Genomic DNA, 72,089 nt, shown 5'->3' on the forward strand with positions numbered 1-72,089 from the left:
AATTAAATACCTCAAGCAAGAGGATTGTCAAAGAGAACTTTTTCTGGAATAAAAAAGGAAGGTTTTTCTTCTAGTTATTATTTAATATTTTCATGAAATGGAACAGAGGGTTGATCTGAGTCTCCAGGACTTTCCCGGCTGCCAGGCAAGGGCCTGGGTCATTCCTCTTTCAGTGGGCTGCCAAAGCCCTGTGGAACTCTCCAGGGGAATGAGCATTTCCCAGCTCCCATGGTGCTGCCAGGTCTACTTTGGCAAATGATCCCTCTGTCATGAGCAACCCTTTCACTGGCAAATTTATCCTCAGCCTCAGCTGGGATGATTATACAGCTTCTAAGGGTATTAACAAATTGTGTTGATTCTGGCTTTGTCTTAAGAAGGTTTCTATCACAATTAATCTTTGCATACTCTCCATCCTTTCTTGTTTCCTGGAGCACAGAGACATTGCTATAAATATCTGTGAGTTTAAATATGGATTTTTACATGTGCATGTAGACCCAAGTGCACAAATGGACATTTTATCATATCCTACCATGCTGCATCATATAATTTAATACAATATTGTGTGGCTGCAGTGAGAAGACACATTTTTCTGTCCTGGTTAGTCAAAGTGAAGCATCAAAGGTTAATTTCCTTCTGTCTGAAATTTGCACGAAGCAAGTTAGACACGACTTTACTGTGCCACGATAAACTTTGCATAGTATACCTTGTATAAAGGTAAAATGCATTTTCCATGACTTAAACCTTTGTGGATCGGTGCTATGCTAAGGGCAATTAGATTTAACATCCCTGGAAGCTCCAAAGGCATTTTAAAGGACTCGCTCTTTTGTTCCAACTCTAGCACTCAAAAAGACTGAGACATTTTTGGAATAGGTTTTGATGGACTTATATGAAAATTTATATGACTAAGAATTGGATTTGTTCCTCTGGAATATTATGGATTATTTTTATGTGGGAATTACATAAGTGTGCAGAGCTGCATGCAGTTGGCTTAATGTAGCTAAAAATATATATTCTGATTTCCATTTGGAAAGGTAGCTGGATTTTTCCAGCTTCCCCTCTCAGTGATGACTTTATGGTGTGTACGGGTTATAGATTACAGGAAAAATTGAAATGCATAGTAAAATCGAGGAGTTTAAAATGGATTAATATTTGATTATATCTTTGAGAAGATGAATAATGATGTGTGTCCTTCTCCACTCCTGATTTTGAACTGTGGTGAAATCCCTTACAAATAAAACTTATATCAGAGAGACCACCTGGATGTAAACAAGGACAGGAGTGGGCAGCACATGAGGAACCAGAGATCTTTGAGACCTGGGGAAAAGGCTCATCCTGCTTCCATCCCATGGTTCATTTGCCTCTGGTACAGCAGAAATCAAAAGGATTAGTTACCTCAACAAGAGAAAACTTCACAGAGCAATTGGAGATCACAAGTGAGGACCAACTGCTCTCAATTACATTACTCAAAGATACCCTGTGCCTTTCTATGTCTCCATCCTTTGCCTCTCTCTCTCTCTCTCTCTTTCTCTCCATACACATATACAGGAGAATTTATTTGACAGTAGTATCCAAAAAATGCTTCTTGGAGAAAATTTTTTTCCATCTGTATTTTTGATGAAAAGCCTCATGAAGTGGAGGCTGATCTCTCCTGTTCCAAAAGAAAACACATTAGAAAACCTGATCCTTTAATTTTAAACTATTGGCTGTCCTATTTAACACCAAAATGTGGTACATTTTTCTTCTCCCTCCACGTGGAGCAACACCAGGTTACAATACCCCAAAAGTTTTTAGGAAGTGGGATTGTGGCTGGGTGGGCAGCTTTGCTGTTCCATTAGAAGGGTTTGTGTGATGACTGTATCAAGTGATCCAACACAGTGACTCTCTGAAGGGAAGAATGATGAAAATATACTGCAAGAGAGATGAGCAAAGGGTGTTTTTCTAAATTATCTGCACATTTGTGACTCACCTAGAACAAATACCATATAAAGTTGAGGAGCTGACAGGATGCTTCCATCAGGTTTTTAAATGCTGTGTAAGATTGAAAATGTTTTACAGCATAAAACCAAAGTTCTGCTTTTGTTTTGCTTCTTCTCTATGTTTTCTATAATGGACATGTCACTTTGACTGTATAATCTTATCATATTTAGATTTGATTTAAATCCTGTCCTTTCTCAGCTGTGCCTGCTAATGGAATCATTCATGCTTTTTATACAGTTGATCTAATAATATTTTCCTCACTGCTCTCTGGCATTATTTTTTACTTTGTAGGAAGCATGGCAAAGCTGGCAATGACACTGATGGTGATTTTTCCATGCATTTGGGTAAGGGAGGGTTTTTTCCTCTCTTTTCACCACGGTCATTCCAATATACTGTGGTGTGAATGTGTGAATAAATGATTGATTTACAGGATTCTCTAATAAGGAAGAAGACTTTTCCAATATTATTCTGCTGCTTAAACTGCTCTGTTCATGCAGGCCATCAATAGACTGTCCATGAGATATCTTCATTCTTCTTTCTATTTTTTAAAAGCAGTGTACTCCAATGAGCTGTGAATGTCTTTCCTGGTCCCTCTTCAATACAAGAGAAATGGTGTCTCCCACTGGAAAGCACTAGGAGGTGGTGAGTCAATGACTTTCAGCATTTTCTGATAGGAAGGTTTCAAACAAGGTGAACATACTCTTCTCATTTAGTGACAATATTTTTTTTTTCTGGAAACACTTAGAAAGAGAACAAATTATGGACTGTAGCAATGACTGCCTCCACTCCATTTTATACTTGCACAACCCCCACAATGAGTTTAGTGATGGTGGGGGCAGAGGCACAACTGTGGCCCTTCAGTGTGAGTTTTCTTCATATTTTACAGAGGGTCCAAGATGCCAAGTGCTACCTCAGGGGAGCACAGCCCTGTACAGAGGCAGCAGATGCAGTTCAGCATTGCTCATTCTCTCATGCTTCAACTCTGACCATGGAAGCACGAGCTCTTGGGACAGAAAGTGCTCTGTTTACACTCAGACCTTGGCATTTTTCCTAAGGGTACCAATTATAATGGTGTTTTTTGTGATATGGGCACACATCCATTATGAATTGGCTTGCACCCACCAACTCATTTTGTACAGGCCATGGAACATCCATCAGATGGCAACGATTCCCATTCGTGTGCAATGTTAAGGAAATCTAGATCATTACCAGCAGAATAATGAATTCCCTAGAATTGTTCCATTGTGCAATTATATGAAGTATGCTAAGAGAAAGGGCAGTTTCTCAATAAAGTCCTCCTTTTTATTTTCCTAAACCACAGGAATGATAGATTATTAATCATGATTAATGCTCAGTTACAGTGAATTATAGTAGAGCAGTGCCTGGAAATCCCAGTCTGCTTGGTAAACTCATTTTCTTGCATAATAGAAAACTTACCTTGCATTTAAGAGAACCCAAACAGATGAAGATGAAAGCAATGGAACCACCCATTTAATATAATTAAAAGAAAAATTTAATAGATATATACATTCTTAGTCTGACACTATTGAACTTTTTTTGATACTGTACAAGCATAGTAGAAGAAATACAATTGCAAGCATCTTAATTATTCCCGTATTTTGCTTTCTTCCTGAGAACCAAAGCCTTCTAGAGCTCAGCTGTAGCACTCAGCCTGAATCCCTAAGCAGCACTGCAAGTTAAGGCAGACTTGTGTGTTGGTTGTCTGGACTTTTGGAAGATGTTGGTTGTTCTAGTTGATGATTTCTCAAGAGAATATGAATGATCAAAGTGCTTTAGGAAGCAGAGGAAAGTCGAATGAGGTAATATAATATATTCCATCCCTGTATTTGGGGATGTACATGGGATAATTTTTGCCAGCCCCAAATCTCAGGGACTTGTTGTACATGGAGAGTAAGGCACCAGAGCGACATTATGGAAAGGCCCATGGTCAGTCAGAGAACTTAGTATCCTTTGAGATAACTGACCTTTGAACTTTTGGAAGCCCCCAGAGGCTTTTCCAATATTTAGCAAACATCAATTCCCCTAAAGTTTACATCCTAATCCGTATTATGTTCTGAGAACAGAGTGAAGGAGGCAAAAAGACATTTTTGTCTCAAGGATGAGACTGCTGGGTCATTTCCAAGAGGAGATCCTTAGAGAGCATCCCATGGTCCTTTCCTGTGGAAGGTAGCAATGCAGCTCTCCGTTATTCTCTCTGTCTCTCTCTTCCCCCAAGCAATCTGTCAGTGCATTTCTGGTGCCGGGGAGAGGCGGCGTGTCGGAGCGCTGTTCCCGTTTGCAAAACGGGAACTTCTATTTGTTGTTCTCAGGAGCTGGTTTCACGCGCTGACATCTCCCCGGGAGCACAGCTGAGTCCAACATGTTCCCAACAGCCATCCACCCAAACGCCTCCTACTCGAGCACCCAGACCTTCCTTCCCAGTAAATAAAAAATACAGAGACTGCCTCAAATTGTTCCAAACGCTTCGGTTTCACTGGAATGTCTACCCATGTTCAGATCTGATAAATGGGTGTTTTTCTGCACTAGGAAGTCAGTTTAGTGTGGGAATAGGATGACTTTTCAAAGAGTTTCTGGAATAGTTAATGGAAAAGTCTGACTGACTTTCTCTGGTGTTAATATGTTTAAGTGCTCCTATGTGTCATGAAAATACAATGTTGCAATTAACAACTTTATAACAGAAAACAAAGTTGTCATAAGCTGCTGATTGTATGAAATAACATGTTTTTCAAGGTTTCATTGCTCTAAAAGGTCTCAAAAAATCTACTTCCTAAAGCAGGAAACTGAGCAATGTGCCCTTGTACACTTTAGGCAAGGGGATATTGCTGCATTATTTAAAACACCACCATGCAGTACAGCAGCAGCTCTCAATATATCCCAGTGTGATTCCATTCATGTTGCTGGGACATCCTGGCTAATCATGGCTAAAGTAATTCTGGTTTTGACCTTGCCTGTGCCCTGTAGTAGACATGACCTCAGTATGCCAACCTATCAATTACAACACACAAAAAAAAAAAAAAAGAAAAAAAAGAAAAATCTTTTGAATATTGATTTCTATCAAAAGAAAATAAAAAGAGTTGGAAAAAATTCCAACATTTGTGCCAAAAAGCCCCCAGTCCAGTTCCACATCGGAATGAGACTTCACTTTCTGTGAGTTATACTGGTGTGGTCAATGGGTTTTTCTTGCAGACTCAGAACTGGAACAAGACATCCTGGCTTGAAAGGCAAGTTCCCCATCTCTGATTCCCTCACTGACAACATTTTGGGGTATGCCACCCTCTGGTTTTCCCTCCTGGGCTCCATCCAGCCATTGCACGTGAAATCTCCCTTTTGGAGACTGGCATCAAGAGCAAGAAGTGCCAATATACATCTTGATTAGTGCTTCCCTAGGAAATGGTAAGTGGAACAAGTTTTCCCCCTTTTCTGACTCCTAAATGCCTCAGCTCAGAGTTTTTATTCATAAATACCCATATGCCACTTTGTCAAGGACAACCTGTGGCAGACAGGATAGAATGATCCAAGCCTCTGTGGCCTGGTATGTAGCAGTGAGAGTTCAGCTTAGCTTTGGAAGACTTAAGATCAAAATTCTGTGTGAGAATGCAAATTGAAGCATTAAAACTCAGCATTGCCCATCCTGGGGTGGGTGACCCAAACCAGTGCCTCCTGGATGGCAGTGGGTTGTGCCCTGGGGCTTCTTGGGTCCAGAGCCAGCCAGCAGGCTGGGACTGGTGTGGTGAGGAAGGACTAATGATTTAGTTCCTGTGGGTGACTACAGCTCACAATGGGACAATGCAAGATAAGCAAATCTCTTCTATTCCCCACCCATGTCCTGGAAGGACCAGAGAAATGAGGTGTTCTGGGCTGCTCCCTGCATTGCTGAGGTTTGTTGTCTTCTGGTCCCTAGGCTTTGTTTGACACCCGGACAATGGTTGTTAGTGGTTCTACTTCTTTACTCCAGAAGGGGAGTAAGGAAAGGATATACACCTAATTTTCTTCCCCCTATTAAATATTTTTGTACCTGGACTACTCTGGTTAATAAAAAAGTGGCTTCAATGATTTTAGAAATGCTTAATGTCCCAGTATCTTTCCCAGGATCCTTGTTTGGGATTCCACAAGCATTTCTGCACTGAGTTTAGTGGGGTTTTTTGGAGAAATTTTAGTTCTTATACAAAGCAAACACTGACTTTGGTTTTAGTCTATAAATACCTAATTTGAGCAAACAACTCTGTATTTTCCTCTGTGCTTAATACCTGTGTTCTGCATCCTCAGGCAGCTGAGTTTACATGCTTTTGTTGTCATGTGTGTAATGTACAACATGTATTTCCTTTTTATTAATCAGACCTCCCATCAGAATGGGGATAGAGGGAGTTTGAAAGCACAACCAGGATAGATACTGTCATTTTGTAATCTTTTGTGCACAGGTGGAGATGTCTGTTTGCGCTGGAGTAGGTGGCAATATTCTGTTTCTTGCAGAAGTCTTACAAATGAAAATCAAGCAAAGGAGTTACTAGTATCCACTGGGTAATTCTCCTCTAGAAGTGTGCAGTCAGTTCCCATTTAGGCTAATTACACTTAAGGAGCCTTTTCCTGTAATAGTGAACAATAGGCAGAACCTGTTATTGCGTAACCATGGGCCAGCACATTAATACGCCGTCGAATTGCACTACCCTGTGAAAATTCTTCCTCCACAAAATTCACTGGAGATTTTTTGTGACATTTGCTGTAATTACCAGTAGCATGGTTTCTTATTCATTTAATTTTTTTTTCCTACCTATACTGGGCATATAGGAGTGTTTTAAGAGATTGAATAAATAAATTTTTAATTATAAAATAATGCTCTATCATAAATTATTTATAATAACCAACAATGTGTAATACATGTTTAGGTATGAATCCATTAGGAAGATGAACTAGTATATATATCAGTCCTAAAATAATGTCCTAATTTGTTCTGTGTTTATGAATGGGGAAATCTGTGTTTAAAGCAATTAGAGGTTTATAAAAGCTTGGATTGACAGTGGGTAAAGCAGTGAGCACACTTGGCACTTAGGAATTCTGTTGTCATCTATGGCAGAGAAGACCCTTTTTTGTCCTTTATTGATTTCAGCAGCTTGTGATATCATGCCACCAGAATGGTACAGATATAGAGACCTCCAGGGAGGGAGCAACAAGATGCACATAGTCCTCATTGCCAAAACCTCTGGTTATGATTAATATTTAAAAAAAAAAAGTCTCCTTTGTAATCTGTCAGGTAGTTTTGAGGAATTATTAGCGATAGCAGACTTCTGAAATCTCCATGGCGAGTTCCAGGCACTCCCCAGTCTCGTGGCAGGACTCAAAGAGGCTGCAATCAATGTCACAGTCACAGTTGCAGTCGTTGTTGCCGTGGTCTTCGTCGGAGGTCTGGTAATATCTATTGGATGGACAACAGGTATCTGTCAGCCAATGTTCACAGGTATCAGGCAGCATTATAAGAAAGTCCCAAAACTGGCAGAACAAGCAGGCCAGGATAAGTGTTGCGCATTCATCTAAGAGAAAGGAAAAGCAGGGAGATGTAAGAACAAGCGTGAGCTGGGATAACCCAGGTTTTGGCCAGTGTGGCTACACAGAAGCGAGAGGGGTGAGCTAAAAATACATTGATGAGAACTACTTCCATAGAGACAAGTGAAAAGTTTATTTTCTGTTTTATTTGCTCTGGAAAAAAAAACCAAACAGCTGTATGAAATGAATTTGAATGGAAATATTATGTGGCAGTGAAATTCAGAAGAACAAGCCCTTTAAACCAAATTTTATCTTCTCATGCCCAGACAGCAAGGAGGCTGGAGAGGCACAAGAAGATGGGAGGGGACACAACCAGAACAGCTGACCCCAACTGGCTAGAAGGATATTCCAGACCATATGGCATCAATATAAATTAGGAAGAAAAAGAGCAGGGTTTTCTGCTCAGATAACTGACTGGGCATCAGTTGGTGAGTGGTGAGTAATTGCAATGTGTATCCCTTGTTTTATATATTCTAATTTTTTTAAAAACTATTATTACTATTATTATTATTATTATTATTATTATTATTCCTTTTCTGTCCTATTAAAATGTATTTATCTCATCCCATGAGTTTTCTTCCTTCTATCCCTCTGGTACCCCCATTCTGCAGTGGGGCAGTGAGTGAGGGGTTGTGTGGGGTGGAGTTGCTCCCTTGGATTAAACCACAACACCAGTACAGGTGACACTGGAGTTTATTTTCATTTTCACAAGTGTTTGCACTAAAAATGTTTAAGGACTACCAAGGACAGGGAGGGAGAGGAGGTCTGGAGAAGAGCATTCAGAGAGGGCAGTGTGCTGGCCGAGTCTCAGCTCAGGGTCCTGCCAGCTCCCCACCAAACAGAGTTCTCACCTTTTCCTTCACAAATGTCAATTTTTCAAAGGAAACGAAAGTTTGGAAAATAGATTGTGTAGGATGTGTGTCTGGAGCCAGTGAATATTCCTGAAAACTTGGTCACCATGACTAAAAACTCTGTGCTATGTTTGTGCCCTCCCAAAATCAACTAAGTAACTCCCACCCCTCAGCCTCCAGCATCTGGGGAGGCTGCTTGGGTGCAGCAGGTGTGAGATTCCAACTGTGTGAATCCAGTTGGAGCACAGACCCAGACCTTTCCTTTTTCTTTTTTTTTTTTTTTTTTTTTCCCCTTCTTGTTTTTGGAATGGAAAAATGCCTTCAACAATATGAATGTCTTTTCATTGGTTCTTTCAGGAAAGCATATGGTTATAACCACATTTCTTGCCCTAGGATGACTAACTGTGAACTCATTCAACTGCATTGGTTCTGTTGTGGCATTTTCTAGCTCACGTAACATTAAGTTCACTGCCAGGAAGTTTCCAGAATTATGCTTTTTTTTTTTTTAGAATGCTCTTCTTGATGAAAAACAAAATTTTAAAAAAAAAATCATTCCAGCTTCTTTATTAAAAAAGCAGTTAAAGCAGGTAGCAAGAACAAATATCATACGTCTGAACTTCCTTCTAAGTGGCATCTTAGCACCAGTGTTATCAATTTTAATACTTATTTAAATATGTCAAGATCTCTTTAGGTTCAGACAAGCACAACTAACTTCCAAGTCAGTTCTGTCAAATAAGAATGACTAGATTTTGGTGATACTTGGTAAATTCATGCTTATATTTTTTTCTAGCTAAATGAACTGAAATAATTATAAAATTGAAACATTTAATAAGGTGACACCACTGCATTTAATTGTATGAGATTTACACTGTAGAAAATGTAATCATTTTATGCAGTAGTCCTTGGTGTAATTAAGACTATTCTTTTTAGACCTCTTATGTTTATGAAATTTTTTTCCTATACATTGATATGAGAGACAGAATTCAAAATTATGTCTTAATTAAGGATTTTGGCAATTTTTTTTTCTCCCTCTCCAAAGATTCATTTTTTAATAACAGGTTTTTTTCCATGAATGTGTTAACCATAATGGTGTTTATGTAATCTGGAGAGAAGAGATATGATTCTTAGGGCTTCATCCAGGAAAGAGAGCACACAAAAAGCACAAGATTTTAATAATAAAGTAATGTTTCAGCACAGACTCTGTGATGTGCAGTAAAGATGCTTTTAAATTCCCATCAGAGCACACACCATGAACTGTGATAATGGATGTAACACATTTCAAAAAATCTGCATGTGTGAGGCTTTTTGGTCCTGTTTTAAGTGGGGTAATGTATATAAATAATAGATATTAGCAATTAGACATCCATTCCTATGCATTCATTTATATATTTGAAAATAAATTAGCCACAAACTGCATAAAAGAAGATGCAATCTCTTGTTTTCCCCTTTGCTTTCCCTGCTGTTTGCCAAACGGCATTACTGCGTTTATCTCAGTGAGAACAATGACCTCAGCTCTCATTCCCTACATTAGTAGATTAATTAGCACAAAAGAAGAATTTATAATAATTTTTCTAGCATGCCTCATCTCTAAGTTTTCCTGCTCTTGTTTGGTGGCATCTGCTCACACAGATGATGCTCTGAACAACTCCGGTCCAGAGCTTGCTGGAGCCTTTCTGGTCGTCCTTGGTGAGACCTATGAGTGTTGTGTTTGCTCTTGTCTGAGCACAGGGAACAAAATAATCACCAATTTCCTCATATATTGCTCTGCCTTCAGAGGTTCTCCAAGCACCAGCAAACAGGATTTGGCCTTGTGTATGTGGAATAAGCAGTAAGTTGTCAGAGTGGAGTGAGCTGAGTATGCAGTGACAACCACAAATCTGTCTTCCTTTGGTTTTCTTGGCTTCAATCCAGCCCTTAACATTATTAATTAAGCACAGATTGGGGTTTTTTTGTTGTTAATTTCCTTCACATTTAGCTTTTTTAAGGAGAATGAAATCTGTTATTTTCATCACACGGGACACACCTGTGTGCCAGTAATGGTTGAGATAGTTCTCAAAGTCAAAAATAGGGAGTGTCTGGATAAGAGGAAAAGTCCCCTAAATAAAATAAATACTTCAGACCCTTCCTTGAAATTAAGTGTATTTCAACAGATGTATCAGAGACGTCCCTTTTGTAAGGATCTGTGACACAATAGAGATGTTAATGATTCCTGGAGAACAGGGCACTTTATTGTGTTGATCTGTACTTAGAAATGCTTAATTTAGGAATTGCTAAATGATATGCATGACAGGTCCCAGCTCCACTGGATATAACACACTAATCCATTATTGCAAAAGGCACTCAAAAGAAACTTCTAAAATACTTCACAGAGCCTTTTTTTAACATCCACTGGAATAACCAGGAATAGATTTATCTGATACTGACACTGGTGCTTCTGTGCAAACACTCATTACTAAAGTACAAATGCTCTGTGGCACAATAGGCTCTAAGCTCCTCTTCTACGACTTTAGTATCACTGACAATTTAAGATCATCTAGAAATTCTCATCTATCACACAAATGTCTGCAGGGCAACTTAACATTGCTTTTGGCGATGTTCTTGAACCTCCTGTTCTACATTTAATTTTGAGTTGGTTATACATAGTTCTTTTGCAGTGGGCATTATTTAGAAATCAGCTCAAATGTGATCTGCTTTATAAAACATACCGTCACTGTCTCTCTGATGTACTGATGCATCATCTTCAATGTAAGTGAATTCTCTGCATTTCTCCAGGGAAGCAATGGATGATCTGCTTGCATCTGACAATTTCTTCTCATTTTTGGTACCCTTTGATGAAGCGTCTGTGATGCTGAATTCTGCGACAGAACTCATAACAATACCTTTCATAGGCTTTTCATCTGTGTGTTTTTCATTTGTAAGCTGGTTATCTGGTGGGATTAGGAAAAAAAAGACTGTGATACTAAGGCAGAGATCTGAAAGAATAGCATATGCAGAATTTTCAAACCTACAGTTGTTTACTTCCAAGGCCTAACCCTTCTTACCTAATGATTTCAGTCTCTTTACAGAGGTTTATTCACAGTAAAATTATTTGTGAACTTGCTTTCTAAGGTTTTCTCTTAAACCCAGAGGTCTTAGAGGCTAAGTAATAATTAACTTCCAGTGGGTGGGATCAGGTTTGGAAAGAAAACAGAACTATTGCCTCAGTTGACATCTATTTCGAGTTTGATATCCTAACTTCAATTTGTGACATAAAAGAAGGCAAAACAATTATCTTGTTATTTTTCAGCTGCAACTTTGCATCCCTAAATTAACAGCCAACAATGTGCACGTAGGCGGTACCTGGATGCAGATGTGCCAGCTCACCGTGGCTCATAATCTTGTAGCAAAGACAGCCAGATGGTCTCTGTTTAACATCCAGATTCCTTATTTCATAACTTCATCCCCACTTGAGTTGTTGGCCTGGAAGTCAGCTAGGAGATGGGATACTTCACATGCTGTCAGCGTGCCAGACAGGCAGCTCAAAAACCAGAGGGAGAGCTTAATTTTAAGCCCCAACTAGGGGAAAGGTTAAGAAGAGTTCTGAGTTCAATTTATTCTTGAAGAACTTCTCAGGCACAGATAAACATAGGTTGATATACAGTTTCACTCACTCTCTGAAGTGATCAAGTGGCCAAGAAACTCAGTCATTCTCTCCATGGCGGGGATGATAAAACCTCATCAGTTCTTATCTACAGCTGATTAACTCCTGCACCTCACATCAAGCACAGCCTCACTTTTTATCTCACTTAAATCTTGTGATATGTTTGCTCTTGAGCTATATACAGAAAATCAATCTTTACAAACACCTCAGTTTTGCAAATGCTACTTTCTGAGAGGAACTGTAAGTGCTCTAGAGTGGTTCATCTGCACTTGGCTGCAAGGAGGCTGAAGAGAGGCCCTGTGTGTCTCTTGGGTTTAAGGTACCTTTGACTTCTGACACATGTTAATGGAAAGCCAAGGAAAGGCTGACAGAGAGTGAAACCTTGATGAGACTGCAGCTGTTCCCCCAGTATCCTTGCAGCTGAGAGGAAGAAAAGTGGATGGGATGGATGGATTGCGGGTTAAGTGAAAAAACAGCGGAACCATGAGGCTTGAAGAGGGGAGAAGCAGGGATTTGAGAGATGAGTGGTATCTAGTTCAAGTCCAGTGAAGGCCCTGAAGTGATGAGGGGTCTGGAAGAGCTTCTGTGTGAGCAGAGGCTGGGGGAGCTGGCTTTGCTCGGCCTGGAGGAGAAGGCAAAGAACAGTGCTGGATGCTTTGTTCCCGTCCAAAGCCAGGGTAAGGGAGAAGCCAGACCCCAACTCCTCCCAGCAGCGCACAGGTGGAAAACAAGGAGAGGCCACTGTCACAAGCTGCAGCAAAGGCAACTGGAGCTGCCCAGGGAATTAATTCCTCATCATGGGATGTGTAAAGCACCAGAACAGGCCGCAGCAGGGCTGTGGTTGTGTGAAAAGCTCAGCTGGCCATGGACCCCAGCAACCTGCCCTGACTGTGGGTTTCTGACAGAGGCCAAACAAGGTGATTCTAGAGTCCCTTCCAAGCCAATTTTTCTATGATTTCTATGTCTCCATTTACTTGCAGAATGAGTGAGCAATTAATTTAAATTTCTGCTCGTAGTTGGGTTTCATGCCATTTTTAGATCATTTTTACCTAGTGAAATACATAGAAGCAGAAAAGCTGGGTATAGGTTAGAATAAGATCTTGGGATAAGATAAGCATACAAACTAGGCTATCATTTTCATTTTAAATCACTGCTTTAAAATTGTGTGTTGGCAGAGATATTGTCCTAATTTGAAGTCGTAATGACAACAAAGTGAACTGTGATGGAAATGTGAATTTCCCGGTCCTGGAGAGTTTACAGGTTGGCCTTGGGCAGGGAGTGAACGATGGGGTGGAGGCAGTAAGAGAGCAGTGGCACGGAGAGGAGTCTCAGAAACCTGTAACTGTCAGGTTTCATGAGCATTATGATGAAGGAAAGCCACAGGCAAGATGGGAAGGGCAGGATAGGCAGTGGCTCTGTTGGGTGTGACCCAGCAGTGCAAAGCACAGCAGCTCTCCCCTGAGGTTGTACCCTTGGTCATAGAAAATCTGCATCCAGGGCTATGCATGTTGGGGTTTGCCCATCTGTGATGATTTGTTGATGGTTTTGCCCTCAGAGGAAGAAAATACAGCTTCTTTTTTACCCTCTCTCTGACTTCTTGGCCAGCCTCTTCAGTCCAGAATGTGAAAACTCATGTGTTTTGGATGTCCTTACATGTACAGTCATGACTGTTTTCCAGTGTTCCTAAATCAATGACATTCCACAAGTTTCCTGCACTTTCCTTCAATAACAAGCCATCTCCAGGAAAGATCGTGCTGATTAAAGCAGCTGAGCTTAGGAGGAAGCAATGTCCTGCTTATGCATTGGATTTATTGGATAACAATTGTTTTGTGAGTCCAGAGGACACAAGCCCTACCTGTTATTCAGGTGCCAATATTACAAATGGGTGCTGTTTGTTCACACTGAGAGCTGCACCCAGGCTGAGCCTTTGGATACACGCGGATCAGATCAAAAGGCTTAGGCAAGAATAACTATTATTTTCCACTTTCAAAATCTGACCAAAAATCTAAACTAGATATGTTTTAATTCATGATATATCTGTCGAGTTCCCCAGTTCTGCAACAATACAATGGCCCATGGAATGCATTTAAGCATTCAAGTAGCGAGACTGAAAAAAAAGTCTGACAGAAGTAATCAGTAAATGCCAGACTAACATTTACTGTATCCACCGACTTCTACTATTCATACTTTGAGTCAATTTTTATTCTTGAAGTGCTGTTGAAGAGAAATCAAAACCAGAAATAGAAAGGCATAGACATAACCTGAATTTTTCAATACAGCACCATCAAACAAAAGGGTAACAAAAGCTGTCACTCAGGGACTCTTCTGTTTGTTAAAGCATACTACATCTTGGAAAATACAGTACATTTTAGTGTCAGACTCTTAGTTTGAAAAGCTCCCTTTCAGTAATGTTATACTTGTCTTGTACAGCTAGATCAAGTCTTCATGCAATCACTGTAACAAGCAACTTGCTATGACAAGTGAGATCCTTGCTTCCAGAAAACACTGCGGGAGAGGCTAAAGCAGTGTACAATTATAGGTCTCCATTTCATTTTTATGCAATTACCTTCAGTTCAGCTGTGGGTCCATCTACATTATGTCTTTTATCAATTTAATGTTTGCACAAAGTGTCTGAAGAAATAAAGATTATGCTAGACCAGCAGGAAAAAAAAAGGTGGTTAGCACTTTTTTTTTTTTTCCTATTATAATTTGTTGCTGGATGGAACAGTAGTAGGTTGAGAGTTTGGAACAAATAGATATAGCCAAATAGGCTTTAAAAATATATTACATAGTACTGATACTATTTATGATTACAGTTAAATGAGAATATAAAAAACCCCTAAATTACAATTAGAGATGGGAAGAGGGTCAAATTTTGTGACTCTCTTTTAAGAGCCTGTGTTCAGCTTCAAATGTCCACATATGTCTGTGTTTTTAACATATAGAAATCAATGACTGAAGTGAACTTAAAGAGAAAAATAAGTGTATCATGATGAAGAAATCTCAGATTATTCAGTGTTAGACTGTTAGGCAGAGGCTGCTAAAGGTACACCCCCACAATGTGCCATTTTTAAATAGTATGAAGTAGCAACTTTCTTCCTCACATGGGGAAGCTGGGACTCGCCCTGGCTGTTGCAGTAGAAGCCTGAGATCGTTCACCCATGTTTGTATTAAAGACAGTCTCAATACTCACATGGAATTTCTTTTTTCTTTTTCTTTTTGGAGTTGGGCGATTCAGATGGCTGACTATGGAGTCTAAATTCACGAAAGCACAAAGTAAATCACTTACTTTCCACTGATGCCAGCCCCAGATCCCACTGGTTAATAGGGAGGAGCAGTGATACCAAGACTGGCATTTGCAGTATGTCCCCTGACCTCTATTTCTCTTCACTGGCTTTAGGCACAAACCAGCATCTTGCAGTCCTGGAGAAGAGGAGTCTGCAGTTTCCCTGCGTCCTTCTGAAATTAGATTTAGTACAGAGGCATAGGAGGGCTCCAAGTCTATTTGTGATAAGGGACAGAGGGTTTAAGAGGTAGTCTGTTCTGCTGAACAGCGACTGCAGCAATGCAGGTGATCCAAAGCAGCTCTTGGAGCAACTGTTTAGGAGGAGACTCCATGGAAGGAGAAGGAGAATTGATCTCTGACCTTCCTAGGGCTCATTCACATCTTACAACCAAAGGACAAGGGAGCCTGTGGCTCTACTCAATGCTGGCATTTGCTCCAAATCCATCCTGGCAGTGGCCCTTTGCCTCACGCCCCTGTAGCAAGGAGTCCCAAAGGTTGATGCTAAACTGTGTGGAAAACTGTAGCAGTTTAGGACCTGTAATTTTTAATTTTCCCCTGAGGCATGTTGGTGTATCAGCGCAGCAAAAGCACCAAGGGAACGCTGTTTTTTATCCCGTGCCCTGCTGTGCTACCTGTCTGTTTAATGTATCACATGCTCATCCCTGAACAAGCCGTGTGCCATGTCCGTTCAGTCCTGAGATGACACAGGCAGAGCTACACCAGACCTGATGGATGAAAACTTGTATGTATGAAGGCTTGATCTGAACTCACTTGGTCTGAAAGGACTCACAGAACGATGAAACCCAAACCTCAGGGTTTGACAGCAGTGCTTCAAAAAAGCAAAAGCCAAAGGAAAACAAAACACTTTTTCTTGATTGTTTAAGGGATGTAATAGTCTGCCAAGGAGTATCTCTGCATGCATGTGCCAGCAGCTTACCTGGATGGTCCTCACTGCTCGGCGTCACCCCAGGGAGGGCCAGTAGAGGCAGGGAGCTGGTGCGACGGTCTTGGTGGAGAGAAGAAGACAAAATTGAAGAGGGATAAATGTCAAATAAATGTTGTCTGGCACAGCTATCACCCTCAGCCACTTAGTGACAGTCATTGACCTCAGGCATTGTTGCTCTGAGGTCAAACAGAAGCAAGTGCACTTCCTTGCAGAGGGAGGTTACCTGGCATGGTGTGCTGTTTGTGTAACCCTCTCTCTTGTTTCAAGAAAGGAAGCAAAAAATAAACCAACTGCCAGGAGAGAAAGTTCCACCCAAGAAGAGGTGAAGAGGATCACCTGCAAACACAGCAATTCAGGTAGGTACAGAAAATTTGGGAGCTGGAAGGTCTGAGATGAAATGTGGGACATCATCCATGCCCAAACACCCCAGAAACCTTAGATGAGGATCCCAAATCATCAGCAAAAGAGGAGAGAGGAAATTTAAGCCCAAACTCCAACCTTCATGGCTTGGCAGTCTTGGTGGACGAGATGCCCAAGGTCCCCACAGGTGGTGGCAAGCCCAGGTCCCCACACGGAGCAATGCTGAGCTCCTCCACCTCGGCTGTGCCTGCCAGGCTGTTCACTCCATGCCTAAGGCTTGGAGGCTTAAATCATCTTTCCTTCTCTCTCCAAGTGTCAGGGAGGCAAAGTAGGAGGGGGTGTGGGACTATCCCAGCAGTGAGTGCAGCAGATGGAAAAAAACCCCATGGGAGCTGCTGCCGCCCACATGGGAGAGGCCGGAGGGAGCGCGGGCGCCGTGGCCCATCAGAAGGGAGCTGCTCTAGACCAATATATCACGGGAGTTTTCAGAGATTCGTGCCCATTACATTCTGCTGAGCTCAGACAGAAGGATGCAGGGGATTTGGAGACTGTTTATTTTTGTCATAAGGAAACAGGAAATAGTACACAAGGCTATAAATATATCCCAGGCTTCAGATGACATCATGAACTCGTGCAAGTGCTTCACTGCTGATTTACGATGATGGACTGGGAATTCACAGGAGCTTTGGGTTTGCTTTATTTTGCTGTTGCAGTAACAAAGCTAATGGTGCAATCCCGGGAGGGGGTATTTTATCAATAGTGAATTTTTGACCTCATTGCATACGTTTTAACTTCATGAATTACTGACCCAGCTAACTGTAAAGCCTTCTATAGGCTTATTGTAAATCTATCACAGGACTGGCAAAAACTTTTGGCCCAGATCCTAAGCTCTGACAGGCATGTGTTGATGGACTGCATAGCAAGCACTTCCACTAATATTTCTCACTAATTATACCATATATTAAGAAAAAATGAATGAAGCCAATGTTTATATGCCGCTTTAACTGCTTTTCATATAAGAAAGCAACACAATCCCTAATAAATTTTCACCTTCAACATTTCTATTCATTATAATTTTTACCATGATGAATGAAGTTAGAACTGGAGAGGGAGGGGGTTCATCTTGAAATCTGTTCAGTGAATGACTGAATTTACTTCCCTTCCCCAACTTGTGTTGAGGAAGGAGGGAACAGATGGACACAGGAAGAAGAGGGAGGCGAGTGCGGAACGAAGGAGAAGGGTGAGGAACAGATGGAGTCAGGAGAAAGTGAAGAGGAGAGTCAGCAAGGATGGTAGAAAAGTTTTCCACTTGACCTTGAGTTGAAATGGAGATCTGCATGCAGCATGGGACAGCTAGATTTTCTGGGATGCATTCTTTTTTAAGGTCTTGTAGGCCATCCCAGCAGCTCAGTGCATCCCAGGGGACCTGCAGAGCCAGGCCCTGGATTTTCCCCAGGGGTCACCTGCTGCAGAAGGGCACCTGCACTGTATTCAAATAATGGTAACAGCAGGGGAGAACTGTGTGCCAGCACAGGAACAAAATTTGGTTGGGATGTTGTAATTCTCCCAAGTCAGAAATAGGAGTTTATAATTTTGAAGATGTGTACTACACCTAGTTTGTTAGGATCCAATGGCCAAAATACTTAGAGTAATTTATGATTTTACCTGCTTAAAGCAAGACATTTGAGATGGCCTGATTTTCAGAATATGCTGAGCATCTGCATTTTGATGTGTATTGAATTATATATCCCAAATCACTAGTAAGTCCTGGAAAATCTTGATTGTTTTCTTAATTCTGTTAAATTGCCTGCATATACTCCACTGGTTCTGGCTTTACTAGCTAAAGAATGGAAGAGGTGAAAGCTAAATATTGGCCATGTGTGTCATTCCCTTTGAAGAAAATGGGAGCCATGTGCACTCACCTAACAGCAATGTTTGGCCCCAACTATGATTTCACAGCTGGGCCCTAACTTTCAGGAATGCCAAAGCACTAAATGACTCAATTGGAGTAATCTGATCAATGCTGTATTTTCGCTGTAGATTTAAATTGCACACACAGCAAGAGCAGAGTTGGTTTTTCTTCTCTCTCAAAATCACTTTTCTCTGCAGATTTGATAGCATAAATATGAAGTATTGCTCTCATCACACAAATAAGTGAAATGGCAGAAAACGTATGTCAAATAAAATGCACAACATTACGTCCTTTTTACTTTTTGGAGACTGTTTAAGAAAACGGCTTCATTAATTTTGACTGAATAAAAGGTTCCTTTAAGGGATTTCAATAGGTGACATGAAAAATGTTAATATGAATGATCAAGACAATGGAGGTTAAAACTGTTTTGAAAATATGTTTCTTTTATAGATCTCGGCTGTTGGAAGAGTTACAGAATAAATATACGGTAGTGCTGACATTCAGTGCTGTTTCATCTTAGCAAAGAGTTTTTAATAAAGAAAATTCTTTTCAAGGAATGCTTTCTGCAGCCATTCTTCAAAAAAGAGGTTTTCCCCCCTCCCAGTTTAATAAAATTAAAGTAATTTATGTCATATTGATATGTCGATATGTTTTTCAATAAACTTTTTCACAGAGATTTTTTTTTTTAAATTCTCTTCACTTTAAAAATTATAATTATATGTCTTCCTCCCACTTTGAAAATGGCACAAGGTGCTCATTTGCAGAGCTCTACTGTTCAAATCTTCACTGAGAATAGAAATGTCATGACTCAGTTAACAATGCTTTATTATTCACATTGATCTTTTTTTATAGTGTTCTTTATCTCAAAAACATTGTAAATCAGATATCTTCCTCCCACTCTTTTGTTCATTTGCAAATTTTTATTATTCTAGTTTAAAAAAGCAATGGAGTGTCAAGAGTCAGTGTATATTGTTTATGTTCTTTTTTGCTTTAAAATTACTTTTAACTATAAAAAGTAAAATGTATAGCAGGGAAAAGAAGAGCTGGATTTAAGGATGCTTAAAAAAGAATTGAAGGGATCAGTGTGAATTTTATGCTGTTCTCTTACACCTTGGAGTTGTAACAACTTTGCAAGAAGGGGGACTGAGCAATTTATGGAAAGGTTTTTATGTCCACAGTCCCTGTTGCATCAGACATCATCATCTGTGTTAAAGGCTGGGCATAATTCATGCCCTAAATGACCACAATAGAAAAAATTCAGAGTGTGTTCACTGGCTGGTTTGCAGGGCCTGCCCAGAGCCCTTCTTGTCCATTGCTCCCTGTCTGGGACGTCCTCAGGAGCCCTTGGCTGATAAGCACCAGGATGAATCACTGAATTTTCACAGGAACCTCACAGCTTTGGTATCAAGTGTTAACTTCAGCAGAAACGCAACATCAGCTGGTCAACAGGCAAGGCAATCCCTGAAACCCGTGGGGCCGGATGTGGGATACAGCTGTGCACTCTTCAGGAGAGCCTTAGTGGAGCCCTCAGGACTTGTTTGTAGATTGGCTCTCCCAAATTCCCCTTCAGCCACTGTTTTCTTTCCCTATCACATTTTTCTTTAGGTCCGTATTTCTATCCTGGCGGTCATGACTTTTTGAAATGGCATCCATGAGATAAATCTATTACAGGAATTGGAGTTACCCAGGGAGCAGCAGGATCTTGTGGCATTTCACATGCTTCTTGCTGTTAGGTAATTTTTTAAAATCTTTTCCCTGTTTTGAATTTCATGATCAGAGCATCCTGGCACCCTGTTGTTATTCCAGCAGGTCTTGAAAGAGATCATCCTCTCTGGGATTCACTGAGATGGAGTGGCTATACCTGAAGTTGTATTTAAGCCCAGAGTGGATTTTTTCGTTTTACTGAATTTTAGAGTGGTTTGGGTTGGAAGGGACTGAAAGGTCATCTAGTTCCAACCACCCACCGTGGGCAGGGGCACTTTCCACTAGACCAGGTTGCTCCAAGCCCTGTGGAACCTGGCCTTCAGCACTCCAGGGATGGGGAGGACCTTGTGTGGTGGCCCTGTTATATGAAACAGCCCTAAGTAGTATTGTAAATGAAGCTAAAGTCTGCTTTCCAGATTATTTTGTTTCTTTTTTTTTTTGTTTAAATCCACACTCTGCAGACTTTTGCTAAAAGGGATAATTAAGAAACTCAGAACAAGTCACAAACTGAACCTGAACTGAAAACACAAACTGAAAGCCCTGTCCTTCCCCCTCCAAGTGGAGGGCTTAGCAATGTTTGCTTTTATTGACATCAGTAGGTGACTCCAGTCACCACATGGCTCTGCCAGTCCCTGTTCTCTTCCCCAGGCTGGGATTTGGGATGCACAGCACCACACAGAGCCCCTGAGGCCACCCTCTGATGGGGCTGCCTGCACACCCCTCAGTGGTTGCTGGGGCAGATCCATCCCAGTGCTCATGGACAGCTTCTTGTTTTGCAGGGCTAACTCAAACCTCTCAAATTCTCTTTATTCCTCACTGAAGAGAATAAAACCGGAAGGTTTGATGTATTGTCTCATCTGAATTGACCTTGTTGTTTCCAAAGCAGAGAAGAAACAAACTTCACAATTTTTGTTGTTGCCTCGATGTCACTGCTGCATTAATTCACTCTTCCTTCCTCTCATGGTTAATGACTCACCCCACAATGAGGTTAAGGTTGTCTGCCAATATGATCAAGTTTCAGAAACAAAATCCTAACCTGAGCTGAGCAGCCAGAAGTGTATGGAGCTTTATTTAATATGCTGGCACAGTAATTAAAGGTAGGTTTCACCCATGGATATCCTCATGTAATTGCTCACTCTTTAGCTGGGGAAATTTATAAGGCAATATAAAACAGAAAATGCTGAGTTTATTACAAAAGAAATTTTTTCCGTGTAAAACTCTGTGTCATTAAATTTGGAAAGCACTTAAAATTCTCAGTTTTATTTTTGGTAAGCACTGTGTATTGAAAAGTGAAAATATCAGAGGGATCTCTAGGCAGAATTTGTGAACTTTCCAATGAAAAGACAGCATGCCTTCCTTTCATGTCCCAAGGTCCTTGACAACTGTGCCACTTTCTGAATGACACTGAAGTTATGTGCCAAGAGTTTATTCCCAAAGCAGGCATTACACACAGTTATGGTCACAAAGATATCCTTGCACAGCACTAATGCCACAGCAGCTCTGAGACTGTCAGCATTTTCATGTGGTGGGGGGAAGCACCAACAAACCCACATATATGAATACCATCAAACCCATATATATTAAAATAAATCCAAACATTTTAAATGCTGTGAAATAGAGGTGCAAATCACAGAAGATGCAGCATTTCTCACAGATAGTCCTCAGAGCTCTACTGGTGATAAATTAACACATGATAATATATGACTACAACTCTCCATATCTTCTAATAAGTTATAAAAGCTTTTCTTTGATTTGAACCCAGTGGTGAGTGGCAATCTGTGAGAGTCTTATGTCTTCTATGAGACTTTCCTAGCAAACACTTCCATTTGTTTCTCTCTTGCTTGCATGCCATGCTGGAACACAACTGGGAGCTGGACTTGCACACTGTAATAAACATTATTAATGTTATTGCCATCTGAGCACCTCCCCAGGTGTTGCAGAACAGGCTGTGCTGGACCATGCTGGAAAACTACTTATTTATCTTCACAAGGGCTTGATCCTGTATCACCAGATGTCAGAGAAAACAAATCCAGGGAGGTCAGATCAGGCTCCAAACCAGCCGCCAATATGGTGGCCTTCTCTGAGTTTCTTTGCTCTTCTCCTCAGAAAAAGCCACAGATAAAACAATTAGCAATATCTGAAGCAGAAGTTGTATCATGCTGTGCATCTTTTCACAAATCCCTTTTTCCCCCTGCACCGAAGATGCAGAACATCTATTCTGGGGGCAGACAGATGACATCCACTGTTACTTATGTATGTAATAAGTACTCCTAAAACGGTGTAGTCTTGCCGGCTCTGGCAAAGGCAAACATGGTAAGTGTTCTGCTCACAGCATTAAACACACTTCTCTCACTGTGCAGTGGAAGAATGTGTTTAAACTCGCAGTCTATCACTATTCCTGGATAGTGTAGGAGAGTCAGGAACACTCAAGATGTCTTTTCCTGTGTATATTAACTTGTTCTGAAGAAAATAGTGTTCTTAGAAAACACAAATCTTATGGCAGAAGAAAGTTTCCTTCGTGATTGTGATACAAAAGTTCCCGAACAGCTGCTTGTTCTTTTGGGTGCATGAAATATGAGGTTCAGCCTGCTCAGAAGTGCAAACACATAATTTTTTCTCACTGTGGCTCCTTCACTGCGGTCATTTCCACCTGGCTTTGTGATGCTGGCAAGTGCAGTAGTAACACAATGTCTCCATTGTGTGAGCTCTTGGAGGAGAGCTGCAGAGCTGCACAGCCCCAGGAAAATGCCAATCTCCCCAAAGCTGTCTGTTTGTCCTGCTTCACCAGGAGCTGCATTCACAGGGAGTTTTGTTAGCCTGATACAGGCACTGAACACCAGAGTTTCAGGTGCTGCTGGAGGGTAGCACAGCTCCCACCTGCTTGTGCACCATGCACAAGGATTGAAGGATTTGGGCAGCCTTCAGCAGGCTGGGCTTGCCAAGGCCACAGGAGTGGCACCCCTTGTCCACCTCCTGCCCAGGCACAGGGGCAGGTGAGAGTCCAGTGCTCTCCTCAACACTTCCTGACATCAAAATCATCACTGAAGTCTTGCACAGGGCTCAGGTGTGCAACCCCTTCCAAGCAAGGAGGTCACAGCTCAGGCCCTGAGAGGAAGAAGTGGGTGTCAAAGAAATGGCAGAGGTGTCACTATTTTAACACACATTAGGCAAAATCTAACCCACATTAATCCTTCAGAGCAGGGCCACTGGTTTATTCTTTTTTCAGTCTGTTCTGTATTCAAAGCAAGTACAGTTTTTTTCTGTCGCTGTACCGCTATTGTTAACAACTATAAATGTATTAAAAACACAGGGGCATTTTAGTATGTGTATTGTGCATAAGAAATATTGTTACATGACAAGCTCCAATTGGCAAGTGAAAAGAGGTTTTATTGAAGGAAATAGCAGTAGCAAACAGTGAACTATGCAGAATAATGGTAATTGTTCCTTTAACATTGGCAGCGCGCGTTCACTTAATATGACTGCTCCTCCGTCTCTGCCTCATCCAGACCCAGAGGACCTGTTAGACAAGCAGGCAGCCACCTCTCTCTGGGATCAAGCTGTCAATGCAAACTTGCTTTCTTTCTATTTCTCCGAGCTAAGCTATACCCCCAGAGCTCCTGAAGCTTTTCCTGAGTGAAAGCTTTAAAAAAGCTCCTTTCTAAATTACATCACACGAGCTGTTCTCTTCAGACTGACAGAACAAAAGCAGGAGGGGGGGGAATGCCAAAAGTACCATCTGAATGACTTGAGTTGCACAGGATGATTTACCTCCTCATGCTTTATCAGAGCAGGTAAACATCTTGACCTTGCCTACCAAAGCCTCATCATTGTCCTCTAAGTAGCAGAGAAAGTTTGCATCATGTGTGTTTCCAGCACAGCTAGAATCGTAGAATGGTTTGGGTTGCAGGGAACCTTAAAGACCATACTATTCCAAGCCCTCTGCCATGGGAGGGGACACCTTCCACCAGACAAGCTCCACCCAGCCTGGTCTTGAACATTTCCAGGGATGGGGCATCCACAACTTCTCTGGGTAACCAGTGCCAGCACCTTGCTGTTTTCACAGTAAAACATTTCTTCCTAATATCAAGTCTAAGCCTACCCTTCTTCAGTTGTAAGCCATTCCCCCTTATCTATCACTTCATGCCTTTGTCAGAATACCCCTCCCAGCTCTCTCCTAGGCCCCCATGAGGTACTGAATCCATTTGGTGTAGGCTTTTTGATTGCAACAATACAATCTTGGGTGCCCATTCCTAATGGGGCCATGGTGCTTTCTAAAATTTTTGGATGATGTGGTTTCAAACACAGCCAGCTCACTGCTACTGGAAGAGCCCAGCCTGTGGGTGCTGCCCAGCCTGGTGTACCCATCCTTTAATCAGGAACACCCCAATTAATGGTCATGGTGAGCACTGCTGAGGGCCACTGCCAAAATCTGAAAGGTCTCTTGGGCTGACTCCAGCTGGGATGCTCCAAATGCCATTTTCAGAAGTAATTGGAGCAAATAAGCATTACCCACTTCTGGAGTGGCTGGGTAGAAAGCAGATAAATTGGCATATCTCCCCATTCTAAAGGCTTTCAGATGGTGTTAATTCTTATGAGAAGCCTCAGTTAGGAAAACGTCCTCAGCTGGGAGGGGAGAGGACCACAGGCCTTGCTGCTCCTTTAGTAGATAAATAGAGGAAAGAGGGCAAACAACATCATGGCAGCTCTCCAGGTAATGTGCAGAATTAGTAGCCCTGGAAAGGAGGCGGCTTAAGGGTTTCCTGATACCAAAGTAATAAACTTGAGATCCTGCAAATGGGAATAAGCAGCCTTTTTGTGGCTCCTAAGCTGACTCTTTTGGGGTTCTTACTCAATTTTCATACAAAAATGTCAGTGAGGTTAAAAGCTTGTTCTCATGCTCTAAAGCTTTTTAGGCTTAGCCCCCTGCACAGCACTTTTGTGTTTCTTCTGTTTTGAATAAACTTCAAAATGTTTCTTTAGCATCATTAACACAAAAAATAATCTCAGTTTAAAGATGTGCTGAAGGCTGAACCAGGTGAAAAATATTAAAGAAAAAGTGTTGCTTCCATCCCCCAATGGAATTAGACTTATTGAGCTAATTTTTTCATGGAAGGTGCTACTTCAGTACCTGAAATGATGTGATACCATGCCCTATATGCTGTAGGGAGAAGGAGCTGAGAAGCTGAAGGGTTTACCTGAGTTTCTAAGGGGCTGCCCAGTTTGAGAAAATAATGGGGAAAGAAAGTTTCACTAATCAGGAAAAGCTCCTCAGCTGGTGATGTGCCTTTGTTATCCCACATGGGTGTTTTGTGAACACCTCAAAGCTGTGTTGTTATCAGAGGAAAGAGAAAAGTCAGGCTATGTCCCCAGATAGAATTCACAAGTATGTTAAAGATGACTCCTAATAGAAGTTGGGAGATACCCCTTCCCTTTAGTTAAGGTCCTGTGGCTTCTCACTGAGATGATCTTGGACGTGTTTTCCAGCCAAAGTGATTCTGTAATTCTATGTTTTTCCCAGGGAACACAGCAATTTTCATATAGTCAAGACATTTTGTCTTACCCCAAAGAGTGAAGACTGCTTTAGGATCCTGATTCACTGATGCAGCACTGAACCCTGAGTTTCTGAGTGAGTAAACTTTTTTTTTATGTCTTTTTTTTTGGTAGCTCATGTCTGAGTTTTCTTTATGCACCTGGTCAATGAAATGAGTCTGCCTCGATCCATGAGGGACCATCCTAATGCCCATTAAAGGTGATGGAAATGTCTGGCTGCAGGGCAAACCATATCAAGCGCTGTATCTGATTCCTACACCAAAATGAAAACCTTAATTCTGCAAAACCTTCATTAAAATGATTGCAACTGAGGCAACTGTTGGTAATGAACTGTATGCTTTGTTACATCCCTGCTGCTGTCAAGGGTACAGATAAAGATGCTGGACTTTTGAAGGTAATGGAATAAGTGGAACATAACCCTAGTCTAGTTTTCTGAACCATGGGTTTATGATAGGTTGGAAGGTTAAATTTAGCTCACCCATTTTTATTTCTCTGTTTCAGCATAACAATGTTTCTTACCTTTTTAGGTATTTTAAGTTTTTGCATTGCCTTTCACCACCATGGCCTCTGAGAATCACTAAATTTCTAACTGGCAGAGCTGAAAACTTGGTGATGTCTGTAGCACTGTGCCTTTCTCCTCTCTTTGGAGGAGAAGATGTGGTTCTTATCTAAATGACTGAGTACTTGGGTGGCACTGCGATCCTGATGGATATGGGATTTTGTGCCACACAGAGGTCACTGAAATAATATTTTGCAGTTTCTTTGGTAAATCTTGATCTGAACACAAATTGTGTCTCAGGTTGTGCTTCTAGTAGTGCTAACCAGTAGCTTGCTTTGTTATAAAATGAGGAAAATGTTATCTGGAAATAATTTTCGGGTAACAGGCAGGATGCCATGGTTCTATTCCCAGACTCAATTCCAGCTCAGCTGGCCTTTCTGCTGGACAGCAGTGAAGCTTCTTGTGGCTTGGAGATGAGTGTGCTTGTAGGCAAAGGCTTGTGAGTCTCTGACACTTAGCCACAAGCAGGACATGGGGTCCCTGGGGAGCTGTGTGTCTGAGAAGGGATTAATTTGCTTATGCCACTGTGCAGACCACACTGTCCTCTGCTCCCACCCTGCTTGATTCACAGCCTGGGTTGTTCTGTCTGGTCCCCTGCTGGCTGCAGCCTCTGGGGTGGGTGGAGGGAATTACTTATTCCCATCTGGATAGAGGTCCAGAAAATTTACTTAGAAATCTGTAGATATAATTTCTCCCTTTTATTCTCCAAGAATGTGTAAGACAAGCTTTATGCTGTCTTTGAGCTTGCTAAAAAGGGAACAGAAATTCATGCCTTTTTCCATGTGTGTATTTTGAGTCACGATTCTTCTGGGAAGGGTGATTTGTTTGTCTTTCCATGACAAATGACAATGGTTTAAGTTGCATCTCTGCCAACCTCTTTCTAAGCGGTTTCAAGTAGTTTACTTACAGGGATTATTTAATCTACCACAGGACATGAGGCAGCTCTGAGGTAGTGTCTAACTTGCACTGAACAAGACCATGGAAAGTTAGCTTAAGGCAGGAAATTTAAGGTTCAGTAGACAGTAGGATCACAGGAGCATGCAGTGATGGTTTGCAAGTGTTTTGTGCTTTGAGAAAAAAGAAATTGTTTGACTTCTCCTCTCTGCTGGTACCAGGGAAGACCAGGAAAGTCTTGTAACATTGGATGTGCTGACTGCTTAAATTCTGACTGTCCCTCAATAAGAGCTTGTGCTAATTAACCCCATGTAAAGTGGGAACATACAGTACCTAAGCATATATAATTTGGTGCTGAAGTCATTGCTGTAAGCTAATATAGGCTTTGCAAATGTCATTGTCCATGTCTTGTGGCTGCCTTGCTGAGCCTCAGAGTCTGAAATTTCTGTGCAGCAAACTTCCCCAGCTCTCACAGCTTAGGGTCACTCATTATCTGCAGCAGGAAGGTTGGACTTTGGAGACTGCAGCTTCTTTCCAGCCTGCAGGTCTCCTCCCCCTTCAAGTCTGTTTTTTACTCTTGCCAGTACCCTGCCTTCTGTTTAAAAGCATTAGTAATACCAAATAAAGCTAAAGACGCTTGTTATAACAACTAAGTTGTTTCCTTTTTAATCAGAGCACATGCTTATGCCAGGTTTGGCATGAAGAATCTGTGTAAGTGTTTGGTTCAGGGCACAGTAAGCTGATCATTTGTTAGAAGTAGTGCATTACATATCATTTTGCTTTTAGTGGTACTATTTACTGGGAGGTTGGTACAAGCATTGGTAATATAATTTTTGCTTGGTTGGAGGTGGTTAAAGCATAAAGACTGGGAAATAATTCTATTGCCATGTGTGCTGAATTGTGGTTTGGTCACAGCAGTTGTCTGTAGCTAAGTGGCCATCAAAACCTTTCTTGGGGTGGCAATAAATTATAAAAAAATCTTCTGAAAAATATCAGTTTTCAAAGAGCAAAAGATGCAGCAATTATTGTGACACAGGTTTGCAGTCTGTTTCTGATTATCTTTTTGGCTGGAGAGTTGGGGTTTCTAATTGTAAGGTTAAGGAATCCTTTTTATCTATCTCTTGCCTCCTAATCCTATGCTAGACAGTATTGATTTCCGTGCCTTTTGTCTTCTGGGGAAGGAGACAATCTCTGGCTCATGCGAACATCTTGTTAGAGTCTGCTGAGGATTAGGGGGTGTGACAGTTTTCTTGCTGAGCCTTTTTATTGGGGATTTTTATGCCTGCTTTTCTGGGAGGTCTTTGAAATGTCTTTTATGTAGCAATCATTTCACTCTTTCTTTGTTGTCTCAAACGTTGAGGCTGTATTCTTCTCATCTGTTCCTGTTTATATTCCATACTAGCTGGTCATAACAGTTTAGCTTGAAACTATCATCACACCGTGTGCTTCTGAATCATAGGAGTGTTGCTAACAGCTCTAGGACGACTGCAAAATTTGAGGGTTTTTTTTAGTGCATCTGAAGATTTCGCATGGTAGTTTAGCATGAAATACTGATAAAGAGGTTCCAGATGAAAAACAGTCTGGGAATTGGATTTTTCAAGCATTCTCAGCCAGGTATAGGCACTTAAAAATGCTCCTGCTCTAAAGAGAAAGGTCCCCCTTGGTGGTGTTCATCATTCCAGCTCTACATGATAGGTAGGATAGTTGTTCAATCTTGCCTAAACTCCTACAGAAATCAATGAAAGACAAGCCCATCCTGCTGCAAGTCACCTTACCTCGACTGAGGAGATTAAGCCAGGAAAAAACTGCTTTTTGAAAGTCTGGTTTTGTCCCTACGCCATGCCTTCCCCCTGGAGCTGGCTACAGATAATTATCCCAACCAAAACCCAAATTTCTCTGAAGTCGGATGATTGACTAATCCTGGCCAAAGATATGAGAGAAATTTAGCTTTTCATAAGGTTCTTCATCTCAGTTTCAGGCAGTAATGGGTTCAGTCAATATACTTCAATTCAGGTAAAGCAGTAGATTTTGTTTCCAAAAATTTTTATTAAATCAATGTTTCTATATCTTGAGTAGCTATCTTAAAACATATGGACTTCTCATATCTTTTAAAATGAGATGGTATTTCTGACACTATGTAAGTTCAGGTACCAGCTGGGCAGATCCTAGATTTAAGGTTAGGCAGAGAGCCAGGGTTACGTAACCTTGCTGATAATGAAGATATGAGACACAGGTTTCTGAGACATTCATAAGGAAAAACTGGTTGCATCACCTTCCCTTTTGAAAAGATTGAGGTAAAAATTTTGGTATTGTGGCTTCATTACCAAAATGGAGTGACTGATGTGCACAAGATGCTGGTTCAAAATATTAATCTAGCTAAACTCTTTATTTCATTAAACAGTGTATCACACCTTTGTGGAGGAAGAAGCTACCTGCATAAATGCTTATTTTTTGCTGCAGTAAATACTTTCCTGCAAGCTGGTTTTCCTTTTTTCTCTCCCTACCAAAAATTTGCCCCATATTATAACAGCACTTCCACCTCCCTTTCCTTGCTGCCTCTCCAGCCTAATTTTTAGTGTCAAAAACCATATTTAATACAGTTCAATTTCACACATAACCACAAACCCCATTCTTCCAGATATGACCTCAGTTTATTTTATATCACACATCTTTTTGTTAAGGTATTTTATACATAGCATAATATGCAATGATACGGCACTGATGTTTATCAAAATTGTTTTACACTGTACTTATTTCTGTTCCTGTCTTTTGGATCAAGCACAATGCAGCTGCAGATTAATACCACCTTTTAAAACAGGCTTAATGTGTTTATTTTCTTACCACATTCACTTCATCCACTAACTTGTTATATGGATTATATTTAATGGGAATCTAGTGGGACTATCAAAGGGCATTTATTTTCTATTGAAATAACAATTAAGATAACACTCTGCTAATATAGTAATCAAATAAACCTGACAAATAACAAACTTTTTTAAAGCTGCAGAGGCATGCTAACAAATCTATTTGATCAATATATGGGATGTGAAAAAGAGGAGACAAGATTGACTGATGAATAAAATGGAACTGACACAAATAGGCTGACAGCCAGTCGCAAGTCTCTTTAGGGCAAATGCAATTAACTTAGAATAATAGACTCAAATTTGATGGTTAGAAATGCATTTTTATTAACAATCACAGCCTGAATCATTATGCACTCTTATGAATAAAATTGTAGTTATACTGAAAGTCTGTGTGTACATGTATGCATGTACGTACAAAAAAGCCTTGTTGAAGGAGAGCTTTATTTTTATGACAGAATGGTTGTGTGGGATTTAAAATATAAAGCATACACAAGTATAAATCTAAATATTCAAACCAGTGATATAAAAATCACATGTGTAGTGTGCTAGTATTAGTGATAAAGGCAATAAGCACCGGTCCCAGGACTGCTTGTTCTTTTGGGATGCGAAATTGCAATCAGGGATTTACAGATTTCATTCTGAGGCAGAGAAGTCATTACTAGAAACATAAGCTCATTCTCTTTACTTTAATAGCTATTTTAAATCATTCATTTAGAAAATACATTAACTATTTATTGTACAGGCAGTACGTTTCCATTGCCTTTTCATTTTCATGCTTTTTTATAATCCTTTTTAGCAAATTATTTTATTAAAAGAAGATTAGAATTAGCTAAAGGATCCTACCAATTTTTGAAAATGCTACTCTTGAAGAAGAATATTTCCCATTATTAACAGGTATACAGCATTAAAACTTTAAAGGAAGGGAAGAGATTCAATTGCTAATGTGTCCTTTTTCTTTTGACCTTCATTGCAGTGGCTGATTGCTATTTGTAAATTGCTTTCAAAATTATTAATCTCATTTAATTTCTGAATAAATACATAATCTTTTTTTTTTTTTCCTTCCCAAAAATCCTAGGGTTTTAGCTATGAATAGAGCTGCCCAAAGGTTATGCTGTGGTGCAGACATCTCTTATTTTTGGGAAAAGAGAAAAAACACCACGTAATGCAGACAAACACTACAAGGTACCAGCAAAATACAACATGAATATGAAACCATGATACTTGCAATGCTTGGTGCTTAAATATCTTGAGAAAAAGGTGGAATAGTAGGAAGTAAAACTGCACTGGGGATTATTTAAATCCAGTGTTCTCCAGGTTCATGTTTGTGGTGGACTTCTGCCTGGGCAGGGACAGGAGAGCAGCAAGACACGATGCTCTGGCTGCCTGCAGCATGAAAAACCTCACTCTGGTTCTCAGCCAGTTCCTGGGGCTGCTGAGATGGATCCAAGCAACATCCACGCTTGGTTTTCTCCACCTTGGAGGTGATTTTAAGCCTTCCCAGTTCTCCAAAGTGAGAAGTGCACAGACATAGCGGGGAGGCAGAACACCTCCTGTCTGGTAGGGGAGAGGCTCGTGGAAACCATTGAGAGCAGGGATGGTGTCTGGCTGGGGAAGAGATTTTTCCAATAAACACCTGGTGTCTGGGGAATTTGCCGTTTTGGTTTTCTACCTCTAATTAGCCCTCAAGTCATCACTGTGAGGGGAAAAAACTTCTTGGGAACTCCAACAGTTGCTGGAGATGTTCCAGCCATTTCTTTCTCTCATAATCTGTTCTAGATAGTCACAGCAGCCCACCACAACACTTTGTGAGCTGGTTTCTTGAATAGCTGGCATTGCTTGTTCTTAGAGATAAGACAAATGGATCACATATTGTTCTAGCACCACCAAACCTGGTGTGTGCCTAAAATGGCAAAAATCCTGTTGGTTCTGGCATAGTTGTTTCACCCAAAAATCATTGCAAAATACTCCAGGACTTGGATTGCTGAAGATGTCTCACAGATCTACTTTTAGTGTAAAAAGTAGTCTGAGTAGTTCAACTTGTGTAATCTATTTAATGCCTCCTTTGTAGACATGTTGCTGTAGACTGATGGAAGAAAAGCTACTTTTTTTGAATGTGTTGCTAGAAAAAGAATGTTTTTTGACCACAGTTTTTTTAAAGGAGAAACAGGACTTACTAAATTTTGATAAGTTGCTTTAGGTAAACAGGATGCTTAGAAGGAAGACCAGATGATCTCCTGATTTTGATGGGGCAGCTTCTTTTGAGTCAGTGCACAACAGCTGTGGAATTGGGGCTGTGGGCTCAGTTCTACCAACTTGTTGGTTTTAGGCCACTGAAATACTAACTTCACCCAGTGTTTCCTGATGTATGGTGATGTAAGAGAAAGGAGGCTCAGGCCCTGCATGATGATAGACTAATTCTCCACTGATGCAATCATCCAACCAGAACAGGAATGACTCATTCTGTCCATAAATATCTTGAGGCCTTTGTGTGATCATTTAAACTCGTTCACACCAACCTCATCTCATTTGCCTGAATGGCCTTTCTCCTGGGTTAGAATGATACATGTAAGAGTAAATCCAGGCCCTTAAAAATAAAATCATAATTAGTTTCTCTTAATAGCTGCTCTATTAAAAAAAGTCAGATCTTCAAAAAGTATATTAGCGAAAGACAATGTATCTAAGTACACTGGATTTTTTTTCCTAAGTCAGCAGTCACAGGCTTGTTGCTAATGTTTCATACTTGCAGTAGGATTCCATTGCCATTTGTGTTCCATATATTTTATATCGCCTTCTCAGAAATTATTTTGTTTAAAGATTAGAACTACCAAAATGTAACTCTCAGATCTTGAAAACACTTACCCTGAAAAAGATTTCTCCCCAGCACCTGCCACATTTGTTCCACTGCATCTTAAACCTGCTCTAGTTCTGAACTCTGATTTCATCGTTTCATCCTCCCAAAATATTAAAAGATTACATTCCCCATCGGTTTACACCTTCCTCAGTCTTTATCTTCTACAAATATGGCTTGGCCAAAACGTTCTTGATGAAATAAAAATACTTTTGCTTTGCTTTCTGTTCACCTCATCCTCGAGCAGGTGCCAGGCAATCTGCGGCAGCTCTTCTGCTACCTGAGAAATCTTCAGATATAGAAACACCAGGCCAGCCTCTGTTGTCACAGCATGGAAAGCCAAAAATAGATGACATGAGAACATATTTCTTCCAATGAAAATTTTTGCAGCTACGTGAATTCTTCAGATAAGCAGGTTTCAGTGTTGGAAGAGAATAGTGTTGGAGTAAAGAATCCAGAATGTACATTTACAATACAAAAATAGTCTGTATAATATAGGCTTAATTAGATAGGGATAGGCATATCTGGATATTCTTCCTTCCAGTGGTGAAGAATTGTGGCAACAGCTGGTCTTCCATGTCAGGTGTATGTTTCCTCCTATTAGTGTGATTGGAAAGCCACAAAGTACGTAAGTTTCTTCAAAAAGCCACATTTGTGACATATTTGGTTTGCCCTTCCCTGGTTTGCTGCATGGTTCAGGACTATCCTGAAGGCTGGGTTGCACCAGGCATCATCTTGTGTTATGGCCACTGGCATGGGGGAATGATGGAATATTTGAAAGTTGAGGAATGCTGCCAAAAAGAATTACAGGTCGTGCAGATCTCAGTTCAGCTAGACCCAGACTTCATGACATCAAAGTCTCTGTGTGCTAATCCCTTAGGTGTTTTCCCTCTCATTTCTCCTTAAGCATCATTAAGTGACAGTGCCTGAAACACTTCCTAGGGCAGAGCATTGCCTAATCATCCTTGCTTGGAAAATATTTCCCTAACATTCAGGCTATGTTCATTCTTTTCCCCAAATAAGCATAAGGGCAGGTGTCCTACTGTGAAAGTGGAAACTTATAAAATGGGTAAGTAATTCCAAGTGGAGTAAAGAAGGCAGCACTGCAGATTCTTCAAAACTTGGTGTTTCTGGAATAATTTGTTTCCTCCTGGTCTTGGTGGTGCGGCTTACTTGTGCTTTTCTTCCCAGTAAAGGGTCACATTTTGTTCTCTCATGTGGTTTTCTTTAATATCAAATTACCCTTAAAGACACCCAAGGCAATTGCCATTTCAGTTAGGGTCTAAGTATGCTTGATGGATATCTTATTTATAATAGGCAGTGTCAGTGGTGCTAGGACAAGGGGTTGATTCTGCCTTAGCTTTTATGACAGTGCTAATAAAGTTCTCTGCTTCCTAGATAACATGTAACAGCCCCGTTACTGCAGTGCAAAATTATGGTTAAGACTCAGCTGGTGGTTATTGTCCTGTAAATGTTCAGCATATTTCAGTGGTGCATTAGCACAAAGTTCTTCAAGTGACTGGTGATTTCTGCCATGGCCAGAAATCTGTCACACTAAATGCTCAGTGCAGACACAGGTGAAACGTTTCTGTCCCTGAAAACTTGAGGTCTGCATAGACAGCTGAATTATGGTGATTTTACAGATGATAAGCTGCAATGTGGGCACAGATTTATTTTTTCTGAAGAACACAAAAGCAGCTCAGGTAAAGTCGGGTATAAAACTGTGTTCACTTGAGTGCTAAATGGATAATGAAAAGTCTATTTTTTCACCAGTTTTAAATAGTGTCAGCTATAGCCTTTATCCTCTATATGTCTGAAAAATCCTTGCTTCATTTTCTGCTGTCATCAGGGAAAGAGCTACATTGATTCACCTTCTAGGTGGCTTTCCAGTTGTGCATGGTGTATATTTTTAATTCCTTTAGGTTCAGTTTGAATTGTTCATAGAACACTTACATAATTTCAGTGAAAGTTCTAATATTCTCCCAAGAGAAGGTGAATTTGTGAGGGTTGTCACTATGCTTCTTTTCAAACAATCTCTCCCAAAATTTTAAGGAAGGAAAACCACAAAATCGCACTAAAATGGCAAAAAACACCTATATAAATGTTGCTTTCTTATGAAAATAAGCAAAAGAACTGTAACTGCCTTGGAATTCAGAGTAGTCTACGGAGCTCAGTGATTTTTGGGAACAGGCTAGCCCAGTGCAATTATCCTCTCTGTCTGGAGCTCACAGAAGCCTCCTCAGTAATTTTTCTTTCAGAGGGATTTATTCTTTGCTGCATTAGTGAATGCAGTCAAACCCCAACACATCAGCAGAGAGCCCTGTCTCTAAATCTAGGTGCTGCTCCCTGAAAGCCAAAGGCAGTTTTGCCATCGACTTTGATGAAAGTAGGAACAAGCCCTTTATTTGCAACTTAAAGCAAGTAGGTTAGAATTATGAAGAATGATTATTTAAAATAGCAATGATGTAATATCAGTGTCAATTCCATTATTTTAACAGATGTAAATTTGCTCTGCTCTTGAACTCTGGTGAATTTTAATGGCAATATTAAAGAGATACTATTAAGACTACTTAAAAGAACTATTTGTAAAAAGTGTCTCTAGTTAGGGGGGGAAAAGTTTAAATTGCTTTTTTATTCAGTCTGCACAATTATTTATTGAAGGGTTTTGTATATTACAAATTAATATGCATTAGGAGCTGAAAAGATCACACAATAATTCCAGTAGTCATTGAATATGGGAGAGCTTGCACTGTTTAGACAAAGCAAATAGAGTCTTTATCCAGCTGGAGTTTAGGCAGTCTTCACCATAGTGAAAATAAGGATTTTATAATGTATGTTATGGGCAATGTAGATGAAGAAAGCAGTTTAAAATCAGCTGCTCAAATAACTGTAGTGTAAATTTACATGCATTCCAAGGCAAGAGCCATGCCAACAACTCCAGTGTTGTACCAGGCTATTGGTGACTGCTGTCTCTGCCCTGGCAGTCCAAGGGAATCCAGGATTTGGAGGTACTTACAGGATTCAGATCTAATTTTTAACAGAATCTGCATTCCAGTGGGGACACTGATGGGAGGAGGAGGTCAGAGTGACCAGATCTGGAGTGAGACCACTTAAAATTTATGTACAAAGCTGTGAGCATTTGCCTCAAAAATGTTTATTTTCTGGAGTGAAAGTTTAGTTTTAAAACCAATTCTAGGGCTTCAGTTCAGAGCTGATAAAATGAAATGTAATATTTTGAACAGGCTGGTATTGCACAAACAAGGTTATCACAGGCCAGAAAAGTGGATGTCGCCACTTTTTTTATTATTTTTTCATTTTATTTTTTTTAACGTGATAAAACAAATAACAGAAAATGAGTCTGAGAATCAGGCAAAGCCAGATTATAACAATTGGGTGCTGGCATTCTTATTAAGGCTTATTTCTTTCATTAATGTCAACGTCAACCCTTTGTGATTTTTACCTCATCTACAGCTATTTATTTGGGGTGCTAAAATTATTTCTGTTTATTTCTTGGTTACGTGCAGAGTTCATCTTCATTAAGAGATGCTGGGTACTGTAAACTGCAGTCAAGGGTCTCAGCTACCCATAAAGCTGGATATTTAGGATATATAAGTATTACATATACCTAAAGCAATCATACTTCTAAGTAATTGCTTCACCTCCACTCCTATTAATCACCTTCATGGAGGAAATAGGCTGCTGTAGTGGTTAAGAGCTGAAAAGGATTTGAGATCCTCAAAAGAAAAGCAAAAATTTGTCAAGTTTTTTACCTCACAGGGAAAAGCAAGGTGCCTGAGCAGAGCTGGACTTTGTGAATCATTTGACCTCACAACTGTTTCTTCTGAGTAAAGTCTGGGAATGCATTCTAGGAATAATTCAGCTTTGATCCTAGAGGAAATGTCTCTTTCCATTAGTTTTTATTTCCTTTTCTTGCTTCATACAAACCTGAATATTACAGAGGGCAAATCCATCTAAATCCATCTAAAATCAAACTTTCTCTAATTTTCCATTGGGAGGTGAATCAGGCTTCATCTTCAGGTGGCAGTCTCTCAGTTGTGCAAAAAAATGTCTTTAATTCTGTAAAAGCCACCAAAGTGAGAATTCTAGGCTGACCTACTGAGGCAGGAGAGAAGATGGAGGGTGTATTTGACTGCAGCATCTGGTGTAAACTCGCATACAGATAGCTTTAGACATCACTGCATATAAACACAGTCTCCAAGGGTGGAAAGTGCTTTTTCCTGTCAATGGAAACACACCACAACTAACATTTTCCTTCTGTTTTCTCTGCATATAACAATGTTCTCTATATTATGCAGCAAACCACAATGATCAGCTGCTCAAAGCACATCTCCTTGGCCACCTGGCCACCCTGGCTGAGACATGACTGACCCAGAGGGGTCAGTGCAGCCTGTTTGCATCCCAGTTGACCCAAGCAGCTCTAGCTCAGCACAAAGTTTTAAACAGGCAAGGCTTGGAAGAGTTTCCCTGCCAGAACTCAAACCCTGTGCTGCCAGTTTGCTTGTAACTCATTGGTATGGGCTACACAGTGCTCTTGAGATTAATAAATATATAATCCCATATCCCATTACTTCACTGTGTTTGAAACATTTCCTATTAACAAAATACAGTACAAACAGGTAAAAATATCAATGCATCTCATTAGTGGGGGGAAAATGGAAAATATGTATTATATTAATGCCAAGTTTTGGGCTCGTGGGAGAAGTTTAGGGGGGTGGGGTGGGGAATGTATTTTTCCAGGTGGTCTCAAGTGGAAGGATAGAGTTTCTTGACTATACAAACAATTAGAAACAGAGCAACACTATAGCCAAGATGCGGCCTCTAATCAAAACCAAGGCATTCTTCATCTCCTATCAGAAGCAGATTCAGCCTAAGCACAAGACTAACTTCAGCCATATGAGTAGTTCTGGTGACTTTGCTCTTGAAATCTTGGCCTAAGGAACCATATCTGATGTTTTCATTTTGTCAGCATGTGCATGGGTTGTTTTGTGTTGCACAGCAACCTGCAGTGTCCTGTGCACTGATTTTCTTCAGCAGTAATAGAGAACTTGAGTGTGACAGAAATGAAGGTGGGGCTAAAGTATGGGGGGATTAAAGCCTTGGGAAAAATAATAGAGGAAAACTGTGTGTGATGAATACATGCATTGCAGACCCATGGCCTGAAAACCAAACAGACCAAACCACTCAAATCTTTGAGTGGCAAAATATTTTTCTCTCGTTTTATAAGAATACTGGAGACTGAAATCAGCACTGCTAAATACTAGAAGGGGAAGACTGACATTATTCATTTCAGTGACCATCTTCTGTTCTCTCGGTCTTCATGGCTGACACTCTGTTAAATTATCTAAGCATGGGCACAGGAAAGCAGATGTTTAATTTGTGTTTTGGGTCTGGGAGGGACTTTGGTAGCTGCTGGACTCTGCCTGAAAGATGAGGTTCAGATGGACCAAAGTCCTTTCATCTTTGTAAGGTTCTGCCATAGCAGGGGGTGGGAGCAAGATGGTCTTTTTAAGGTCACTTCCATCCCAAAATATTCTATGACTCTAAGTAGATAAGCAGCTCTTATCTTTTTTTTTTTACTTTTTGAGTTGAAACAATCAAACTCATAATTCAGTGGGTGGGTTTTTTTTAGGGAAGCAGCTCTCCTTGGTGTAGATTTAAAGGATATAATACACTGCTTCTTGAATAAACACAAGTGGGTAGTAAATCCTAACAGGTTTCCAACCACGGTTTAGGATGCCTTTGGCAAAACCTGGAGTACCAGTTTTTACCTGGGATCTTTCTAACTCACTCTTAATGTAGTGTTTCTGGAAAGTTCTTCATGGGGAAAAAAAAACCCAACAAACCCAGCTAAAGAAATTGGAAGCTTGGAATGGGAGGTCTGTTGGTTTTCTGCTCTCATAAATTGCTTGCAAAACACACGTGGCTGTTGAAGGGCCGTGTTGGGGGGATAATTCCCCTGTCAGAGCAGCACCACATGTTCCTGCCTGTCCATGTGCTCCATGCAGCTGGATGGGGGATCACATAACACAGTCAATGCCAGCTGGCCATCCCTGGGGACCCCCAAAACTGTAAATAGAGTGGGCAAAAAACCTCCCAGAGGCACAGCACTACCTGTGGGAGCAGGAGTGCTTGAGCCAGCTGCCCAAGTCACACATGATAGGTGGCCATGCCTAGCCCAGGGCTCTTAGTTTGTCCCAGGCTCTTGCCCATGGTCTCATTCTCAGAGCCTGGATGTCTGCCAGAGTAGTTAAGAGGTCACTGAGGGTGTCTTGGGGGCTGAGGGGAGGCTGAGGAAGTGCTGTGTCCTGCAGATCTAAGGGCAGCTCCTTGTAAGGTGCTCAGCATAACTGGGGCTCCCAAATGCTCTTGCTGCCATTGCGCTGAAATATCATTCTGTGAGCAGAAGGGGCACGTGGTGTGTGCACAGCTAAGATTTTACAGTCATTTTCTTAACACTAGTTATTAATTTAATTTGTTTATGTAGTAACAGCTTTTGTTTAATTGAGAAAAGTCTGGACTATATAGTCAGACTCTTGTACAGTCCATGCCCAACTTTTCCGATACCTACACTCCTATGTGGTGCTGTGCTTACCCTTCCCACATGTGATGTCCTGAAGCTCCTGCTGTGTTTCCACCTTGCCCATCTCCCTCCCTGTCTCTAGGTAGCTCAGGCAATGCCTGCCCAGGGGGATTCAATAAGGATTGAGGGCATTACAGAGGCAGCCAGCAGGGATAACTGGCCGTGGGAGGTGTGACCTTGAGAGACCACCCCTGTAAGGTTCATCAGCAGAACATGGGGAAGAAATTTTTGGCAGGCAGCATGAGAGTGGAGGCAAGATTAGGTTAGATGTGGCCCAAAGGACACTGCCTAGACACATGTACCATTTGTTCTCCCAGGGCTGATGAGGAAGCATCGTTGTAGTCCAATCATCCATTGTTCAGTGTTCTGACAAGTTCTTGTTTTATGAAAATGTACAGAGATAAAAAAAACCCAACTTGGGAAAACTAGGGCATTTTACATATAAATCTGTTTTATTCTGTGTGGAATTTAACTGTAATGATCTTAATGATTTATGTAAAGTGAAATATTGGGTTTTCATGTTTCTTTCTCTTTTAGCCCTGGTCTCACACAGGCATATTAGTGATTATTTGTCAAAGTCTCACTGTTTGCTTACAAGGTACGAAGGCTTTTTAGACACTATAATGACAGCTTTTGATTCACTTGATAATATTTAGAATAAGCCATAAAAGCCAATCTCTGAACGAACAGACCGCTTTTATTGGCTTTTAGTGCTATTACTGCTATCATAAGTGGTAAATTGGCCTAATGCAAGTAATACTGCTGTGTCATACTGTAAAAACCACTGCTGAGTTTTTATATTTTATTTATTTTTCATGAAAAATTTCAAGGCATGGGGGCTGTACTATCCTTCTACAAGTATTGGTGATTCCCTCCAAGCCAGAGCTGGGGAAGCTTCCACTGCTGTTTGGAATTTCTTTGCTCATGGTTACCATTTCTGATGGAACAGGGCTGATCATAAAGTTGGGGACCAAGAGTGTGAAGTGAATATCTCCCTAAAGCTCATGGGCTATTTATTTATTTAAATCATAAATAAACTTGGAAAAGAAAAAAAAAAAAAGATTGCTTAGCTGGAAGCTGAATTGGATATAGTACAAGTACTTTATGCTAGATTTTATATGACTTGTTTTATAATAGCAATAGTATTTTTTAAATAGTAAGCACTTAAAATATCTGCTGACAATAAATTTGGTCACCATGTCATCTAGCCAGAATGACTACCAGGGGCCATAATTGCTTTTTCCTATGATTCTCTTGGCTTTCTCCCTCTAATATCATCATCTCTTATATTGTTTTACCCACTCCTGGAATATAAGCATGGACTTCTGAGCTTCAAAATTAACCTACAACTTCTTTTCCTTTTAATAAGGAAATTTGGTTTTTTAGTATTTATAGATGAGGGAAACTGTTGAGAAAGCGAAACTGAAGAGACTTGAATTGACTTTTGAGTTTCCATTCTTTTATCTCCCCTCTTCTTCCCCTTTGCCCATGAACTTTCATAGTGGGTACTTTTCAGTGTTTCTTTTTTGAGGGGAAAAGTGTAGTGCATTTTAAGTTTAGTTAAAACTTGAATATTCTGAAGGCAAATTAAACTTCATCATGGTATTCTGTGTCGTTATTAAAAAACTAGTCTTGTGACAGAGAAGTCTGAGTAATAATCACCAACTTAACTTGGATGCATGCTTGAAATAATTATTCATATTCAATATGCTCTAGGAACAGGAAGAATCATATTCCAATTTAAATTCTGGCATCCAAGCATTTGTGGATACATGAAAGCATTTTGGCACAAGTTTTAGTTGCCATGGGCATGTAACTAAACACAATTTTTGGTGCTAAAAGGGTTTATCTTCTATTTAAGACAACTATATTTACAGAGATCATAAAGTAGAAAGTTCTCTAAGTCTGATATCTGAGTTTTCTTCAGTTGGAAGATACTGAATTGCCCTGTATCTTACCCTGAAGAACTCAAGCAGTCCTATTTGCCCAAAATCTACACTTCCTTTAAACTGCAGGTGCAAAAATATAAGCAGAGTGTTCCTAGTTGCATCTCTGCTGCAGTAGCATCTTCTTCATTTGAAGCAGTTTGCAGACATATTTCAGCAAGAAGAGTATAATCTGTCAGTAATCAGTTCTCTCATGTCTCAACAATATCATGGCAATGTTTGTTTTTCTGTAGAGCACTGCAGTGAATGGTGCTTCTACTTCTCTGTATCTGGAGCCCACTGATGTGTTCAGGAAGAAGTTTTTCTTCCTGGTGATATTTCTGTGCTGTGTGTATTCATTTATATGTGAGAGAAGACAACATTATCATGTTTAACTGCTGCAATCATAAGCACATTAAGTAGACAGATAATAAACAATCCATCTGAATTTATGATTAAGTTAATTGTGTCTGTGTTTTTCTAATGTGTTTATTCAGATTAAAGACTGAAATTAGAATGAGACTATATAATCAAGAGACCCTAAGAGACTGTTTGGCTCCTATAAAATAAAAATTAATTTAGTTTAGGGGAATAACAAAGATCTCTGCAACACTGAAATATCACTTAGGGGGTAAAGAGGCCTTGTGCAATTCTCTTCAAAGAGATGAATTTCAGGAATAGTAGGAGTTAAGGAACTCAGCTGACACTGAGGGCTTCAGCACCTCATTTTTGCATAAGCCCTTCTGTCCAGCAGGCAGCAGACTCCCTGGTTCAGCTTCATCCATGCAGAGGGTCAGGCACCTGAGATCACTAAGCTGAGGGGATAGGTGAGGAAACAAGGAATTAAAGTTGGATAGCCTGTTGAATCTCAAAGATTTTCCACTTTTAACTGATAGCTGAATGCTCTCCCTGACAGGACCCCATCTCCTGTCCTTCACTAAGGTGTCCTTCCCTCTCTCTGGAGCAATGAGCTTTAAGGGGCCAGTCCAGACAGCTCCATTTGGGAACCTTCAAACCACGATATTGCACAGAGTATCTGATAGCTGGGGATGAGAGTCTTCTGGAAGGAGTGAATCTGAGTACTCTCATATGTTCATGTGCTCTGAGCCCAGATCTGAAGTCACAGATCTAATCACCAAGCTGTTCTGAGAGGGGCTTGTGTCCAGGATTTTATTACTGGTCATTTAAAGCAGTCACTTCTAATGTCTCTTTCCATTTGGACTTAGTTCTAAATACTTATTTAAGAAATAGGCACATCTATTTAAACTAGGACAAGATGGAAAATAATTTTGTTGAATCTCAGCTAACAAGAAATGTTTAAACTAATTTCACTTCTGATTTTTTTCCTGTAATATCTTCCAAAAGCAATAGGCCACCAGCGTGCCCAGTCTTTAGCCCATCCACACAGTACTTTGTCTTGGGTACTTGGAGGCAGTTGTGTTTTAGAGAATGATTGGAAATCCTCAGTCAGATGAGGGGAGCTCTATTTTTATTTTTCATAACCTAATTATATTTAATCTGAATATTTCATTGAACTGCTCCAATAATAAGGATTTTGCTACCTCTGTATGACTGTGACTGTCAGTTTGGCTCCACATACCCCTCCCAGGCCTATAAAACACTTCCTCAAAACAGGCTCTGAATAATCCATGATCATTCTGCCTTCTAAATCCGAGTAAATCAGGCTAGCATAGTTTTTGTTGTTATGGGCTTGCACTGCCTCAGCTCTAGCAGACCAGTTTGGCATTTGACCCTTTCCTTTATGAACTGAGGTGGTAAAATGAGCCATGGCTTTGTTCCTCCTGCTGCAGTGGTGCCCTGGGATGATTACTGGTATCTATTCTTAAACATATTGGAACAAATCAGAATTTTTGCAAGCCAGTGCAGCTCCGTTGCTTTAATGGAATTATTCATCTATTTGACACTGACCCCTAGGCTAAGATTTTCCATGCACCAGTTTGCCATCTTAAGTAGGAAGTACTATGGAAGTACTTGGACATGAGGGTTCTGCTTTAATGTTTATGTGGCTGAGATACTCAACAACTAAAGAGTGTCTGTAGTGTTATTTCATGTTTTGTTCTACTGACAGTGATGGGCAAAATTCTGAATATTTTGCCCAAGTACAGCAAAGAATAGAATTGGTCTGGAAAACTTCCAGTAGTGAATGGAACAATATATTCAGGTCCTCCCCAGCACTGGAAGTTGAATGATATAAACCTTTCCTTTATAAAACAAATTTATTTCAGGCAATCAAACCTAAATAAACATTCACACATATTTTTATAATAGATATCCAGGATATCCACAGGAGCATGACTTTAAACCTTTAAAACTTTAACACTGTCACCCAGAGAAGTACCCCTGTTTTTACTGTACATACAAAGTCTTACATCTTCAGGGATCTTCCAGCTCAAAGGTCAAGGACTCCTCAGTTTATGACATTGTAATTAGGAGTGGTGAGCTGGGACCATTGCAGATTTCATATACTCCCTCTCCATTGGAAGAGTCTTTAAATCTGCTGTTTTACAACTTAAAGGAAGGGTTGTCTTCATTAATTCATTTGGTCATAGTCCTGAAGCTGACAAGGCATCTTCCAGGAATTTGAGCCCCCTGGGATCCTTGTCATCAGTTTTTAAATGCGCTCTTTTTTGTGTGTGTGTGGTGTTCTTATCTGGAAACAGTCTGCTTGGATTAGAATATTCATCTGAGAAGCATTTGGCATTTTCTGTTACATGAAACTGAGAAGCCTTTCTTTGCTATCAGTCTTCTATAAAGCTTTTCAATGCAATGACTTAATTCAGGCTGAAAGAAGAGAGTGAAAAAAGCTTCTGGACCCAAGTCAGCAAAATTCAGGAAACAAGTGTCCAAGCTTGTATGTAAAATTCCATTCAGTGGCTTGTGAAATTTTAGGAAGAAATTCTAAAAATGCCATTTAACTCCCTAAATGAAGGGATGCAAGTCAGATCAAAACACTCTGCTGAGAATAGTCTCAGCAAAAGTACAAGATTTGTGCTTTTACTCCGGTCCTCCCAAACCAGGGATAAAACTGGAAGGTTGTAAAAACTGAGAAACTCCTTGAGTGTCTCCAGGACAATTCTTCTGCAATACCAGTCTCATGGCACTGTGTCCTTCCCACTTTATTGATGCTTGTAAAAGTCTCTTCAAGTCCTGGGTAAATGGGATAGGAGTGTTTTTGGAAAAAGGCATTTTTGAGTGCCGCCCTATAGAAAGGTTTTCCTCTTATCCCAGGACCAGGCTGTGGGAAGTTTTGGTGAAGTCAGGAATAGTCTGCTCCTGTGTTGGGATGTATCAGAATTGTGGCACAGTCTCACCCAATGGGATTAATACTGGAATAAGGTATTATTTGAATAATGTCACTACATCCAGGTCTGTGATATAAGTAAATCTCTCTTTTCATATGAAATGTAGTCCTTTTAAGGGGTGAAATATAATCCTGAACAGAGGCTCTATTTACCACTTAAGCCTTATTTTATGGTTTAAGTGCTGACCTTTCAGTGACCCTCAGTACTGGGCTGAATTTCACCCTACAGCGAAAATCTGCTGGCTGGAGCAGTGGATTAAAGAAATTGGGGCTAGACTTTTTACTATTTGCAAGACAATGAAAACAGGCTTATTTTAGACAAAAATGTTTCTGATTTATGGGAATTTTAGTGCAAAAAGGGGCTATTTTGGAGAAAGTCTTGAGATTAGACTTTCAGTTATATTTTTGGCAAGAGAGCAAGGAAGCCATTTCATTAACTTTTCACTGGAAATTATATATGGAGGGCATTTGTGTACACAGCTGGGCGACATAAAACAGGAGGGCTTTGTGTGAAAATATCCTGAAATGAAATTTCATTTCTCTGTGACTTGGATCTGCATTCCTGGGCTGCTGTGGCCAGTTTGGGATGAAACCATGGGAGGGCAGTGTGAGGCCCTCAAACATTTTTTTTTTCCTTACGCTTGCAATGGATGCAGAAATAGTGAACAGACCACTGTGGTCCCTGTGCAAAATCAGTGTCACCTTTTATAGCTTTATGTCCGTCAGATAAGCTCCCGCCTGCTCCCACGTATCCATATGGCTGTAATCATCGAGGGATACCAAGAGATTTGTTTGTAAGGAGCTCCAAAAGCCACATGCTGGGGCTGGTGTGAATTTAGCTCTGCTTTGACCTCCCTCCTTTCCCGCCAGATGGCTGCTAATCTGGCACTAAATCACTGCCATGGTGAAGGAGTCACTGGCTCGTGTGGAAGAGGCAGGGCTGTGGCTGTGCTGGACAAGGTGGGACCATCCCAGAGTCAGTTCCTGGCAGTGCTGCCCATCCTTGAGTGCTGCTTTTCTAAAGTATTGTCTTGTGTAGCTTCCAGATTTTGCAGGACCCTCTAATGGCCATGTTGAGTTAGGGGCCCAGAGATGTTTCTTGTTTGGGTGTGATGATCTGCTTGTTGCTCATCAAATCATAGAATCATGGAATGGTTTGGGTTGGAAGGGACCTCTAAGGTCATCCAGTTCCATCCTCTGCCATGGGCAGGGACACCTTCCACTATCCCAGGCTGCTCCAAGCCCTGCCCAACCTGGCCTTGGACACTTCCAGGGATCCAGAGGCAGCCACAGCTTCTCTGGGCACCCTGTGCCTCCCAACCCTCACAGGGAAGAATTTCTTCCTAACATCTAATTTAAATATCTCTCTTTTTTTTAAATTTATTTTTAAACACTTCCCACTTTCCCTGTCACTCTTTCTCCATGGAATCTTGTGAGTGCATTAAGCAGGTGGGGATGCAAGGCCTTGCAGAGGACATTTCTCAAATATTATCTTCAAGTTATATTGGCTCTATTTATACACGTCATATTCTAGGCACTGCCATTTATGTTATTTTGTGCATGTTAGGGCAAAATGTGCGTAAGTGGGGATAGCACATGCACTGAGGATTCCAGCTCCAGTTTTTTTCCATGGCAGATAACTTTTGAAGTGTTTCTTTGCTAATGAACCCATGTTTCACTCTGCCCTGATATTTTGTAAGCCCTGACACGGGGATCTCTATATCTCCATCTGAAACCAGCTCCCATCTCCAGCAGCTCCTATCTTCTTCCCATGGGAGGAAGAAAGCACCAATAGCTCTCTCCATTCCTACACAAAATGGAACTCATTGTCTGGCTTTTGCTGCTATATCCCAGGCTTTCCTTGGCTTGGTTCACATCAGTGTTAAGGTCAGACAAGCAGAACTGCCTTTTCTCTGTGCTCATTCATACAGGTTCTTGTTGATTTGCATGTGATAGTCTTACGCATACTGTCCAGATGCAAGGTTTCTCATCTGTTCTGTGATCTTTAGAAAGAAACAGTCCTGAAGAGTATTCCATACTATCAGAAAACATTGCTGGTATAAATATTCCTTACCCTGAGACATGTTGGAATAGGACTGTAAACATTTCACCGTCCTTGTTCTCACTTTCAGCCCTGGGAGTCCTTCATGTAATCCACATCTAGACTTCAGTGCTAAATGCCTCAAGAGATAGAGATGTTTTGGGACTTTTTAAAGTCTAAGCTAACCTAGAAAACACATTTAACACTCTTCTCCCCTGTTTACATTTTGATTACTATTTCATTATGGTTCTACGTTCTGCAGGTGCTGTAGAGGACCCTTCACCAGAAAAAGGCTTGTAGCACAAGCAAAAAAGAAAGGGAAAGGATAAATTTGTCATTATCCTCTAAAAAAAAAAAATACAGATCAAGGCCATGATTATGTACATGTTTCTGTCCCAGACTGTGCTGACTTGAGCAGCATTTTTGTCCCTTTGTCATCTTTAACTGCCATCAGTTTCCTGGTGCACCCATGGCAGGCGTGTAAGGGCACACCAGTGAGTAACAATGACTTATTTAGAGGCAGAGCCATGAGCTGAACTGTTTATACTCTTCCTGCTGATAAGACACGACCCTAGATGCCTAGCCTACTGTTTTTCTGTAATACTTTTGACCAGGCTGGTTTAGTTTCTGTTTTGCTTTGGGAAAGTTCTCCCTCAAAACGAGGCTTTGATTTCTGCTCTTAGAGGATTCAAGACAGAATTAAATTATCTCCTTCCAAGAAAAAGTAGAAGATAAATAACTGGCAGCCAGATCAACACCCCTCCCCCTACCCTGATTAAACAGTTTCTAATGCTGAAAGACAACAAAAATTTATAGATACCTTATTTTGCTGCTGACCCACTGTACAACCAGCCCATGAGCTTTTAGTTTGCAAAGCATTAGGAAAAACTGAAGTTTAGGAAAGACACTAAAACCACAGCCCAGTTGTTTATTTCTGATACTATGTGGTTCATGATTGTTTCTTTTAGAAGGAACAAATAATCAATACAAAACCATGAATAAAAATAACTTTTCTTTAACACTGGATGCTAAAAGAACATATAGTCTTCTTACTGTGCCTGATGGAAACAGTACAAGTCTGTTCTCCACAATTCTTTGTTTATTGGAATGCCTGAAATCTATACATGAGGTATTTTTAAAACATTTAAACATAGAAGTTAAGCTTCTGCTCCAGACAATTTGTTTCACCATATTCTAAAATCCCAGTGCATACCACAGAAGTGCTTAAAGCAAAGAAACAACAACAAAATTTTTTTAAAAACAAACTTCAATTTAAGATAAAATAATTTCCATATTCTTATTTCAAGGAAAATTTGCTTTCCTCATGAGACACATTCAGTTATTCACTCAGCTGCTGTAGATCTTCAAGGCCCAATTCTGCTTGGTGGCACTTTGGAAAGGAGAAGTGCCAATAGTCAACATTTGGCTCTTTCTGAGAGATTGTAGCTCCTCCAAGCACAGAACAATCAAAATGTTGCTAATGATCCTGAAATTCTGCATGGGGTTTCTCCTTAGGAACTGGAGAAATAAAACCTTGTGAAGTAGTGTCACTTATAGAAATGAGCTCAGGTGGCTCTGAGCTGTACCTGCCTCCTGGAGGAGGTCTGGACCAGAAGATAAATATCAATATGAGACTCTGGGGGCCCTGCCATCAGTCTTACCCTGTTCAGAGACATGCTAAAGTCCTTTAGACTTCTATATCCCTTTCCAAAGTAGCAAATACCTTGTGTTCTATAGTGATGGAATAAATACTCAATTCAGTTAAATGTTTGCTGTCTGCTCACTCAGCTTTATCCCACTCTGGGACACTCAAACAACAAAGTGTCTGCTTGCTGGATTGCTGTTAAAGTTTACTTTCAAGCAGGAATTTGGGTGTCCAGTCAAGGCAATTCTGCATGTTGGTCAGTGCTTCAGTGGGAGTTTTTCATTCTGTGCAAATGCTGCATAAACATGGGAGGCTGCAAGGCAGGAACATTAATTCAGGCCTTCTTTGCTGCAAACTCCTTTACAACTAACAGATCTAATGTACAACTAATGACATGAGCTTAAAATAGTGATGCACATCTTAGAGATGACATAAAGTGGCTATAAATGTGCCTTTTGCCCAATACCTCTGTAGTTGTTGTTTTCAAAATATGAGGTCACTTGTTGAGTCTTCCCAAAATATTTTTTTTTAGGATTAGAATACAACTGTTCTCATTAAAAAACATAATTTGCACCCAGACATGGACATTTAATTTCTCTCTTGTGCATCTTGAAAGCCTACACTTGGAACTTCTATTTAATTCAAATCCTACTTGTCTGTAATAAATGCAATAAAGGGACTCTGCTATGACCAATAAATTTGCATAAAGATGTAATAAGATGTGTTCTAACATGGCAAATCAATTTTTTTCAGCGAGAAATATATCCTAAGAAACTTTCTTAATTACTTATTGTGCAAACAATAAGGAAACATTTCAAAATTTTTCTTTGCTTTTTTAAAAATTAGCTTAACAAATGGAACATAGTATTTGAAATACTGGTATTTGTTTCATATTAATTACTTAACAGGCTTTCTTTTTCATCCTTTTAAATCTGAAAGGTCCCCATACTTGTCCTCTGACTTCTCTACATTTGAGGGTTGTACAGATGTTTCTGTACATCCAAAGCGCTGACAACTGATGTAACTTTATTCTAAGATAAAACACTGAAAAATCCAAAGATTCAGGCTTGATCTTTACTCATGTTTGAGAAAGTAATTATTTATAATAATTGATAATATTAATTCAATTCATTAACAATTTCAGTTACTAAAAAATTTTCATCAGAAGTAAGACAATCGTCCATATTTATAGTTCAGGTCAAATTAAACTTTCCCAGGAATGCAAGGACATTAGAAAAATGAGCTTTCAGGTTACTTTTAAATTTGGTAATTTAGGCTTTTCTGTACCAAAAGAAATTGCATGTGCATGTTGCACAGAAGTCAAGCTATGGAATTTTTATGGTAGAAATTTCAGGCCTAAATATTCAAGCCTATAGGCTATTTTTTGCCTTTGTTTTTAGAAAAAGAGAAATATCTGAACACAGTAAGTAATAATTCAAAGTAACTTACCTTTTTTCAGCCAAGAAATATTTTGCTTGTCATGTTCAAAACTTTCAGCTGCTTTGATTTTTACCTTGTCTGTCTTGTCCTCTGACATCTGTGGGAGAGAAAAGAATTTGGGAATGTCAAGTTCTCTTAGAGAAAGTTTGACAGAGAAAGATGTTCTCTGTTTAGGTTCCTGCCATAATAAATTGTGCATACTTATACAGACACTTTTTTTCCCTGCAGATTATTGATACTACATAGTATCTGAGCCGTTGAATTTATGTTCTGTTCCTAAATGCTTTATCAATATTACATGGTTGCTGTTTGTAGAGGGATGCTTTTGTAATGTAACTATAAATTACATTCTGAGATAAATTATAAGCTCAAAGCACGGTGGTAATAGATAAACATATAACACATAGAATAGGTACGGTCAGGCTGAGGAGGAGGCATCCAGCCTGTTTATTGTGGCTCAAAGTTGCCGTAAAGCCTGCTGTCACAGAGCTATAATTATATAAATAGTAATAAATATTTATAAAGGCAACTTGAACAAAGTGTACCCCCCCCCCAAAATAAAATCCATACTGCCACTTGCACCGATTTATTTGCTGTAATGCGAAGAAACCCGAACAAGTCCCGGTACCTGAGGGCATTACGTGCACAGCCCCTGCGCTGTGGTTTACTGCTAGGAATAAGATTAGGCAGTCTGGGCTTCTCCTAACTGCTTTCTATTGCCACTGAATGCAGTTAGCTCAAGCATTTCTCTATTTTTACCTGTATCTCCCACCCGGGGCAGAGAGCAGCAGGGTTCAGGCGCCGAGGAGAGGAGCTTTTGGCCGAGTCCCTCGCTGGGTGTTGGTGTCCAGCATTCCCACACACCGGCAAAGCGAAAGGATGAGCAGTGCACTCTCTGCCTGCCTGCTGTGTGGTGCCAGATTTGTCTTGCTGCCAGCATCAGCCAACTTACTGCTGAGGGTTTGGGGTTTTTTCTTTTCCCCCCCTCGTTGTTGTTTGCATGCACTTCTAGAGCTGGGGAGGGTATGGAAGGAGGAGGGTGATCAGCATCCCAGCACTGGTGGAGTGATAAAAAAAAATATATATATATATATCAGAAGCTTTTCAAATATAAAAAAATTGGTTTGGAAATGTTATTACTGCAGTTCATAACCCAGTGAATCTGTGAGAGGAGGAAGAAAATAGAAAGAGGACCAGGAAATTAATAGCAACAAATCAGATAAATGTGTCACGGTTTTGGCTAAATATAAGTTAAGATACCGAAGGATATAGAAATTAGACACTAAATATCTATTTACAGCTGTCACTTTGGCAAAGAAATGGTCTCAGCATGAGCTGAGTGCTGTGACCCTCCCCAGCTCTGGAGGGTGAAGGGCAGCTCAGCTCTTCCCTCCAGTGCCATGGGGCTGAGTGGTCCCTGCTGGGGACAACACAAGGCTGGGTGGGCTTGACAGCAGCAAAAGGGAGCAGGAGACCATCTGGGTGGGCTGTGCCAAACCCTGAAGGCACCACAAAGTTCAGTTTGTTAGCTGGTTTTGAAAATTCTCTTGCCATAGTTACCAGCAATATTGCTCTCATGGTAGTAGGAGTAGGGTGAAGCCTAAAGAGAACAAGATTTTAGGGTGCTCTGGCATTTTGTCCTTTCATATAGGACAAAAGAAGTCACTCTGCTTCCCAGAACTGAATTTTGAAAGGGTTGGTTGTGGAGTAGGTGCAGAATTACTCATTTATCATACTTTTTAAGTGATATTTACAAAATTTCAAGCAGCATTTGTCACCAGATACTATAATCCAGGATTCCAGTGCTTAAGTGTGGCCAATAAATAATAACATATTCCCTTTGTTATGACAATTATCTTCCTCTATTCTCCCATCACATGTCATTCTTGCTAGAAAAAAAATGTTTTCTTTCTTTTTTTTTAAATCTCCTGTGCCAACCTGACTGAGATTCTTCTACCATCTTTAGCTAATTGTGAACTGCATGCTAAGTGCCTACTTACCTCTCCAAATTGCAATGATTAGTCTTGCATGGTTTGAAAACCTATTTTAAGCAGGGTACTTCAGAAACCATTGCAACCACAGTGGGGGGGAAAAACTCTAGTAGTATTTTAAGATCTTTGTTCCATTCTCCTTGGATGCAGCTTTGAGAATCATATATTTTCAATTGCAATTCCTCATTCTCCCAGAAACACCTATTTCTCCATGTTGTTGCATCTGCAATGTTTTAAAGTTATCAGTGGTGCTGGCTCTTCAGCTGGATTTGTCAGGCTGTGGAGCTCCTGGTGGGTCCTAATAAAATCATCTGGGCTCCACAAGGAGCAGTCTGAACCTCTCTGATTGTAACAGATCTGGTGCTACCCTGCATTTGAGAGGCCGTTGTTTAAAATGAAGATATGGGTGTTTTCCAAAATAAACTGGAGTGGAAGTTCTCTAGTTCATCTGGCACATCCTCACTGTTTTTCTAGAGGTTTTGTCAAAATCCTAATGCCTTTCCCCAAGAAAGTAAAACAGATGAGGAGAAAGCCCTTCTAAAACCACAGACCTGGAAACTGCTGTGGCTTGAGACAACAGCCCCTCAAGTCCTGTCCTTCAGGGGTTTTGTCACTTCAACTCTCATTGAAGCCAGCAGGAGCCAGGATGGAGTCTGGGCTCAGCCTCCAGGAATGTCAGCAGCCAGCTGTGCTTGAAGAGAAGCCCTTTGCTGACTGTATCCCCCAAACCATGACAAATACCAGTTTGACAACACCAAATAAACCTGACTTTTCATCGGGTTTTATCCCTTTGTATCTGAGCCTCAACAAAGGTAATGCAGATTAGTGCTCTGAGATGTTCTCCTCACCTGCTGTCCTGAGATGCCCTGCAGGACATGTTGGTGGCTTGTAAACCCACAGAAGTTACTGAACATGAAATAGCCCACCAGTGTGTTAAGGAAACATTAAATAACTTTCTTACTCTTTGTATTCATTACTGATATTCAATTAGTGGTCCTAATGTTTTCAGTCCAAGAATATTAAATGTAACCTTTCATAATCTTTACCAGCTCCAGTTTTCTACTGAGACATGTTCCTGTGAGCTATTTTTTGCTTCATTTAATTAAGTTATTTTGGATAAATGCATCAATATTTCTGTTTCCTAATCAATCTTAAAGTAGTTAGAGGAAAGGCAACCTTGCCATACATCCTCAGTAATGCCAGGCTTTGCAAAGGAAGAAAAAAACATTATGAGAGGTTATTAAAATATTGAGTAAACTTGTTTCTGTTAAAGCTGTAATTGAATTTTTAAAGCCCTGGCCCATTTTAAACACCGAACTTTAGTTTACGGTTTGATAATTCATTTCACTTTCATTTTATAGGTTTTATTTTATAGCTACTAAATATCTATGGGCCATCCCATGTTCATTTTCCTTCTAGGCTGTGAAATAGGGTATTTAAATGGAGGTTTAAAAATAAAAATCATAATGCCAAAATAGATGTGGTATCAATCAGTTCCCAGATAAATGTACTGTATCAAGTGCTTGTTGAGATTCAAGAGTATATTTTTCTGGTCTGCTCAGCTGGGACTGCAGTAAAGTCTTTGCAGAGTTTGAGAATAGGAAACTTTAATTGGTTGTAATAACGATCAAAGCCAAGGGAAAATCTCACTGTTGATTTTAGCAAGCATCAGAACTGTTAAAGTTTCCTTAATGTTAAGGCCAGGGGTCCAGTACTGGATCCTGTCCTGAGTACAAGTGAGGATGTGTAGCCATAGTGAGGAGGGTTTTTGGTTGCATCTATGAGTACAGCATTTAAAATAAGTAAAAAGTAATTTTAGATAATGATATTAAATGAGGATATGAACTGTGTGGCTAAAACTTGAATTTTCCAGAGTGAATTTTACACAGCTCAGCATTAAATTAAGTTACTTCTTTCTTCCACAGTCCAGGTAAAATATAACCACTTGTCCACTGGCAAGTGGCGCTCTGTAGCTTTGGAATACCCCACACTGCAGTAAATGTGGTTTATTAAAAAAAAAAAAAGGTATGATGAAACTATGTCTTTGCTCCCTTTTGCACCCTGGGGTGATCATTTCCAATAATAAAGTGAGTATAATGTGATGTGCCCTGTCAAAGTTAAGGAATCTCTTCTTGATCATGCATCTGTAAGGTAGAATATTAAGTTGTGGGAACACGATATACAGCCAAATTATCCTGGTGATTTCATGTAAAATGCATGGTTTTTTAGCCGAACCATCATGTCCTGTGAGTGCTTCAAATGCAAAACAGGCTGTTTAGAGAGTCCACCTCAAACTGGCACTGACAAATGATCTATATGCTGCAGAGACCCAGAACAGTACAAAGACAGGATTTTACTCCTCATCACTCTGTCTTGTAGACACTCCAGATAATTTTTCAGCAATTGTGTCCTGCAAGAGGAGACACAGGTCTTTATTTCACTTTTATACCCAGTGCCACTGTAGGTCAGTGAAAGTCTGGGAATGTGTTCAGGCTGGAGGATGGAATAAAACCTTGAAAAAGATTGCAAAGGCAGGTTAGTACAGAGGTCACTAATACCATGAAGAAAGCCAAACTAGTGAAATTAAGAACGGTCCATATTTCCACTGAGTAAGGAAAAGAGAGACACTGCACATCTTTTGTTGTCCAGGAAGGCGAGGTGTCTGTGTGAAAAAGTGACAATTGGACACACCTAGGAAAAGAGGATGAAGCTCCAGTGTGAAATAAATTTGAGGATGACTGGGATGCTGGGATGGGGAAGGCAGAAAGACCCAGCCATGAGCCCTGGAGCAATGAAAACCCCATCCTAGCTGGGACAGGATCTCTAAATGCAGCAATGGCCTGGGCCATTTTCTCTCCCACCAGTCAAATTTCAATCCCAGAATTTATAATGAGTTTGAAGTACCACACAAGCTATGTGTGCCTCTGTACATCCTGGGCTGTAGCAGGAAATCCTCCCAATCTGTCTCGTGCTTTGCCCATTATGGGTCACGTTCTCCATGACCTCCGTGTGTACTGTCTTTACCCTTCTGCTTTGCCCTGCCATTTGGGTGGCAAGTATCTTAAACCCAAGAGGTTTTCAAAACATGGGTGTATAGCATGTTACAGGGTGATCTGACATTTTAGAGACTCAGTTTTGTGCTTTTGGAAAGGCAGGTGAAACAGGCCCCTCGTGTCCCTTGACCTAGAGGGATCCATCCCCGCTACAGGACACTTCTGGACAAATAATTGAAAACTTCTTGGGCATCACAGCAAAAATTGGGACAGATTTGTTATGATGAGATGGAAAATAAGCTGAATAATTGCTGCTGTATCCCAGTATGTACTGGGATAAGTGAGACAGGAATGTGACCATCTCATGGAGGTGTAGCCTTTGGCAGATGGGTGCAACCAGCCATAGTCACAGGACTTTTATGGCAGTGTGCAGGTGTAAACTGAAAAATGAAGGTAATGTCTTCATTGAAACAATTTTTTACCACTGTCTAGGAGCTGGATATCTTGGATTATTGCAAAGCTACTAGCTGAATATTTTCACCATCACCTCCTTGTTTAGCTCAGTGTGGGATTGTCTTGCCAGTGCTCAGACAAGCTGTCCTTGAAGGCCTGTGAAAACACTCAGGCACATGCCCTTTCCAGGCAGTCCAGTGCTTTTCAGTCCTGGTAACAAATAGATAAACTTCTCATGATGTCTATCCTAACTCTTCCTACACTGTAGATTTAACCCATAACTCTTATCCTTTCTAAAATGCGCATGCAAAGCTGGGTTTCCTGTCCCTTTGCAACAATACTTACAGCAGATGAAGTAATTTTATCACACATTCCCTCAGTTTTTATCAGTACTTATATTTAGATCACATTCTTTAGCCTGTGGCTAAATTCTATGGCTGGAGCGTCACCTTGCTGGTAATGAGCTATCCAGAAGTGGTCACGTTCCTCCTAAGGCCTGGCCCACGTGGGATAGAGCAGGGAGGTTTCTGGAATGTTCTACAAGTTTTCTTCCTGTTTGCAGGTCCTGGAGTGATGTTTGTCTTTTTCATGACAGCATGAAATTGTTGAATTATGTTTGGTTTATAATCCATGCTGCTCCCCAGATCGGGTTCTGCAGCACAGCAATGTAACCAGGTGTTTTCCTTTTCAATGCTGCTGTTTTCTCCTACCTAAGCATAGGATTGTGCAGCAATGCTTCCAGAATTTCACTCTAATCTTCTTCACACCTTTTTCCTGGTTTGTGAAGGTCATTTTGAACTCTCATCCTGTCCTCCAAAGTGCTTGTTAGCCCTGACCTGTTGTGGTCCCACCATCATCTGGTGGACATTTGTAGAATTTCTGTGGAAATCCCTTGCCTCTGCAATATAGGTGCTTGGAGTAGGTCAGAAACGGAGCTCTGTGCTTCCCAAACCACACGTGTGCCCCCACAGTGTATTCTCTTTCAGGAATCCATTAATATCTTCAATTTCTGACTCTTCATTGTCTGATAAACTGCAGAGGTATCTTCTAGAGCATCAGTTTGACCCATGTGGGGACACAAAGGAAAATCCCTCTTGTTTCCAGCAGTGCACACTGGGAGCACTGACAGGCAGATCACACCGTCTTTAACATTATTTGTGAGCCAGGTAAGCGCAAGAGTGATTTGTTACATCTTCCATCAAATGGAAAAAGCTGGTGGCAAGTATTTGCTAATGAAGAGGAACCTGAGCACTTACGGACTCCTTTGCTGACTGGCAAAGCTTGACAGCAGCTCCCTAAACAGCACTATCCCAGAAAAGATGTCAGTGAAATCACTGTGCTTTTTAAACAGAGAGAAAACTGACTTGAGTGTTTTCCCCTCATGCTTTTAAATAAGCTGCTTCCCAACAGTGGTTGAAATGTGGTCGCTTCTCGGAGGTGCTGAGTAGAGCTGAGAAGGAGGGGTTTTGTCTAAATTACTCTTTTAAGAAAAAGACAAAATTAGATCTCTACATTATTTCAGGAAGGTGTCAAAGGAATCTGTAGTTGTCTTGAAGTCAGCACTATTATTTCTTAGCTAACCACTACTGAAATGAGTTTTTTGCATTTTTGCTAAGTTTGCTTGGCTTGTTTAAATCCTGATCAGGCCAGATACAAGGCAGCAGAGATGACAAATCAGCAACTTGGTGAACTCTTATGTAGGCTCTCCCTGGGGTATAAGAAACCTCAGGTCAAACTCCTGGATGATTAGATTTCCTTCCAGCTAGAGGGAAACAGGTCTGGCAGGAGAGATTAAGAGATTGTCCTAAAGGAGAGAATAGGTGGTCAAGGGGGTTACCTGGAATCTTTCTTGTTAATGCTTCTGTGAGATTCTTTGTAAAGATCTGTGATTTGGACTAATGAAAAGTTGGCCTGGAAGTGATAAAGGCTGGTTGGATGGTTGGGTTGGGTTCTGAGCATCCTGGTCTCAGAGAAGTTGTCACTGGCCATGGAAGAGGTGTTGGAACAAGATGATCTTTAATATTCCTTCTGACCCAAACCATCCTATGATTTTATGGAATGGTAAAAATTGTGAAGTCTCTAAGTTTTGTTTAGGTGGTAATGTTTCCTGCCTGAGCACATGCAACTGCAACTGATGCAAATGTGAGCTCCAGGAGTTCAGAACCCTGGAAATAAGGCCTGATGTCTAAATGAAATTGAACTTCAAAAGGAAAAGTAGTTTTCTGGCCTTTTTGGAGCCAAAACAAAGAAGTATTTATTCTATTTGATCAGCTATTCACAAATGATGTCTTTGTATCTTTAAAATAACTACAAACCAAATTTAAAACTGAAAGCTCTCATCTTTGATGTTATCTACAGATAAGACAGAGCTTTGAAGCACTAGCAGAGGCTAATTGGAACAGAATACCAATACAACCAAAAATTAATGGAAAACACAAGAATTGTTTGGAGTACTGTCATTCTAAACTGGGACCGTTTCTTTTCAAACCCTACAGAATTTGTGGGGAAAAGTGCAGTTCTATGGACTGTAGATAAAAGGGGAGAATTGTCTGATTCTATGTACCATGATACTTCAAAGACAATCATTACATTAGTTAGTTGTTGTATTGTATTTGTTGTATTGTACTTTTAAGTTTCAAAATCTTTCCGGATGTGTAGCAGGCTGAAATGAGGTGGAGGAAGGTGTGCCACAGGTGAAATAGTATCCAATTCATATTTGCATTTGAAACAGGCTCTTTTTCCCCCTGTTTTGTTTTGAAGATGGCATCACTTTCCATCCTGAACTTGAAAACGATTTGTTAAAGTTGGAGGTTCGGTTGTCTCCTGGTGAGAGAAGCCATGGAAGGGCAGAGCAGAGTGAAAATGTGTTTTATTTTGGGGAACAACTTGCCTGTGTATGAGTTCAGGCAGCACCTGGATGTGCTGCTTTGCCCTGTGGACAACCTCAGACTCTAAACTGAGATGAGGTAGTGGAAGTGAGATGTGTATGTTTGTATCCTCATTCCCAGCAGTGTTAGTAGGCAATTTGCTCTCTAGACTTGTCCAAGAAACCCCCTCGGTAGTAAAAGGAAATTATTACTGTTGCTTAGCCAAATACTCTGATATTAAGCGGTGCCAGAACTGAGGTTGCTCAGGCAACCTTATTTCTACTCCCTCATTCATTAACATATGAGGTGATCATATGATTGAAACTGCTAATTCTTATTTCATGCTGTATCTTGGGTTCAGATGAGGACTTGTACAAGACAACTTGTTCTGCTATGGAAAGTCTGAGGATAGGGTCTCAGAGTTTTTCAAATACTTCACCTGCTTTGCTGGAAGTGTGAGGAGCAAGCAGGAGGTCTGTGGCCATTCTGAGAAACATCTGTCAAGTGTGAATAAAATCTTTGAGGAGAACTGTGTTTCTATGAGGTCCTGGCATAGAGACCGTCTATCTTCTTGGGCACAGCACTTCACCCTCTGCTCTCTTACCCAAAGGTAGCCCAGCCCCTGTATCCACGTTTCTCTTAGCTGTGGTTCTCACATTAGGAAGCATCTTTCTGTCCAGACAGGTACCCACGGACTTCTGGGGACCAGGCAGAATCTTTATCTCTCGTAAAGCACCACCTATCCTTGCCAAAACTGCAACTGAAAATGCTGTTGATGTCGCTGCCTGCAGTGCTTCAAACCACTCACCATGGCTGTTCTATTTTCACAACTGGTTTGCTACCTCAGTAGTCATTAGTCCTTAGCTAAACCAACAGTGACTCTATTTTCAAATATTACCTGGGTGGTAAAACATAGGATTTATACATTTTTGCAAAGGTCTCCTTCTGCTGTGCAGAATGGATGACAAGCACTCTAACACTTATTCAGCTATGCTTAGTCTTCTTCTTGAAAGCAGAAGATGTGTCTTATCTGTAGAAGTGAAAAGTTGTACAGTATCAGCAGCTTTTGTTTTAATGCCTGCTCCTTTTCCTTCTTGAGAACTTGGAATTTTGCAATCCTGTTAAGTGCCTATATTCTCCGATAAATATTCTGCACTGTTGCTGTATTTCAGTTGTTAGGTTTCTCAGGGGAAAAAGGCAGTAAAGAAAGAAAATGAATAAATAAACAGCTCAAAGCCTTGAGTGTCCAAAAATATTGCAGTATCTTGATTTGAATAATCGAAAATTGCGACACTCTATTTGGGTACATTTCATCACATTGAAAGCTTTGCATGCAAATCCAAACCCTGCTATTCCCTACAAATCCTTGGAATATTTTCATTGCCAATCTTTTTCTATTTTGTTGGTTAAAAAAAACCCAAAAAAACAAAACCAAAAAGAAAGAACAAGCCTACTTTTCATTTACAAATGAAGTTAACTTGTATTTAATGCAAAAAAATTACCCACTAAATCTATTAGGAGGAAGGATTGTGTTCCTACATATTTGCTATTACTAAAAAATCCTTGATCATTGTCTTTTATTTAACTGCAGAAGCACAAGAGATACCTACATAGGATGCAGATCTATTTCAGAATATGTAATGCTGTATTTCTGTTAGTCAAACCTGCAATTACTGAAATTCTAAGTTAAAACAGCAACAAGACACTTGCTCCAATACTTCACTGGAAAGCTGGATTTAGAGAGGACTTAATACCATTATCCCAAATGAGAGCATTTTAGTGGACTTTTGTTTCTTTTTAAACTCCAGAAAAAAGCCATGGATCAGTTTAGTCTGAGTTCTCTCAGCTTTGGAGTTTGCCAGGAAGGTTTGTTCAAATTAAATCTTTGGTTCAGATCTGTTTTCTTCCATGCCTGATCACAAAAGCAAGGAAACTATCAGAGAAAAATTTGAAGGATGAGGGGAAGAGCCTCATTCCCACCATCTAGCCAGGCTTTGGTTCTTCCCACAAGCTGCTCTCTGTGGTCCCCCTCTGCCTAATCCTTTATTTCACATCCCTTTTCCTTTAGTTTGTGCCATGATATAATGCCCTGCTGACCCAAAGCACTCAGAAGAACCAGGGAGCTTTTCTGAACATCCTCAATATGCCCAAACACAGGGAAAAGAACCCAAAGGGTTGGAGAGGGCAGTGGCACAGTGGAGCTTGACACATCCCTCAGAGATGGAATGAGTGACGTGAGTACATTGGGGTGGGGAGCTCCAGAGGCTCCCATTGCCTGGGCCAGCTTGTTTGACAGTACTTAATTTTTAACTTGTGGAAATTTCTGAAATATGCATCTTGAAATATCTGCTTAGCTTGCCTAGAAAGCTTTAATAATTAATGGAAATTCAGACTTGAGGTATAGTAATGATTTATATGGGGAACTGTCTTTACACAATCTGCTCTCAAAGCTTTCTCGAGTATTACTCTTAGTGTCTAATTAGCTTCCGAAGAGTGATACTGCTCCTTTCACTGCACTGATTGATCAAGGGCTTAACTGCAAGTCATATTTTCCAAGTGATTCCCCAGTGTCTTCTCAGCTCTTATGAGTTCTTGCTGAGGAATAGAACTGTCTTGGACACCAAAAACTACTTTCAAGTTTTCAGATACTACATCTTTTGTGTCAGGCTGTTCCTGTTGCTGTTTAGCCCCTGGAGCCATTGCACAGAAATTTCTGGTCCTTAGATATGGCTTTGAGTGATGTGATTGGAACATTTTTCTTCTCCCCAGTAGCAGTTCTTCATAGCATATCTTTTGGAGCATGTTCCTTTCAATGTTTTGAGGCTTGTGATGATAAAGATTACACAAAAATACACTAAAAATTCGAGTTACTAATAATGATTTAGAGCTAAGGTGTGGTATTACAAGTCCCAGCTACCAGCAAAGGACCCTGAAAAGACAGTCACTCCCTTGTTTAACCATTGCATGCTGAGGCATCTGTGTAAATCACCTGTAGAAACCTTGGGATGATCATAACTAGCACTATGTATATTTTCAGACTGTTGAGTATTTAATTTGTTTAAATTAAAAATCTATGAGAATGAAAAGAGAAGCGGACAGGACTGTGAACAGGGAAGGTCTTATGAATTTCAGGGTCTGTTCTTCTGTCAGTAAATTTGCTGTCCCAAGTAATACAAACCCTTAGAGATCCATGGATATGGGAAAGACAAAGTGCAGACAGCTCTTTGATTGACTCTCCTTTTAAGAAAAGATCAGGTCCCTTTGCAGAATAATTTTTAGGGTCACCAGAGGATGGTGGGGAAAAAATGTACATTTTCTCAGTAGTTAATTATCTGTTTAAGGCTTTTTAGTCCCCCCAGTTCCCTGTTCCTTGCTCATGATCTCAGTGGATGTCTCAGCTCTTGGCACAAGTTGTCTTGTTACCCACAGCCAGTGTGTTTTATAAGTATTTTTTTACCCATAGCTACATTAACTTTTGATATTGTCAGCTCATGGTCGGCTGATGTAAACCTTCCGGAGGGGCAGTTCTCTCTGGGCCACAGATAAGCTGTCCTGACCCCAGAAATCACACCCCTGAAACCTCTTTTCAAATATATCAAGTTCTACAACCTGCTATTTTTCTTAACCACTTCCCTCCCCAATTATGGTGATAAGTCTTGTCCAGTAAAGGCTGTTCTTACAGTATTGGGTGTGCCATGTTTTCCCTGGATACATTTTTTAAAATCTATTTTATCTTTTTAAAATTATTTTCACAAAATCAGTCCCTTCACCTTGCACCCGAGGGCTGCGTGGTGATGGAACTGGCTTCAGGGACTGTGTGCTCAGGCTCATCTAAAACTGAGAGCCACCAGCTTGAGAGGATCAAATATTCTTCTGAAAGGATTAATGGCCCCACCTTTTAAGAAATTATCTATACCTCCATTTCCTCTTTCCATCCAAACAGCATTTCTGGTACTAATAACACCAGCCAGAGCAAAAGAGAGGATAAAAGCTCTGGTGGCAGAGTTCCATGTGTGAAGGAAGGTGTCATAAAGCCTTGGAGAGCTCATCCAAAGTTTGTGACATCCAAAATTAATGACTGGCTTTGTCATTTAAATCACTCCAGAACCCCAATGTATTTATTGGGAGATTTCATCAGGCAAAAGCAAGTCTGAGAGTCCCACACTGGAACTTCTTGGGGTATTTCATTTCTCTGGAGCCAGAATGAGGATGTTTAATGTATCTTCATAAGTTACAAGCAGTTACAAGCTGATAACTGAATTCAGGCACTTCATGGGGTTTTTCTTCTCTTTCCTATATGCAATTATGTTGTTCAATTTTCAGCTCATTCTGTTCAGGTGTGAGTGAGTTTGGGAGCTGCTTTGGCTTCTTATGCTGGAATTCCCCAAGGAGAGCTACAAAGGGACAGGTGGACACTGTTGGTCCAGCATTTCTTCCAAATTGAAGCATTAGGACTAGATGTAAATTATATTAGAGATAGTATGATCTTGCTTCAGTTAGATTCTGATATACTTTACCAACAGGAGGGAATGCACATGAAGCATGTGATAAGGAAATGAGGATCTTGTCCAATCAGCTGTCTAATTTAAAAAAATTTTAAAGTAAATAATTTTGACATCTGGATGGTGAAGCTTCAGTCTCGTGTTTGTACTATTATTTTCAGAACAAAGCATTCTGACATGATTAAAGAAGTGCTTGGTACAGGTGGAATATAAATATAATTCATTGCAGATGGTAACACTTTGTTCAAATAGGAAAATGTAACACTGGGATTGTCCAGTGCTTTGTGCTGGTCTAGTACTGCTCCTAAAGGATAAACCCAGTGTTAAATTTTCTGCTGGTTTTGTAAGGCTAATCTCTCATGAAAACCTCACCCCAAATCAGTTACACAATTAGTGAAATGTACTCAAAGAATTGTAGGTATGGTTCTTATGTTATGTCTCAGCAGCATTGGTAGAAACCCTCTAAATGTCCTAAGCCATAAGTTTCCAAAATCTGGCATGGCAGCAATGCCAAATAGTTTGGTATGTCCCCTTTTCTGTTTCTGGTGTTACCTTCTACTTCTGAGCAGCTACTGATAAAAAATTTGTGACCCCTGTGCAAAAAGAAGTGGAGTTTGGGTTACAGAAAGTGTTAAATCCTGTAAGAAATGGATGTCTCAACACAAATACCTGTATCTCCTGCTAAGATGTCTTGTTTGTCAGCCTGCCTCCCTCCTTGTGGTACAGGATAGAACTGCCTTGGCTTAAAAACAAAAAAGGTGGGTGGAAAACCCTTGCAAATGAAGGCACACAGTTGTCTTAGTGCACTTATGAATCACTTTGAAAAGCTCACATTCCTATTGCAGCAATTTTAATAACAAAACACATTGCCCAGACAGCCTGATGTTAAGTGTGTGCAGCTCTTTAGAGAAGAAGGGCTGCAGACAGCAACATTTAAATTGTGGGGCTTCTCCAGGGTGAAGCTGCACAAGAGCTGATCAGTAAAGCAAGAAATCACTGCTGTAGTGTGTGCAAGGGAAGGAGGTAATAGGGATGCTGCTACCTGAGGAAAAGGGCAAGTCCTCTCACAGATAAAGGAAGAGAGAGCTGTAAGAGGAGAAAACCATGTAAGGAAAGATTAGAATTTTTTAAAATGTGGAAAATTGTTTAACATTGAAGTTGTATCTCAAGCCAGTCCCGTCTATCCCAAGACCACTGCACGTTTGTAACCTCAACTTTGCAGACCACACTGTTTCTCCTAGATAACAGGGATATGCAGCTAGTAAGAGGCACAAAAAATAAATTAGAAAAGGATTTCTTTAATGCTTCTAATAATGTATTTGGACATGATTATCATAATGAATCTTGTAAAAGGAATTTACTGTTTCCCCTTTTATATGATGTATTTCTGACCTTCACCCGCTTGATATGTGATTCCTATTCAGCGAAGGTGCCCATAATAGAGGGGCAAGAAGGATGATCAGAGTTCAAACAATAGGGTAAGAAATGCAGAGTAGTGGGAAAAAGCTTCCATTTTCCCATAAGCTGGGGCATAGAAGATACTGCAGCCTCAGCTCTACAGTATCTTATGAACAAACAAATTATGCATGAGTTTGCTCAGGGGACTACTCAGCTACTCAACAATAATGGGTAATTGCCCTCACAAACTTATCCTCATATCACTCATACACACCAACACTTACACTGAAAAGAAAAGACGCGAAGAACAAATTTCAATATAAAACACATTATTATTATGAAAATGACACATTTCCATTTAACCCTTTTCTAGCAAAAAGAACTCGCTGCGTTTCAAAGAAAATGGGGCTGGGGAATTTTAAACGTTAGTCTCGGTATTTTCCCTTGGAAGGCACACTCAAGATTGTTTTACTTGGCACATTCTGTACTCTTCATTGTAGCAAAGGCTTGCGGGTATCTAATGACACAATCACAGAATGCCATAGAAATTTGGAACAAAATCCCCATCTTCGATACAATTCAGCAGATTCACGCCATATGGAAATCCTGCTGTTTAATGTAACACCATTAAAAGCCACATATTGCTAAATTCATCTCTCAAAGATTTTTGCAAAAGTTGCAGGAACAATATTATTTCTGAGTTTTTAACCTTTATTCAGCCTCCAGCATTCTTAGGAGTCAAACGTGTGTTTCATAACTGGAAATCCAACTACTTCATATGCTGGTGATATTTTGATTTCTCAAACATACGTAGTAGTATAATGGTCTTCATAAAGAAATAGTAAGTTACAGCTTGATCAATAACTGGGAAAGAGATGAACCATAGCTAGCACTCAGGGTCCTAAAATATAGATTAATTTAAATTTATTCTCTACATCTTCACCCTGAGTATCTTATTCCTTTTTTCTTTCGTATACTTTCAGTTCTAAGTGGCAAGCTCCCTGGGTCTGAGATTGTGTTAACATTTTGAATTGCAAAGCTCTTTGGTATTTCTGGACTGCAAATGAAATCATTGATAAAGCTATTTGCTGCACAGCCACCCATTCGCATTTTCAGTCCATCCCTTTAGGAAAATCTTCTCCTGAAGGCAGTGCTAAGGACATGGAATTTGAGTGGAAAGAAGGTGGTTCTGCCTGCTGTGTAGATGCTTTACCAAAGCCTTACCCATCACTTTCAATGTCTGCATAGATCTCAGCTCTTCTTACTGGACTGCTCATAGGTACAAGGATTTGCCAGCTTTATCTGCTTGCAGGAGTTGCATCAGAAAGGGTGCAGAAAATGGTAAAGAATCCCTTTTTACAGGATGTTTTCCCAAAATCCTGTTGAAATCTGAAGCAGTGTTTATACCCAAGATTGAGACTGTCACTAGAGAGACGCCATAAAAATGGAGTGTGGTGCAGTTTGCCATCTTAAAAGGAGTATCTTTAAACTCAGAAGTACCTTGTGTAAGGTGTGTATACCAGGGATCTCAAAGGCACTTGGGAAGAGTCCTACACAAGTTGTAAGCTGCCTTTTCAATCTGAGCTTATTTCAGGTGTATCCATCTCCTTTTTCCATGTCTAAAGCTGGGGTAGAGATCATCACAGGGGCCAGCATCTCCAGGAGTGGCAGGTTCAACCACACTCCCAAAGAGCCAACATTTCCAGATGCCTGAGCCCTCCTGAACATATGGAGATCACAGGTGTCTAGAGAAGGGTCAACATCTTTCTGAAAATACAATTCAGGGAGGATCCAAAATCTCTTCCAAGTCAGCAAGAATAATGGCAAGTGACTAAGAGCCTGAGAGGTTTTGCAGGTACTTCTGTTATTTATATAATTGTGTCAGGGATGAGCAAGATGAGCTGGGTCCAACACCTCCAGGAGATGACAGAAGAGTTTAGAGAGGAGGAGTGAGTGGACCTAAACTAGGAAGAGAGAGGAAATATGGGTTGCTGTCTTTTGTCTGCAAAGTCATGGTTTACAAGACTGTTGTCCTTGATCTAGGTGGCCAAACTTCTGGTAAGTTTTCAGAAGTTGTTGGCAGCCCTGTAAGTCCAAGATTTCCACCCCAGAATTTCAACAAGATAATTACTCTTGCTTTGTCAATACGAGCAAAACAGGCTTTAGATCTCTAGGGAGAACTATCAGAGCAGCAAAGAGTTGTAAAGGAGGGAATAGCTCTTTTAATAAGATCAAAACACACTGAGTAAGAAATTACCTGGGTGAGAGAGAAGCACCAGTCCTAGGAACATTCCCAGATTTTGGCTGGTGCATTTCTAGCAAGTAACAATGTGTCTCTGTAGTGGGAGCCCGTGAAGCTGCATTTGAGGGCTCTGATGACTTTTGTATATCCCTAATATATTTATAACTTAGGACAGAGTACCTGTGTGTATGTCTCTCATTTTTTTCCTAGTAGATATGCAGAGATTTAAACAGGTGAAAATGTGTCCACAAAGGACCATAAAGAAGAAAAGGAGTTATAAGGTAATGCAGCAAGAGCGCTGGTGCATGGTTATTGAAAGTAAAAATGGTTAACATGTGGAAAGAGGTATATAAATGACTGCAAGCCACTTTTTCAAATGTCTTTCCCTGTTGCTCTCAGCAATATCACTGAATGTGATCAAATCGTTTTTCCGCTCCTTTGGCACAGTACCTTCCCCAAGTTAACAGCCACCTTAAAAAGAGGGCACAGGGGCCATGGCAGATAATGCACGTTCTGTTGTGTGATTCTCAAATGCTGTTAGGGCTCTTCATGTGGGAGATTAAAGCCACTCACCACTGGTTTGCCTCTGCTCCCACCGGTGTCGGTGTGAGCTCCCTGGGGGCTGTGCACAGCTCCCAGCCCTGCTCCTGTGGAGGCTGCAGGATGAGGCCCTTGGCTGCAGGTTTGGTAGCTCCCAGCCTCAGTCAGATCCCCATGTGTAAGCATTGCTATAGTTTTAATTTATTTTTAAGAACACAAAGATCCATGATTTAAATATTGTGAAATCCTGTATATATTTTGGCTCAGTCAGTCATATGCCTGTTTACTCACAGATTCCCCAAAATCTGCATTTCCTCAGGCATTCATGTCTTTCAGATTCTTTTTGCTGCTTTTTCTGCCTCAGTTATTTCTTAACACCATGCTGCCTGCTTTCCCTTTGATCCAGTAGAATGTGGCCTTTCTGGTAAGGCTTGGATTTATCACACATGGTCAAGTGACCACTGCTTGATTCCTTCACTCAACAGCCAACAACTTTTTGTCAAGGTGGAAAACACCTTTCTGCCCCCTTCTTGGACCCATCCTTCTCTGTGCAAAAATTAATTAATAAATCGAATTGTGAACAACACCATAACCACAAGATGAGGAACAACAGAGGAGCCCTGTTGGGTACCTGCCTACAGAGGAGCAATGTCTGCTATGTTCTACCAGGAGCAGGGCCAGAGCTTTTTCACTTTCTGGACAAAAAACTGTTTAAGTGAATTATGTGTTTAAATTTAAAAGTGGATTGTGACATGCCTCCCTCCTTGGGTCTTCGTGTAGGGCAGGTTTAGGTTGCTGGATACTGAAAGGGTTAATTCTGGGGTGTGTATTGCTTGCAAGTACCAGACCCAGGAGCACAGGCAGGCTGATGAAGGATTGGGTTTCCCTTCCAGGGGACAGGCACCCACCTCCCTACCTGGGTCTCAGTTTCTTTGCGCTTCAATTTCCTCACTACAAAATGGGAAAACCTCTTCCTTTCCTTTCTCTTTGAAGGTGTCATCCTAGGGGTAGGGCCATGTGCTTGTGCTGCACCCCATGTAACAGGATTCTGCTTTGGGTTGGAAGATCTTGATGTTAATAAATTAAATTAAGACGGTTAAAGGCTTTTGTTTCCCTGGGCAACACCAGCTGCAGGAACAAGCACACCTGCAAACTTCAGTGAATGTGGCCTTTGCTGTCATTGAGAAATCTGTCATTGAATTCCCCTTTCCCTCTCTTACCAGAAAGAGTTTTGTTTTTGTAAAAGTTTAGGGTACTTGCATTATCAAAGAGTTTTCAGTCCTGATTAGAAAATCTATTTAACCTGGTGTCAGTTGGCCTTCTTGATGTGAAAATACACCCAAATCCTGGGAGAGAGGGTAGGCAGTGCCCCAGCCAAGCTTTCCCTAGTTTTAGGAAGAAGCAAAGGAAAGCAAAGGCATGCCAAACAGTCAAAAAATTGAAGGTAATGTCTCAGTGGAGCATTGAAGGGAATAGATGCTCATGCTGGTGATGAGATTTTGTTTTAATCATAGTGATAAACCTTTTAATTTTGGTGTGCAGTAACAGCGGCTTTAAAAATGAAATAAAGGGTTTGTGACTAGCAAGAATCCTTGGTGTTGCTTCCAGAGCATTGCTTGGGCTGTTATTAAAGCCCTGCCAATGGTTTCAAGTGGAACAGCTAATGTTTCAAGTGTTCATAAATAATTGTTTAATGTTCCAAGCACTTTAGAAGCAGGTTTTAAAAACTAGCCTTGCACTGATTATTTCCACTACTGTAAAAACATTCTTTTGACAGCAGCTTTTCCTGCTGCTTACAAAAAGGAGAGAAGAAAACAACCACTGTCCTTTGTGAGCTGATAGAGGGATGCACCCTGTGATGAACCTGTAAAATAACCTAAAACTAATGCAAATTCTCTCCAAAATTAACCAAAATTTGGAATAACTTTGTGGTGTTGCAAGACCTGGGCCACATCCATGGCTGGTATTTGAGGGGTGATGATGGCCCATCTCTGCATCTGCAGGTGTGGGGGTCCCTCCCTGTGGCCACAAGATCCCAGAGAGGTGGTGAATACCTCAATTTACCCATCCCAATAGGTGACACTTTAAACCAGGGTTAGAGGTGAGTTCTTTCTGCTGTTCCCAAAACATCCTTAGTGCCTTCAAGCACAACCCAAACAGAACCAAGGACTGGGCTTGCTTGACTAAAGAAAAAATGATGTAACAGAACCACAGGGCCAGAAACCTGGGGAGGAAAAAGCTTGGGAGGAGGCAGAAGTTTTTTTGCTGAGGCTGTATCCAAGCCAGAGCAGCTCATCACAGGACAGTTCTTGGTCCTGCTCTGTTTCTGGGGTGAGGAAGGGGAGCAGGATCAGGCCTTGGAGAACAGGAAACCCAGCAGCATCCCTGTTGTCACCCCCATGCTCTCAAGGTTTGACAGCAGGAGGAATTTGTGGTCGTGAGAGAGCAAAATGCCCAACTTAAAGTGAGCATCTTGGTCATGATTGCATTTTTAGCTAATTGGTAGCTCAAACCATGATTTTTTAAAAACCTTTATTTATTTTCTTTTCAAGCTGGAGCAAAGAGTAAGGAATTTTCATAAGCAATCATCCTGTTAAAGTGAAATGGGTTGGAATACACATTGGCTCCTAACTATGCTGAAAATTCCCAGTAGTTTAGAGCCTTTCAGCTTGATCCCTGTAACTTCCTAGGAGTAGTCTGAATGCTCTTCCCTAACACAGATGATGTTTTAGCGCTATTTTGCTGTTGTGTATGTCATATTCTTTTCTGATGTCTGAGATTCTATTTAAAATATGATTTTTCCTTCAAAAAAAGGGAAAATTTTCTTTAAAAGATCCAAGCAATTACAAATATATATGCACACACAAATTTTAAGGAATTAGAAGTATTTATTTAGTAACAAGGATTAATAAATTTTGTGTTTACATGTATTTTATATGTACGTTGGAATTTAGAAAGACATCCACATGTATATGAAGGATAGTCATACAAGCCTCAAGCTTTCCATGAATGAATGATTTCAAGATAGAGCCCTAGGTCTTAGCCCTCCTGCGAGGATTTAGCTGCCAGTTCTTCCACTGCAAAAACACATTCCCCTTTGTTTGCTGTTATAATTTGAAGATTAAAAGCCTGACTTTATTCGTGCTGTTCCTTAGAGCTGGCTCGAGCATTAAGACTGGAAGCTTGTGCAAACATCACTTACCACTCTGGTGGTCACTTTTTCAGGATGGTTTTTCTTATATACCTCTAGTAAACACATCTTTTAAAAATCTCACCAGTTATCTGGGCAGTGCAATGACTTTTTCAGGTGGAGAGAGCTGGGTGAGGAAGCAGCGAGCTGCCCTGCCAGGGATGCGGGGAAGGGAGGGAAAAAACGGGAGAGAGTGGGATAGAAATTAAAAAAAAAAAAAATAAAAAAAATTAAAAAAAAAAAAATAAAAAAAAAGAGGTTTTGAGACCAATTGTTTGATGTGAGGAATACCTGGAGCTGTATCCCTGCTCGGCTGGGATTATTCCTGCTTGGCTGCCCTCTGCCGGCATCCCCGCACGGTGCAAAGCCGGGATGCGGCTCCGCGCCCCGCGCAGCGCCCCGGGACCGGCCGCGGAAAAACAACCCCGGCCTCCAGGGACCAGAGACAACAATCACCCAGAGTGGCTGACCAGAAAACAACTGGTTGTTATTGAGTGAGAGGATTGCTCTAATTAATCCAAAAGATATCCCCACTGCTAAATGAGGTGAGGAAAGAGCACAGGGATAGATTGAACTCCGGAGCCGAATACAGCTGAGGCAAGGGGGCAGTTTATGACTCAACACAGTAGAATTTCTGCTTGTAAATGGGATTGTTAGCATTTTTTTTTCTTTTCCCAGCCGCAATTTTCCTAACTTGCAAATGAATCTGAAATATCTAGAAATAATAGTGTCTGTCGGGTAAAATGAATGCAGGTTTTTCTTCTTTAAGGTTTTATTTTTAACTGTCTCTAGTAAAAGTGCTTTAGTCATATTTATCTCACTCATGAAAGAGCCTCTTTCTATAACTCGTTTTGGATTTAACCCCTTTAGGGTTAGCTACAGTGTCAGCACACTGTCCCCTTTAGGCCACCACTGTCCCTAATTCTTCATGGGTGTTTTATTGACATTTAGGAGGCCATCCTGTGTTAAGAAACAGCAGAATATCACCACTGTCCTCTTTGTGGTCAAGCAGCCTTATCAATGCAGAGGGAAAATAAAGCGAGGGAGTGCTGCTTCCACCTCCTTTCTCCAGCATTTGCTTTCCCCTCCTCACTGTTTCCATTTCCTCTTACATTTCCCACTTTAAAAGATGGATGATCAGTACCTGTGACCCTTAAATATCTTATTCTCTGCTACATTTACACGGAGAAGATTATTAAATCTGCAGATAGAATTAGAAGCCAAACTAAATTCTTTTGTATTGATATAATCACGGGGGTTATTTTCAATGTGATGGATGTAACCCGAGAGCAGAGAACGTCCAGGATGTCTAAAAGGCAGACACTGTATAAGTATTTATGAAAAAATCTGTGTGCTCTTAAGATGTCACGCATAATCCACACTGTGTGTCTCTTCAGTGTCACAAGCACATTTACATAGATTGTCATGAATTTCAAATTGCACCTCAAATCAATGCCAGAGTAAAATTACCTTGGAGCACAATGCAGCCTTCCTTTAAGAGTTAATCATCCAGGTGCCTCTCCGTTCGGAGGCAGTGCTGGCCCTGCAGTGACACTCACAGCTTGCTGCCAGTGTCAGGTGCCAGTGTCACACATTTGTGGTGCCTCTGTGGGACCGAATGCCACCAGACTCTGATGCCACCTCACACACTCCACAGAACACCAAGCGTGAAAATCGTGTATTACAAATGCAGCCATTGCCTTGACTGGTGCCAGCAGTGTCTCCAAAGGGTGCCATGTACGTGCTTAGGGCTCTGCTTTGACAAACCATTTGTAAACATCCCATGGGGACTTTGCTCCAACAGGTATGAGAGCTCTGATCGAGCATTTTCCCAATGCTGTAATGCTGTTGCTGTCATCTAATTGCATGTGCCTCAACTGTGAGGAAAGATGCCTTAAGTAGGCTGTTCTCTGGTTCAGTCTGACCATAAAAGGCTAAATACAGCCTTGCTCCAGCTCCATTGGTTGCCCACATCCAAATGGGATTAAG

The 72,089-nt window shown here is 40.6% G+C and overlaps 1 protein-coding gene across 2 annotated transcripts; it reads right to left on the reverse strand.

The window, feature by feature from the left end:
• Positions 1-7,247: 7,247 nt before the first annotated feature.
• MDFIC2 (MyoD family inhibitor domain containing 2) lies at positions 7,248-50,778 on the reverse strand. 2 transcript variants are annotated; one of them, XM_088061999.1, is made up of 5 exons: positions 50,684-50,778; positions 49,934-50,021; positions 16,251-16,319; positions 11,093-11,314; positions 7,248-7,523 (listed from the first exon to the last, which is right to left on the reverse strand). In XM_088061999.1, the coding sequence occupies exons 2-5, from the start codon at positions 50,019-50,021 to the stop codon at positions 7,264-7,266; spliced, it is 639 nt and encodes a 212-aa protein (XP_087918125.1). In that variant the 5' UTR covers positions 50,684-50,778; the 3' UTR covers positions 7,248-7,263. The 2 variants fall into 2 exon arrangements, with proteins under 2 accessions (XP_087918125.1, XP_087918126.1); XM_088062000.1 differs by lacking the exons at positions 49,934-50,021; positions 50,684-50,778 and adding an exon at positions 16,483-16,600.
• Positions 50,779-72,089: the final 21,311 nt, after the last annotated feature.

This window comes from Pseudopodoces humilis, chromosome 13, assembly GCF_049639895.1.
Source record: "Pseudopodoces humilis isolate 2021_Gansu_Grassland_sample_001 chromosome 13, ASM4963989v1, whole genome shotgun sequence".
NCBI classification, from domain to species: domain Eukaryota; kingdom Metazoa; phylum Chordata; class Aves; order Passeriformes; family Paridae; genus Pseudopodoces; species Pseudopodoces humilis.

Excerpts from the sequence above, each read along its gene's own strand:
- MDFIC2 (XM_088061999.1), bottom strand. The coding sequence starts at position 50,021 with ATGTCAGAGGACAAGACAGACAAGGTAAAAATCAAAGCAGCTGAAAGT. Across the intron at positions 11,315-16,250 it reads GAGCAGTGAGGACCATCCAG|ATAACCAGCTTACAAATGAA; the intron begins GTAAGCTGCTGG and ends TAATCCCACCAG. Across the intron at positions 7,524-11,092 it reads ACATCAGAGAGACAGTGACG|ATGAATGCGCAACACTTATC; the intron begins GTATGTTTTATA and ends CCTTTCTCTTAG.